The sequence below is a fragment of the Apium graveolens genome, chromosome 5, assembly GCF_009905375.1.
Source record: "Apium graveolens cultivar Ventura chromosome 5, ASM990537v1, whole genome shotgun sequence".
Lineage (NCBI taxonomy): Eukaryota > Viridiplantae > Streptophyta > Magnoliopsida > Apiales > Apiaceae > Apium > Apium graveolens.
In genome coordinates, this window is record NC_133651.1 from 314,116,779 (window position 1) to 314,188,867 (window position 72,089).

General features: G+C 36.3%; 3 protein-coding genes and 1 long non-coding RNA gene across 6 annotated transcripts; 3 read left to right on the forward strand and 1 right to left on the reverse strand.

Moving 5' to 3' along the window:
• Positions 1–34,896: 34,896 nt before the first annotated feature.
• LOC141723294 (uncharacterized) lies at positions 34,897–35,736 on the forward strand. Its single transcript, XR_012576232.1, has 2 exons — positions 34,897–35,343; positions 35,467–35,736. It is a non-coding gene; the product is annotated as an uncharacterized LOC141723294 (long non-coding RNA).
• Positions 35,737–37,017: 1,281 nt separating this feature from the next.
• LOC141659443 (uncharacterized) lies at positions 37,018–39,597 on the forward strand. The gene is made up of 4 exons (XM_074466304.1): positions 37,018–37,036; positions 37,571–37,700; positions 38,089–39,183; positions 39,287–39,597. The coding sequence occupies exons 2-4, from the start codon at positions 37,619–37,621 to the stop codon at positions 39,316–39,318; spliced, it is 1,209 nt and encodes a 402-aa protein (XP_074322405.1). The 5' UTR covers positions 37,018–37,036; positions 37,571–37,618; the 3' UTR covers positions 39,319–39,597.
• Positions 39,598–43,631: 4,034 nt separating this feature from the next.
• On the forward strand, positions 43,632–48,202 carry LOC141659444 (uncharacterized). 3 transcript variants are annotated; one of them, XM_074466305.1, is made up of 8 exons: positions 43,632–43,838; positions 44,491–44,716; positions 44,807–44,941; positions 45,347–45,569; positions 46,029–46,215; positions 46,690–46,874; positions 47,327–47,468; positions 47,957–48,202. In XM_074466305.1, the coding sequence occupies exons 1-8, from the start codon at positions 43,745–43,747 to the stop codon at positions 48,079–48,081; spliced, it is 1,317 nt and encodes a 438-aa protein (XP_074322406.1). In that variant the 5' UTR covers positions 43,632–43,744; the 3' UTR covers positions 48,082–48,202. The 3 variants fall into 3 exon arrangements, with proteins under 3 accessions (XP_074322406.1, XP_074322408.1, XP_074322407.1); XM_074466307.1 differs by having other exon boundaries at positions 43,633–43,768; XM_074466306.1 differs by having other exon boundaries at positions 43,640–43,773.
• A 194-nt stretch (positions 48,203–48,396) lies between these two features.
• On the reverse strand, positions 48,397–54,715 carry LOC141659445 (ALA-interacting subunit 3-like). The gene is made up of 8 exons (XM_074466309.1): positions 54,480–54,715; positions 53,805–53,863; positions 53,639–53,713; positions 53,434–53,547; positions 53,196–53,266; positions 51,072–51,369; positions 49,791–50,080; positions 48,397–48,708 (listed from the first exon to the last, which is right to left on the reverse strand). Exons 1-8 carry the CDS (start codon positions 54,565–54,567, stop codon positions 48,645–48,647), a joined length of 1,059 nt encoding a protein of 352 aa, XP_074322410.1. The 5' UTR covers positions 54,568–54,715; the 3' UTR covers positions 48,397–48,644.
• Between the last annotated feature and the right edge of the window lie 17,374 nt (positions 54,716–72,089).

Consider the following 72,089-nt stretch of genomic DNA (forward strand, 5'->3'; position numbering starts at 1 on the left):
TCCAAGGATTTATATCCTTATCGGGACTCTTTTCAACATCTGTTTTGTCCCTTATTAATTAATTACGAAATTAATTAATAATCAGGGCTTTTGGGCCTTTTTTATTCCATCAGGCCTGATCTGGTCCATCAGGCTTAACCTTTCTGGTCTGAGTATCATATATCTTTTTATTGGGCCTAGCAGCCCACAGCTTGTACAATTAATGCAGTATTTAATAATACAATCATAATTTATTTATCCCTATCAATTAGTGTGGCGAATTCGTGCACACTTTTTTAAATTTTGGACCGTACTTATTTGACTTAAATTGACAAAAAAAGCTTTAACATGATATCCAAAAAATCGAATCAAATTAAGCCGAAGAGTTAATGACGAATGTAAGGAGACCCGATAATTTTGGACACGACACGACACGACTTGCACGATATTAAATAACACAAAAATTTAGTGTTCGTTTTTGCCTTTTTAGTACACGACACGAAAATACACAAATATGAAAATATGCGATCGAGATTTTGTGTCAGTTTTGTGTTTTCTCTTTGAGTACACGACACGACACGAAGTATACGACATAAATAAGTATTATAATTAAATATTAATATTTATAATGAATATATATATATATATATTTTTAATAGATATATGCATATTTATTTTTAAAATAATTACTTAATTTTACAGTATGTATATAAATGTTATCTAAATATATATTTTTAATATATTTAATAAAAAAATTACTTAAAAATTTTATATTTTTTTATTTTTATTTATTTATTTTAATTAACATTGATATTCAGTTTTATACGAAAAATACAACACAAAACGAAAATACACGAATACAAAAATACAAAGAACTCTAAACATATCAGTTTTATATTTGACCTACACGAAATACGAAAATACACACCACGAAATCATAAGACACGAACACAATGCCAGGTCTAAATGTAAGTACAGTTTGCAAAGTTGAGGTTGTGCTTGATTTTAGCACAACAGTTTAAAGAAACAACTGAGATGATGAGTTCACTCCAGTTTAACAACTATAATTAGTCGGGTTGTTATATTATCTATGTCGTCATAAGACTGAGATTGAGAATTCAATTTTATTGTATCAACTCAATTAATTTCTCCAGAAAAAAATAATGATAATAACATTCTTTTTAGTATCCATAGGTAACAACAAATAACCATCATGTATGGCCTAAAAAAAGCCATAATCGTCCCAATAATATTCAGGACTTGACAACTAATAAGATTCAAGCCATAAGTTAAAGACACAATGGATTTATAATGCTTGCAATTTTCCTCTTGTTTCTTCGGAATACTCATGTATTCCAGTTTTTAATAACTCTATAACTTGTTTGTTTCTTGGACTTTGTTATGCCCAAAAATTGGTATAAACAATATTCAGATTGAGATTGGTAAAATAGGCAAAATTGAAGGAGAAACGCCTAAATCTAGGAAAAGATAAGATTGACTTTCCATAAAAAAGAAGGCGCACCCTAAGAACGCGCCCCATTGATTGAATAGCTGATTGACGGTTGTGGTTATCATGCCTTAAAGGCGCGCCTTCCAACAGGTGGAGGAGGCGCGCCCAGTTATCGAGAAGGAGGAGAGAATTTTCTTAATTGAAACCTGTAGTGTAGTGAGCCTTAGGGCGCGCCGTGAGCAAGAAAGGCTCTTTGGACGGGTTGTTTGGACATGATTGCTTTGACATATTTGCTTGATTTGGACAGAATTGGAGCGAGCCCTAACGACGAATAGTTTAGGGCGCACCCTATGATATTATATGATAAAATAAGAGACCAAAGGCTGGTGACACAGGGCGGCGCCAACATACAGAAATGTCAGGGCGCGCCCTCAACTTCTACTTGACATATAAATGCAACTTTTATGTGCTGCTTGAATGAATTCTCTGGAAAGACTCAAGGAAGATGGAGAATGTTATCACTAACCTATTTGATGCAGGTACTCTATTGAAGAACTCCTTCCTGTAGCATATCTACAGGAAAGGTGGTGTCCGTGGTCAGAGACCTCCAGGGGTATGCCTGGACTGAAGGCCTCCTCCTGTAGTCAATGGGTGTCCTCATTGGGGATGTGGGGTGAAATCTGGTGTGTGCTTTGGGAGCTCTGTCTCTGTAGTCAACGGGTGTCCTCGTTGGGAGACTTTGGAGTATCCTGCACTTTGCACCCAAAAGCTTGGGATCACTTGTCCTGTAATCTGGTAGGGGCTCCTTATCGGGGGACAAGGATGCGTCCAACATTTAGGGTGAACCACGGCTATACCTGCGTCCACGAACTAGAGAAACAGCTGGTAGCGGAGGGTTATCCTTGGCCAGGGAGATGCCTCATCCGTGAAGTCTTGAAGCCGGCCTGTGTTGTTGGGCCTCATCGGCGGACATTCCTAAAGCTAGTAGAAGACGGTTTCCAGTGGGTTTCCCATTGGGCCTCGGGATGAGAAATCTAAGCCCATTAGGTTTCTTGTTCCCCAAGAACTACGTGGACTTGATCCCCTATAAATAGGGGTACGTAGGCACATTGTAAAGGGTCAGAAGCGAGAGCACAAAGGAGCCACCACTAACCCTAAGCAATCTCAGCCCCCAATAATCATCACCACCATACACTGTTCATCTTTTCCGACGAATACTGTTCGTCGGATTCATCGATTACTGTTCACGTTTCCGACGAAGAACTGCCATCACAGATCTTATTTCCGGCTACTAACCTCAAGTTTTGTTGTTCCCAAATTCCTCCGTCAACAAATTGGTGCTAGAAGGAGGGGCTCGAACAAGATCTATATCTGGGAGGAAGGATGTCTCAATATCATGATGGAAGTTTTTACGATGGAAGTTCTGAAGAAGATTCCGATCATGGCTATGAATATGAACCCTACGTTCCGCCAATGACTGACCGTCCCACACCGGACGTTGGAGGATAGCCACCTGTGCTCATCAGCAACGCCGACTTCTTGGAACAACTGTATCGCATGGGCGATGCTTTGAATGGTTTTGATTCAAGGTTGAGCACCGTGGAACGACGCAAGGGCAGAAGGGGTCTTCACCACAACCGAGCGGCTCAGGCACCTGGAAAAGCACCCATGACAGATAGGGATATCTCGGCCGGCCATGGCCACACTGAAAGAGGGCGTGTGCCGATAACCCCGCGACGCCTGGACTATTCTAATAACGCGTCCCCAATCATTGAGCTAGTGGAAGAAGATGTTGATGGACGGGAAATTCTGCGGACAGATACACGGGGAACCACCCATCCGCACCGCTCTGGACATAGTCTCGAGGAACGCCGACAGGCGGAGTCGATGCCGGAGAATCAGCAACGAGGCTTCGCAACTCTGAAAGATCGCTTGGGGATTCGCTTGGGTGATGACAATTTGAGAATGGTGTTACTTGAATGGCAGAAAGAAGCTGATCGCGAAGGTGTGATGCCCCATGATACAACGCGTGTGCCCCTGAATTCCCAGGAAAATCGGGAGCGGCACCGCGATCCAACGCGTATGCCAATGAATTCCCAGGAAAATCGGGAGCGGCACCGCGATCCAACGCGTGTGCCCCCGAATCCCCAGGAAAATCGGGAGCGGCACCGCGATCATGAGAGAGCTCCTCCCCGCAGATCGCTGGATCGATATGGACGTGGGTATGGAAACGATCGCTGGAGAAGGCCTCAATGGAGAGGAAGAGGTGGAGGCCGAGGTAGATATTTAGACGGATACCGTCGTGGCAACTACCGCGGTCAAAATGATTCCCACTGGAATAACCAAGCAGATGGCTATGATTACGCGGAACATGATGTAGAAAACTATGACCGCGGTACGGTCCGGGGCCGCGGCCAAGGTGGAGAAGGGAGTCAAGGGAGAAACCAAGAACGAAATCCTGAAATATCATAATACTCGAAGACGCCCAGAATACGAACCAGCAGCAAGCTCCTCCCGGGGGGAATCAAGTGGAAACACCTCCATTGCAACCCCAAGGTCCACAACCTCAAATGCAGACCATTTCTGGCGTGGGAACTTTCAATATAGGAGATCTAAAAAGGCTACTTAACCACCTCGAAGGCAGGGTGACGGCTACAGCCGAAATCCCTTCCCCATTCTCGGCAGTAGTAAGAGAGGCACAATTGTCGGCCGGGTATCGCAACACTACTAGCGATCTTCGTTTCCACGGAAACTCAGATCCGGTGGAATTCCTGGGTCGTTTTATTATAGAGATGGATGTGTATCAAGTTCCGGACTTGGCTCGATGTCGTCTCTTGGCGGCAACCTTTAGAGAAAGTGCCCAGCGGTGGTTCCAAAAGCTCGGGCCAGGGGTGATCACCACATGGGATCAAATGAAGAATTTGTTCTTAACCAAGTTCCAAGCCGCGGTGAGATACGCGCCCTCTGTCACAACTCTTGCCAATGTTAGGCAAAGGAAAAATGAAAGCTTGACATCGTACTTCAAAAGGTTCAACGCTGAATCTACTAGCGTGAGGGGAGCATCGGACGAAGCCTTAAAAAACTTCCTGATCGCAGGATTAAGGGTTAGTTCAGATTTTTGGAAGCACTTGTAAGGGAAAGATCCAGCCACTCTCGCAGATGTCTTCGCTTTGGCGGAATCCTTTAAAGCCATAGAACAATCTTTGGCAGATGTACAACCGACTTCACAGTCGAGTCAGAGAAACAAAGGAAGGAAGAGGGATAGGTCCCCAAGCCCGAGATACCGAAGGGATAGTCGAAGCCCAGACCGGGTAAATACAGCAAGTACAAGGAGGGGATGGAGCCCTCCCTCAAACTATAACTACAGGACAAGCCGGTACACACCTTTGGTCGCATCTATCGATCATATCTACGAGGTAAACAGAAATAAAAAGGGCTATTTAGAAAACCTGAAGCTTTATCATCGTGGCAAAGCAAAGAAAAGAAAAAATATTGCGAATACCATGAATCATCTGGATATAACACGCATGAGTGCCGACATTTAAAAGACGAAATCGAAGCGCTTATCAAGGAAGGATACCTCGGAGAATGGGTAGTCAAGGAAGTAAGGAAGCACAAGGATGACAGGATAAGGGAAGAGGAAAGACGAGCCCCACGCGGGACAAACAACGATACCCTGGAGGAAAATAAATTTGTCAGGGATGGCAGTATCCGAACAATCTACGGGGGAGATCCTGGAATGGAATGCAGCAACCGAACCTTGGCAAAATACGCTAGGGAAGCCCGGTTCAGGCCTCTCACGGATATTCATAGAGTGGAAACTCGACCACCCAAGGTGTCTAAGGGTGAGTCCATGGATATCACTTTCAGAGAAACCGATGCCCGATGGGTACATCACCCCCACAATGATGCGTTGGTTATTTCCATCCAAATCGGAACAAAGAATGTCCATAGAGCCTTCGTGGATAATGGGAGCTCAGCAAACATCCTCTATTACAGCACCTTTAAAAAGATGGGACTGCCTGATCAAGATATGTCAGGGGAAGACTCGTGGGTCTATGATTTTTCAGGTGCGGGAGTTAGAGTCATGGGGTCGATTCGACTTCCATGTACACTAGGGGAAAGCCCATTGTCGGTAACAAAGATGCTTGAATTTAAGGTCCTGAATCAGGAATCGTCCCACAACGTGTTATTGGGACGACCTTTTCTGCGGGAAATGAGGGTCATCAATTCAATTCATCACCTAACTATCAAATTTCCAACGCCGAATGGAGTGGGAAGTATCAGGGGTTCCCAATATGACTCACGGGAGTGCTACAGGCAAGCAATGAAAGGTTTCAGAAAAGACTCCCACGCCGATGATACTCCGGACGTGGATCGGGAGAAAAGCATTGAGCAACCAACCGAGGAAATCCGAGTCCACTATTATGTTGAGCAAGAAGAAGAACGTCCCTCTGAGTTGCCCCCGACAATGTTGTACTTGGAAGGCGCAATCAGAATTGAGATGCTGGAAGAAGAGGAGGCGATGGATACCATAGTCCAAGCAGATTTCAATGGGGAACGTTTAGAAGGAAGATTCGATGTCTTGCAAAGCCTCGAACGGGGTGATGCCTTTCCCCCTGCGGGAGCACCCTCGCCCGCAAAAAATACCGAAGAAGTTGATTACTCTACTACGCAAGGCACACCTCCTAAAGGGGATGCACCCCCTCTACAAGACCAGGAGATCTATGATGGATCTACAAGACCAGGAGATCTATGATTCCCCTAACTTGGATCCCCGGATACCAATGCCGACAGAAAAGATGGGGCCGACAGAAGATACGATCGAAATCCCTGTTGATGAAAAAGACCCGAGTAAAGTTCTGAGAATAAGGTCCCAATTGGCACCAATATTAAAGGAAGATCTTTCAAAATTTATGTTGACAAACCTTGATGTATTTGCATGGAGCCATTCTGATATGGTGGGGATTGATCCAGAAATAATGTTCCACCGATTGAATATCGACCCCAAGCATAAGGGAGTTCGACAAAAGCGAAGGGCCGTAAGCGGAGAGAGAGCAATAGCCCTAGCAGAGGAAGTAGAGAGGCTCCTACACATCGGACTAATTCGGGAATCTTTCTACCCAGAATGGCTAGCAAACCCGGTGTTGGTAAAAAAGCCCAACGACAAATGGAGAACGTGCGTGGACTTCACCGACCTGAATAAAGCATGCCCGAAAGATAGTTTTCCCCTACCAAGAATTGATCAGTTGGTCGACGCCACGGCAGGACATGCCCTGCTCAGCTTCATGGATGCATACTCCGGGTCTAACCAGATCCTTATGTATGAGCCTGACCAGGAGCACACCTCTTTCATCATTGATAGAGGGCTCTACTGCTATATCGGAATGCCATTTGGTCTGATCAACGCCGGTGCCACTTACCAAAGGTTGGTAAACAAAATGTTCAAAAAGCAGATTGGAAAGTCTATAGAAGTGTATGTGGATTACATGCTCGTGAAGTTGAAAAGGGTGGAAGATCACATCGTTGACTTAACTGAAATGTTCCATATCCTGAGAAAATATAGGATGAAACTAAACCCGCAGAAGTGCGTGTTCGGCGTAGAGTCGGGGAAATTCTTGGGATTCATGGTCAACCACCGGGGGATTGAGGCTAACCCGGCAAAAATAAAAGCTCTGCTAGACATGAAATCTCCCACCAGCGTCAAACAGGTACAGAGTCTAACAGCAAGGATCGCGGCCCTAAATCGATTTGTGTCGAAGTCGTCGGATAGGTGCAAAGAATTCTTCAAAGCAATCAAAGGGAGAGGGAAGGATTTTCTGTGGACCCCTGACTGTGAAGAAGCTTTTCTGAAAATCAAAGAACAACTGGGAAATCCCCCGATGTTAGCCAAGCCAGAAGACAGAGAAACATAAATTCTGTATTTGGCGGTGTCTGAATATTCCGTCAGTGCCGTCTTGGTAAAGGAAGAAGCAAGCCACCAGTGGCCTGTATACTATGTAAGCAAAAGGTTGTTGGACGCGGAAACCAGGTATACCAACATGGAAAAACTAGTGTACGCTCTTATTCTTGCGGCACGAAAGCTAAGACCGTATTTTCAAGCTCACTGAATAGAAGTTCGCACCGCTTATCCGCTCCGGCATATTTTACATAAACCCGAATCGTCGGGGAGAATGTTAAAATGGGCCGTAGAGCTAGGGCAATTCGATTTGGAATATTATCCACGCACGGAAATCAAAGGACAAGCGCTGACCGATTTCGTACTCGAGTTCAATGAAGAAGTTGATGATAAGGCCATAGTGCTGGCAGAACCAACCTCGCAAGAAAGTCATCAGGACGAAAAGAAGCAGGAACTCCCCCACCCTTGGTGGATATTACATGTGGACGGGGCCGTAAACAATAACGGGTCAGGTACCGGGATAGTCTTGATCAATCCGGAAGGGCACCGCTTGATGAGTGCTATCCATTTCAAGTTTTATGCTACCAACAATGATGCTGAGTATGAAGCCTTGATCAACGGTCTGAAATTAGCTCTGGAGGTAGGGGCCGTGAATTTGATAGTTCGGAGTGACTCTGAATTAGTTGTGAATCAGGTCAACGGAGGATTCCAAGCCCGGGGACCCAAGACAGAGTTATATATGAGATGTGCAAAACGCCTACTGGGAAAATTTTTAAGTGCCAGACTGGAAAGTGTTCCATGAGAAGAGAATAGTAGTACGGATGCTTTGGCCAAGATGGGTTCGTAGATGGACAACGTTCAACTTGGATAAATCCCTTTGGGAATCCAGGAAGTTCCAAGTATCCCGGAGGTGGAGGTGTTTCAAACGCAAAAAATCCCACAAGAAAGCTGGATGACCCCCATCCATAACTATATTCAGACAGGGGCTGTACCAGAAGATAAACTGCAGGCTCGACGCCTTCGGTACCAAGCTGCGAAGTATGTAGAATATGACGGGGTACTATACAAGAGAGGATTTAACCAGCCACTATTATGTTGTGTGGATATGGAAGAAGGAAATTATATTCTCAGAGAGGTGCACGAAGGGATATGTGGCAATCACTCGGGAGGTGGTTCCTTGGCATTAAAAGTGCTCAGACAAGGGTACTACTAGCCGACTATGAGGGAAGATGCTTTCAATTTTGTCCGGGCTTGTGATCGTTGCCAGCGGTTCGCCAACTATTCCAACACCCCGACATCCACCATTACCTCATTGACAAGCCCCTGGCCTTTTGCCATGTGGGGGATTGATCTCATTGGAGAGTTACCCAAAGCAAAGGGGGAGTGAAATACGCCGTGGTAGCTGTGGACTACTTCACCAAATGGGCAGAAGCTATGCCACTAGCCACGATCATGGCAAAGAAGATAAGGGACTTCGTGTTCAATTCCATAGTAGACAGGTTTGGTATTCCCTATAAGCTCATTTCAGACAATGGAAAACAATTTGATAGTAAAGAGTTAAGGAAACTCTGTGAAGACTTAAAGATTAAAAAAGACTTCGCCGCGGTTTATCATCCGCAGAGTAATGGTCAGACAGAAGCCATAAAGAAAATCATAAAACATACCTTGAAGGCAAAGTTAGAAGAGAAGAAAGGGGATTGGCCAGAAGAAATGCCCATGGTCCTTTGGTCCTACAACACGACACCTAGGTCGACCACAGGTGAAACCCCTTTCCTGCTGACCTACGGGTATGAGGCCATGGTTCCCGTAGAGGTAGGAGCAGGATCTCTACGAAGAGATGCGTTCGTCAAGGAAGATGCAGAAGTTAACCAGAGACTCCACTTGGATCTGTTAGATGAAGCCTGGGCAAACGCTCAATTGAAGCTCGCAGCGTACCAACAGAGGGTCGCAAGGTATTTCAATGAAAAAGTAAAATCCGTACCATTCAAGGTTGGAGATCTCGTGTTGCGAAAGGTCATGCCTAACACTAAGATAGCCCAGCACGGGGTGCTTGGAGCTAATTGGGAAGGACCGTACAAAGTTAAAGCTATACTCTGGAAAGGGACCTATCGCTTAGAAGATCTGGATGGTAAACTTATTCCTCGAGCATGGAATGCAGAACATTTGTGGAAGTATTATCAGTAGGGTGTGGCTGTGTCCCCCTTATTTTCTTGTTTTGATTCTTATGTAATAGGCTAGTAGCAAATAAATTCCTCCTAGCCTAGGGGGGTAGTACATGTGACTGCGAACCTTGGAACTAGCAGACGGAAGAAAATTTTTTCAAATAATTTCCCCATAGAGCATAGTAGCCATGGGACTGGTGTAATATACACACTAGAGCGCATTATCAATAAAAGAGAAAAGTTACTTCAAAAATTACTATATTTGCTTGACATGAAAATTCTCATCTGAAAAACATCAATGACGCGCCCTATAAAGAGGCGCGCCCTATCTGATAGCTCCTGCTTTATAATCAAGACAGACATAGTAGACGAGGATGAAGGAAATAAATGCACACGGCCAGCAAAATAAGACTAAGGCAAAAGCCCCCCAAACAAAGGCGCGCCTTTCGACTAATAAGTCAATTAAAATATTGCAAAGGTACTAATGGAAAGGAAAAAGTACATATTATCTGCAATATGGTGCGCCCTTATATCTGAACACTACGAAGAAAGAAACACAATGACAAACTTTGAGATCACACAAAAATTAATTACACTAAAAATATGTTAAAGGGCGCGCCATATAGTAACATACTCCATGGAAACATATGATTGCCAAGAAAAAAATCAAAGTGCCTTAACAAATTTTTGAGTAAAGATGAAATTAACAACGAGTCATACATGCAAGAATAAAAGAGTAGCAGAAAAACAAGTCATACAACTTTGCACAACATCAAAAGAGGGCTGGCTCCTCATAAGTATTTGAAATTTAAAGCTGTTAATGATCAAGGCGCGCCTTGGGACTAGTCTGTTGGAGAAATAGATTTAAGAGGGATAGTTGGATCAACTTCAGGCGCGTCCTTGGAGACTTCCTCTTGTGGCGCGCCCTCCCCTTCTTCTTCTTCTTCCAACCCAAGTTCTATCCTCCTCGCCTTGATTTCAGCAGCATGCTCCTTTTTAAATTCCACCATTTCAGCAACAGTCTCTTCCCCGAACTTCTCAAAGGAATAATCTGGATCATTGGCCACAAAACCAACTCTATAGAAATGAAAACCACTGGCAAATGCCTCATCAGATATTTCCCTTTTCTCATCAAGCCATCTTAGTTTCTGCTGCTCCTCCAGATACTCAACCCTCAGGTTGGTAGCACCAAGCTCAGTATGGAGAGAGGTGGCCTTTTTGTTGGCAATCTCTAGCTGAGAAGTAAGGTTGGCAACCTCATCCTTAAGAAAAGAAATCTCAGAATCCTTGGCCTTAATGTCCTTAGCATGCAAAAAGTCCTTGTCCCTGAGGGTATTCCTCAGGATATTGTTGTCCCCCTGCAGCCTCTCCAGGCGCACCCCCTCTTCCAGTAGCTTGTCCACCACTCGAGTAGAATGGATAAACAGTTGGCAATATGCCTTTATAGAAGCACGAGCAGCATCCCCCAAGTCCATGGCCTGCCACTGCTCCACTTCCCCATCCGAAACATAAAGAGAACATATGGGGCCGAGAGCATTCAAGGCGACAGAAGAGCCAGAGGGCGCGTCCTCTGCTCTATGCCTCTTAGGCGCGCCCTGCTTTTCTGTAAGGTCAATGATGGGCCTCTTTGGAGCAGGTGCAGTTTGAGGGATGGGGGCAGAAGTTGGAACAGATGCCTGTGCAGCAGGAGCATCCTTCTTTGATTTGGGCCTAGGCTTATCACCAGGGCGCGTCCCAAAAGACCTGGGGATTCTTGGAGGAGCCATTTCTGCACAAGACATAAAGACATATTAGTTAAACATGACAGTCAAATATATTGAACAATGCAATAAATAGAAGCAATTGATAGAGACAACATTGATAAACATGAGTAAAATGCTACGCCTAGAGTAACAGAGCGCGCCTTAAAGGCACAAAAAGATTAAATGAACGAAAGTTTTCTATCCAGTATGGCAATGAAGAGTTAACCAAAAAGAAGTAAGACGCGCCAATAGTGAAAAGGCGCGCCTTTATATTCTACAGTGAATGAACCTGAAGGAACTTGACCTTGTAGGGAGCCATCCTCTGTTTCTTCTTCTTCTTCTTCTTCTTCAGCTTCTTCTTTGCTGTCTAGGTCGATAACACGAGAAACAGGAGCACCCTTCCTAAATTTTAAATATTTGCACTTCGCTCCTACTTGGTTAGAAAGGATTCCTACTCGCATCAAGTTGGTTCGAGTGACTAAGGTTTTTAAGTTCCACCTGTCAGAAGCCACTCTAAGGAGATCTTCAGCTCGTTTTTTGGGCTCGCCTTTAAGGGGTTTTGAAGCTGGCCTGTCTGAAAAAGAATAAGGATGAGAAAAAAAAGAAAAAATGTAAAAATAACACAAGGGAAAAACAAAAGGGCGCGCCCTTACTCGGTGACTTGTTGAATCTTATCCTTATTCTGGGAACGTCATACAAGTAAAAGAAGTTTTCTTTCCAACCTTTCTCATGGCTAAGCTTGCAAGAGGAAAAACTCTTCTTGTTGTGCTGCTTGTCCACCACCAGATAGTAGTACCCATGGTCAGATTTCCTTAGATTGAAAAAATAAGCAACTTCTGCCATTGACGGTTGAGGAAAACCCAAGTCCGTATAGAGGATAAACAGCGCCAGGATAAACTTATAGCTATTGGGAGAAAGTTGAAGTGGGGCCACATCATACAATTCTATCACTTCCCTAAGGTAGGGATGTAAGGGTGCGCCTATACCCAAAGATACTAGCTTGGGGCTGGTCACCATTCTGGGGATTTTAAAGTTCCTCCCATAATTAAAGATATGGGGCCGCATCATGCTCAAAGGGAGCGCCCATATGCCTTCCATATCGTAAAACTCCATGAGCCATCCTAGTTGCTCATCTGAACAGGCTGAAGACAGGCCCACACAGAAAAGCTTCCCATGCTCCTTCCTGAAACGCTTCTTCACAGCTTCAGTGCATGGTTGAAATTCATCCCAGTCAAAATCCAATTCACTATCAGAGACTTCCCAGTGGTGGAAAGGGATTGGAGAAGGTTCAGGAGAGGTGGAGAATTGGAAGGAGTCTTCATCAAAGAAATTTTCTTCATCACGAAGAGGGGACACACTTGCTTCAGGCGCGCCCTCAGGAACGGGAGACGTAGGCGTGCCCTCTGTGTGCTGGGGAGACGGACTTGGGGATACAGTCCTGTAGGATACTTTAGAGGGTCCTGCACCTATGTTGACGCCCCTCTCAATACCCCTATACCTATCAGCATTCAAACTCTCGAACCAATCATCATCGTCCAGTTCTGTCCTATCTGGGATTGGAGATCTATCCTTTTGGACCAACTTCTGCTTGCCTTGCCTACGAGATAAAAGAATATTGTCCGTGAACGAATTATCTGAGGAATCTGCCATCAAGGTACCCTCTTTAGAATCCTGAAGAAGGCGCGCCACCCGGTTCAGAAATTCAGGAGTGTGGTGGGCGTTTGGAGGTTGAGGATCGAAGTAAGTATTTGGGGGCAAATAAATCCCCAAATTGGTGAGAAAATTCTTGAAAGGGTGAAAAGGAGAGGACGCGCCCTCGTCTTCCAGCTGTCAAGAAAACCAAAAGAAATGTTGAGGGCGCGCCCTATACGAAAGAACGAGATACAAAAGTATGAAGGAAAAGGAAGGGATAGGAATAAACTTAAAAGAAGAGAAAAAAGTGAGTCATATACTAAAAAGGGCATGTCCTATTCTATTATAAAATCTATAAAAGACTAGAAGATTAGATGACAATGGCATGGCTAAAAATGAAGGGGACGCGCCTCGTGTCAAGAAAGAGGCGCGCCTTATTATAGGGCGTATACTTCTAATTTTGAGAGTAAATGTTTGGGATTCCCAGAAACATAAAATGGAGAAGGAGATCCAATGATTTTGGATCTAGAACAACTAATCATGCATATACAATATACATACACAGATATATACATCATTTTATGCATATCATCAAGAACAGTGAAGGAAGTTGAAAGGACAATGTAGCATGCAATGTGATCTATGCAATGAAATTCAAAAAAGAAAAAAGCTTTACATACCTTTTCGAATGGAGAAGAGAATGATCGGAAAAAACTGGAGAAATGGTGGCCGAGAGATAGGATTTCGAGCAGAAGAATAGTGCCGCCGGTGGTGGAACTTTGAAAAGGAAAAGGGGGTGAAGTAAGAGAGAAAGTAAAAGTAATAAATGAAAATGACTGACGGTGACTTGTATTTATAGGTGAAAAGGACAGCTGTTAAAACTATCATGTCAGTCACGATTCCCGAAGAATAAGGAAAACCGTTTCAAATTATTTCAAATTTTAAGATGCGCCCTCTTGAAGGCGCGCCTTATAAGGCTGACATCAATCTAGAATGCATGGAAAATAAGAATATTGAGTATATAAAAGCCCTCTGCTATTCAGGGCGCGCCCTGTAAAAAGTGTTGGAAGATTTGTTTATACGGATTTTGATAAGGATGAGAAAAATTCCAATCCCATTTTCAATGACATATGAAATTTGGGGGGGGAGTTGTTATACCCAAAAATTGGTATAAACAATATTCAGATTGAGATTGGTAAAATAGGCAAAATCGAAGGAGAAACACCTAAATCTAGGAAAAGATAAGATTGACTTTCCATAAAAAAGAAGGCACGCCCTAAGAACGCGCCCCATTGATTGAATAACTGATTGACGGTTGTGGTTATCATGCCTTAAAGGCGCGCCTTCCAACAGGTGGAGGAGGCGTGCCCAGTTATCGAGAAGGAGGAGAGAATTTTCTTAATTGAAACTTGTAGTGTAGTGAGCCTTAGGGCGTGCCTTGAGCAAGAAAGGCTCTTTGGACGGGTTGTTTGGACATGATTGCTTTGACAAATTTGCTTGATTTGGACAGAATTGGAGCGAGCCCTAACGTCGAATAGTTTAGGGCGCACCCTATGATATTATATGATAAATTAAGAGACCAAAGGCTGGTGACACAGGGCGGCGCCAACATACAGAAATGTCAGGGCGCGCCCTCAACTTCTACTTGACATATAAATGCAACTTTTATGTGCTGCTTGAATGGATTCTCTGGAAAGACTCAAGGAAGATGGAGAATATTATCACTAACCTATTTGATGCAGGTACTCTATTGAAGAACTCCTTCCTGTAGCATATCTACAGGAAAGGTGGTGTCCGTGGTCAGAGACCTCCAGGGGTATGCCTGGATTGAAGGCCTCCTCCTGTAGTCAATGGGTGTCCTCATTGGGGATGTGGGGTGAAATCTGGTGTGTGCTTTGGGAGCTCTATCTCTGTAGTCAACGGGTGTCCTCGTTGGGAGACTTTGGAGTATCCTACACTTTGCACCCAAAAGCTTGGGATCACTTGTCCTGTAATCTGGTAGGGGCTCCTTATCGGGGGACAAGGATGCGTCCAACATTTGGGGTGAACCACGGCTATACCTGCGTCCACGGACTAGAGAAACAGCTGGTAGCGGAGGGTTATCCTTGGTCAGGGAGATGCCTCATCCGTGAAGTTTTGAAGCCGCAGACGAGCCTTGGGCCTGTGTGGTTGGGCCTCATCGGCGGACATTCCTAAAGCTAGTAGAAGACGGTTTCCAGTGGGTTTCCCATTGGGCCTCGGGATGAGAAATCTAAGCCCATTAGGTTTCTTGTTCCCCAAGAACTATGTGGGCTTGATCCCCTATAAATAGGGGTACGTAGGCACATTGTAAAGGGTCAGAAGCGAGAGCACAAAGGAGCCACCACTAACCCTAAGCAATCTCAGCCCCCAATAATCATCACCACCATACACTGTTCATCTTTTCCGACGAATACTGTTCGTCGGATTCATCGGTTACTGTTCACGTTTCCGACGAAGAACTGCCATCACAGATCTTGTTTCCGGCTACTAACCTCAAGTTTTGTTGTTCCCAAATTCCTCCATCAACAGACTTAATATTTTTCATGCAAGATCGGGTCATCCTTCAGTTAGAAAGCTCAGGCACTTGCCAATATATTTTGCAGTTGATAAAATCAATGAATTCAATTATGAATCTTGTATTTAGCTTAATGTCATACATTGGAAATTTTCAAGTCACAATCTGTAGCTTGTTTTTGAAAGAGATATGTCCTAAGTCCAATCATGTATGAGGATTCAGGAATAACTTTTATATAATCTGTTTTGATTTCATTGATATTAATAAAAGGCTTGTTTTGTTTTTATTGCGGGCTCTATCTATTTAAATATTTAAATAAGATATACCACAGTTTAGAGTAAAGCTTTTTATGGATTGTGATGAGATCATAATAATGAGACCTAAAAGATGATAACTCTAAACTTAAATAGTTCATGTTCGTAGGATTACTAACTGGTAATTAATAATCCACAAAGATCGGTACATACTATGCTTGCTTCATTATGAAGGATGTCTGTTCTCATAGACATTTGTGCGGTGACACTATAGCTAGTATGTATGTGCTTATTATAGAATAAGTTCACTGAACATGACTCACACAGCTGAACAACTGATGGAGTTCACTCACGTGTCAGCAGTTGTTCACATAGTGATAGTTGTACAAGTATCCTTAGACTTGAGATCATCATAGTCATCTTGTGTACACTTAACTATGCTTTGGTTTAGTTCTTAGTCTCAAGGGACAAGTATAAGGGCTCTACTGGGTATATGAATTTGTACACGAAGATAGTGTATATTCAATAAAGGATCTACCCCTTCCAGTGTAGGAAGAGAATGTTCAATGCTGATCCACTTATGTTAGTTCAGGAATCTCTGGCCAGAGTGAACGAAATTAGAAAGGAGTTTCTAATTTACATTAAATAGAACTAAGCATAGTGAATGGGAAAGCAAGTGATTAAATAAGAAAGGCTTGACACAAGTTCCATGCCTTGTATTTAATCGTGACATTGCAGGGTAGAAGGAATTAATTGTACGGTAACTACTCACTGAATAGGTTCTTGGTATTATAAGCAGTGAATTCGTATTATCCGGATAGTCGCGAAATGCTGAGAAGTATCACTCACGATGTAGAATAAATATGATTAATTAATTAATCATATTTAATGAATTAGAGAATTTATATAAATAATGATAAAATAGTTTTATTATTATTTATTTCTACTACCGGCTTAATATTGAACCTACAGGGTTACACCATAAAAGAGAATGATTTAATGGTGGAGAAATTAATTAATAATGCCTGATAATTATTTATTTATGAAATAAATAATTAATTGGAAAATTTAATAATTGATTAAATGAGCTTTAATTGATTATAAATTAATTAAGAAAAGGTTCTTAATATTATTAATTAAGAATTTAATTTTTGGAAATTAAATCAAGTGAAAGAATTATTTCTAAAGAGTTTAGAAAAATGATTAATAATTAAAAGGTGTTTTAATTATTAGTGAGAATAATAAAGGGTTAATAATAATAATATTTTATGGGAAAATTTTCAGCTGAAAATTTTGCCTATAAATATACTATTATAAACCCTATTTTTGCCTCAACCAAAAAGATTTACAAAATCCTAATTCTCTCCATCTCCTCCTCCTTCATTACATCGTTTTCTTGGTGGATACCGGTGGAGTGCTTCACACTTGAGGAGCAGCTGCTAAGGATCTCCATTCATCATTCTTGGATCACTATTAAAGACCTTCATCTTTCCATTAACGTAAAGCTTCTTAAGGTAAACACACTGAACTACGAATTAAATATTATTTTTTCGCATGGATCCTGCGGAGGGTTTCGTTTTTTTTTAAAAAATTAAATTTACGTTTTCGCTGCGTTTATGTACTAAAAACCCTTCAATGGCATCGGAGCTACTTGCGAAAAGTTTTTAATTCGGTAATGTGTTTAACTGTTTTCGATATATGAGCATGTACGTGATTCACCATGATTTGATGTTGATATAATATGCTTATATATGTATGGTTTTGAATATATGATATTTATGTGAGTTGTATAATCATAAGATGATTATGTAATCTGTATATATACTGATATATACATGATTTATGTTTGTTATAATTATGAGAATCATATTAGATACGGATTCTGAATTGGCTGCTGCAGATTTGCTGAAATCTGGGTCTGGTGTCCGATTTACGCAAACGAGTAAATGAGCGTCTGAATAAAACTGATAGCTAAAGCTATCAACGACTCGTCTATAAGGCGTTTGACGTCGTTTACTGCCCGTAAACAATGATTCTTGTTTTTCTGATTTGATTCTGATTTTTCTGATTTTTGTCATATTTTCTTTTTATGATTAGATCATGGATAATATGATATATTAAGATCAGATTATGTGTTTTAACATGCTATTATGTGTTGTATGAGCATGGTGGATGGTTATGGCCTTTCGACCTTAGTGTAATGGTTTTGGTTTTGGTTTTAAATACGACTTGCATGTCGTCAATCTTTGTAATCATAAATCTCGAATGTAACTCGAGTTATTCTTGTAAGTTCATTAGATTAGTTTTACTTTCAATCATGTAATGTAATTGAAGACTCAAGAAGGCTATCCAATGGAGGTGATACAAAGAAGAAGACGAGGCAAATAAGAAGTCTAAACAAAGAAGAAGACTTATGTAATAAGTAGTTGTATTTATTTCCATCACCATATTAGATTGACCTTGATCTTTATCATGAGCTTGATAAAGATCACATAGGATGGGGCCATAACCAAACACATTTACTTTATTGCAATTTACATTTACTTGTTTATTTAATTTTATATATGAGATATATGCCTATGTTTACCAAGCGATGATAGATTTAGGTGAACTTAAATCAATATAAGGCGTGCTCTAGAAAATCTAGAATATGAATCGTTTCTTGCCTTAACAATAAATATTATGAATACGATCATGAGATTCCTGTGTTTATGAAACACGTAATTGAATATGAATTTTCAATATTGAGAGAAAGGATGATTCTGTCAACAACAAATTTCTATCTGTAAGAAAGGGTTATTAAGTGACGCCTCTTGACAATGCTCCACCCGACCTGGGAATCATCTGATTATCAATTTGAAATATTTAATTTAGAAGGAAGAATCTCTTTATAATATGATTATGATTGTAACGTAATATAATCCCTCTAAAATTAAATAATATCAAGTAGTAATTGGCCAATGACACAACGGGCTTGTGTCGGTCATAGCCTTCCAACATGGTAGAAAGTGGTTCTTATTTTTAAATCATTGTCGTTTTGTGCTACAGCCGAGGGCTTTGATTTCGAAATAAGAAATACTTGTCTATTACATAGAGATGTGTACATTGAATTAGAATCTAAAGGTCGGTACGTGCTACAACCGTGGGCCATTGGAGACTGATTCAATTGTACAAAATGTTGGGTTAGACTTGACTTAGAATATTGAGTTTGTCGTGCCACAACCGTGACTCAATTATTCAAGAGGCTAAACTTATATTAGGGAATAACATAAGATGTAATTGACAAGAGTTGTCTGCCTATTGAACATCACATGACGTTTCGTGCCACAACCGAGGTTGTGTGAAAGAATGTAGGATCCCTATTCCCACTAGCATTATGAATGCTTAATTTTCACTTAGGGGGTTGAAAAAATTAGATAAACTAGTGGGAGACACTTATGAATAAAGACCCGATTCATATAGTGTTTTGAAATGAAATTGAATATTTGCTAAGTGTTGTTATGTGTTTATCATTTGCAGATTTACTATATTCGTCATGTCTTCTGCACTATCACTCCGGAGCATACTAGATGCTCACAAGTTGACTGGTCCTAATTTAGCTGTTTGTTTTCACTGTAACAAGTTGGGGCACTGGAAGAGGAACTGCAAAGTTTACCTTGCAGAATTGAAGAAGAAGAAGGGTAGTAAGACTACCGCTTCTGATTCAGGCATGTTCATGATCGAAGTTAATATGTCACTAGGTCAAATTTCTACTTGGGTATTAGATACCGCCTGTGGTTCTCATATTTGCAATTCGTTGCAAGGACTAAAGGGAAGTAGGACTCTTGAAAAAGATGAGGTGATTCTACGTATGGGCAATGGAGCAAGGGTTGCGGCCATATCTATAGGATCATTTAGTTTACATATGCCTACGGGAAAGACTATTATTGTGAATAATTATTAATACGTTCCCTCTATTGTGAGGAATATTGTTTCAATTCCTATGTTGGATGTGGATGGTTTTTCATTTATTATTAAGAATAATGAATGTTCTATCCTTAGAGATAATGTTCTTTTTGGACGTGGCATTTTAAATAATGGTCTGTATGTATGTGACGTAGAGCATGATTTACTTCAGATTGAACAAACTAATAAAAGAAAACGAGATTATGAAAATCTGACCTATTTATGGCACTGTAGGCTAGGTCATATTAGTGAAAATAGACTGCGGACATTGTATAAGGAAAGGTTACTTGACCCCTTTGATTTTGAATCATATCCTACATGCGAGTCTTGTCTATTGGGTAAAATGACCAAATCTCTATTTAGTGGACATGGAGAGAGGGCTGCAGATTTGCTAGGATTGGTACACACAGATGTATGTGGACCAATGTCTACGCAAGACATGGGTGGATTTTCGTACTTAATTACTTTCATAGATGATAGATCTAGATTCGGATATGTGTATTTGATGAAACACAAGTCTGAAACCTTTGAAAAGTTTAAAGAATATAAACATGAAGTGGAGAAACAAACCAAACACAGTATTATAACTCTTCGATCAGATCGAGGTGGTGAATACTTGAATGGAGAGTTTCTAGATTATCTCAAAGAAAATGGTATAGTCTCCCAGTGGACTCCTCCATATACTCCACAGTTAAATGGGGTATCTGAAAGGAGAAATCGAACTTTGTTAGACATGGTTCGGTCCATGATGAGCTATGTGAATCTTCCAGTATTCCTATGGGGTTATGCATTGGAAACCTCAGCATATTTAGTGAATAAGGTGCCTTCCAAATCTGTTCCTCAAACACCATATGAGATATGGAAAGAAAGGAAACCGAGTCTTAAACACGTTAAGATTTGGGGATGTCCAGCTTATGTCAAGAAAGTTGACCCAGATAAGCTGGAATCTCGATCCGTAAAATGTAATTTTGTGGGATATCCTAAAGAGACTTTGGGGTATTACTTTTACACCGATCATCGGGTGTTTGTCTCCAGACATGCTACCTTCTTGGAAAAGGAATTTATCCTTGAAGGAAACAGTGGGAGCAAAATTGAACTTGATGAAGTTCAAGAAGCACAAACTACTACGGATCAAGTGGAAACACCTGTTCAGACTGAACAACCTTCTGTGGAACAGCCCATTCGTAGGACAGGGAGAGTGTCTCTCCAACCTGAGAGGTATTATGGCCTTGTCATTAAGAATGACAATGAGTTGTCAATCATTGATAATGACGACCCTGTGACCTATAATGAGGCTATGAGTAGTGTTGACTTAGAGAAATGGCATAGTTCCATGAAATCCGAAATGGAATCTATGTATACCAACCAAGTATAGACTCTGGTTGAGGCGCCTGAAGGTGTTAAGCCTATTGGGTGAAAGTGGGTATACAAAAGAAAGATTGGAGCAGATGGCCAGGTGGCGACCTATAAGGCCATGCTCGTGGCAAAAGGATTCAAACAAAGGCAAGAGATTGACTTTGATGAAACTTTTTCGCCTGTAGCCCTGTTAAAATCAATTCGGATTTTGCTTGCGATTGCTGCTTACTACGACTATGAGATCTGGCAAATGGACGTGAAAACGGCTTTCCTCAATGGGGAACTTGAGGAGGAAGTGTATATGACACAGCCAGAGGGTTTTTTTTCCAAGGGAAATGAACACCTAGTGTGTAAGCTGCTGCGAACCATATATGGTTTAAGGCAAGCTTCTCGTAGTTGGAACATCCGTTTTGATGAGACAATCAAAGAGTTTGGTTTTATCAAAAACATAGATGAACCATGTGTCTACAAGAAGGTTAGTGGGAGCGTGGTAACATTTCTTGTATTGTATGTGGATGACATACTTCTTATAGGAAATGATATACCGATGCTACAATCAGTCAAAATATGGCTATCAAAGAACTTCACCATGAAGGACTTGGGAGAAGCATCCTACATTCTCGGTATGAAGATCTATAGAGATAGATCTAGAAGAATGATATGCCTTACCCAGGGTACATACATCCAGAAAGTGCTTAAAAGGTTTAGCATGGAAAACTCCAAAAAAGGTCTCATACTGATGAGCCATGGAGTGTCCCTTTCCGAAAAAATGTCTCCTAAGACACCTGAGGAAAGAGAGCGTATGAGTAAGATTCCTTATGCTTCAACAATAGGATCTATCATGTACGCGATATTGTGTACAAGGCCTGATGTTGCTTATTCAATTAGTATGACGAGCAGATATCAGTCCAATCCAGGTGAAGACCACTGGAAAGCACTGAAAAACATCCTTAAGTACTTGCGAATGACTCATGACATTTTTCTTGTTTTTGGTGGTGAATCTGAGTTGAAAATAGAGGGTTATACTGACTCTAGTTTTCAATCAGAAAGTGATAGCAAATCCATGTCAGGGTACGTGTTAACTCTGAATGGTGGTGTAATTCAGATTGTTGAAAGAGGAGATGTCAACGTCAAGAGAGTTGACACACATAACAACGTAGCAGACCCACTCACAAAGCCATTTTCTCAGAGTCACTTTGATCGTCATAAAGACAAGATGGGTATTAGATACCAAAGTGATTGGCTTTAGTACAAGTAGGAGATTGAAAGAGATATGTCCTAAGTCCAATCATGTATGAGGATTTAGGATTACTAACTGGTAATTAATAATCCGTAAAGATCGGTACATACTATGCTTGCTTCATTATGAAGGATGTCTGTTCTCATAGACATTTGTGTGGTGACACTATAGCTAGTATGTAGGTGCTTATTATAGAATAAGTTCAATGAACATGACTCACACAGCTGAATAACTGATGGAGTTCACTCATGTGTCAGCAGTTGTTCACATAGTGATAGTTGTACAAGTATCCTTAGACTTGAGATCATCATAGTCATCTTGTGTACACTGAACTATGCTTTGGTTTAGTTCTTAGTCTCAAGGGATAATTATAAGGGCTCTACTGGCTATATGAATTTGTACACGAAGATAGTGTATGATCAATAAAGGATCTATCCCTTCCAGTGTAGGAAGAGAATGTTCAATGCTGATCCACTTATGTTAGTTCAGGAATCTCTGGCCAGAGTGAACGAAATTAGAAAGGAGTTTCTAATTTACATTAAATAGAACTAAGCATAGTGAATGGAAAAGCAAGTGATTAAATAAGAATGGCTTGACACAAGTTCCATGCCTTGTATTTAATCGTGACATTGCAGGGTAGAAGGAATTAATTGTACGGTAACTACTCACTGAATAGGTTCTTGGTATTATAAGCAGTGAATTTGTATTATCCGGATAGTCGCGATATGTTGAGAAGTGTCTCTCACGATGTAGAATAAATATGATTAATTAATTAATCATATTTAATGAATTAGAGAATTTATATAAATAATGATAAAATAGTTTTATTATTATTTATTTCTACTACCGGCTTAATATTGAACCTACAGGGTCACACCATAAAAGAGAATGATTTAATGGTGGAGGAATTAATTAATAATGGCTGATAATTATTTATTTATGAAATAAATAATTAATTGGAAAATTTAATAATTGATTAAATGAGATTTAATTGATTATAAATTAATTAAGAAAAGGTTCTTAATATTATTAATTAAGAATTTAATTTTTGGAATTTAAATCAAGTGAGAGAATTATTTCTAAAGAGTTTAGAAAAAGGATTAATAATTAAAAGGTGTTTTAATTATTAGTGAGAATAATAAAGGGTTAATAATAATAAGATTTTATGCGAAAATTTTCAGCTGAAAATTTTGTCTATAAATATACAATTATAAACCCTATTTTTGCCTCAACCAAAAAGATTTACAAAATCCTAATTCTCTCCATCTCCTCCTCCTTCATTACATCGTTTTCTTGGTGGATACCGGTGGAATGCTTCACACTTGAGGAGCAGCTGCTAAGGATCTCCGTTCATCGTTCTTGGATCGCTATTAAAGACCTTCATCTTTCCATTAACGTAAAGCTTCTTAAGGTAAACACACTGAACTACGAATTAAATATTATTTTTTCGCATAGATCCTGCGGAGGGTTTCGGTTTTTTTTTAAGATTAAATTTACGTTTTCGCTGCGTTTATGTGCTAAAAACCCTTCAGTTTTGAGTTGTTTACATGAATTACGGGGACCATTTTTAGAGGGTTTTTTTCTCCATATTGGATGATCATTCAAGAGTTACCCAGACTCACTTATTACATACTAAAGATCAAGTAGTTAGCAATATTTGTAATTTCTTTTATCACATGTTAGCAATCACTTTGACAAGACGGTAAAAAATATTAGAGGTACTTAAGAAAATGAAAAGATGTTTGTCATAACTTGTTTGCATCAAAAGCGATAACTCACCAAAGATGCTTACCTGGCGATCCTTGCAGAGTTGAGACGAACTTTGAAACTACTTCGTCTTAAAATTTTCATGATTCTCCCGTGTCTTGTTGATTCTATATAATTCGTATTCTACGGATCCTGTTCATTTTTGTTCATTCTGATGCATCTACTTCCATTCACACTTATGATCATTGAAAATTTATCAAAATTACAATTTTTTGTCAAAATTATTTATTATTTTACAGATTTCTAAAAATACTTGCAAAAATACGGTTTTGCATAATAATTGTATCCAAGGTTGCAAATTTGAACTATGCAACTACTTTAGGTTGCAATTATGAAATATGTTTGTAAAGTAGAAAGTTGAACGTATTTTTCACATATATTTTCAAGAAATCGAGTTGCAAACATGGTTACAAAGTTGTAAAACGTAGTTTTGCACATATTTTTAAAAATGATATTATTTTTTCAAAATATCTTTTAAAACTTAATTATTTATGAAAAAATCTGTCATTATTTCCCTCATTCCATTATTCCCCTCATTCCCTTCCAAGGTTGTACCTTTAAGATTTTTCTAAATCTGTTCAAAAGCCTTCTAAATTTCAAAAGTACAATCTTTCTAATTCTAACTCAAGTGTTGCTCCTATAGTATGAAATCTCTGATCTATATACACCAAAATAAGAAGTACGAAGAGATTACGCGATGAACTAAGAAGAACTGTATTTCTTCGATTTATATTGCTGATAACTAAAACAACTGGATAATTGCATATGAAATATAATCTTCAAATAAAATAAAATAACAAAACTTTACTAGTCACAATTGTTATGATACTCGTGACATCGTATATTCTTTTATTTTTTCTTTTCCAAACTTGAACATAATGAATGACTAACATCAATGGGGTTTTGGTGCACCCTCGAGCAAAATGGTTGATCCAGTGGTTGGACAATCTCTAAGCAATCAACAATAAAGTTGCTTTAAGTTAATTTTGCTTATACATATAACCTTTTAATTTGCTTTTAGTATTAATGCTCACCTAATCATATTATAATTTAAAACTATAATTAATGCTAAGACTGCTTTGTACATCCACACAAATGATCAAGCAAGTTTTTGTTAGCAAATTTGTTTATTTCTCTTCGAATTACAGATTGGGTTTATGGTTGTTGGTGATCGACCCATTTGCTAATTAAGTGTTGAGGGTTGAAGCAATTAAATTCATCTTAATTATATATTTTATTTTATAATAATGACTAATCATATTATAAGAGTGTATCAGATTATTAGAAAATGTTAACACAAGCTGCATGATATTCAGAGAAAGGTTAAACTACATGAGTTTGTTTGTTTCATATAAGCCCCGTTTGAAGTTTCTTAAAATTTGTAACTTATAACTTAAAGTTGAAAATTGACATATAAGTGATATGAATATCATAACTTATAAGTTATTTAGGTGTTTAAATAATTTCATGTATGAGTTACTTTTAAGTTAATAATGTGTTTGGTAAATCATAACTTATAAGTTATATTTTTTTTTGAAACAAAATTAAAAATGTAAATTACAAATTATATGAATTAATAATTTTTATACATGAATATAACAAAAAAGAGAAAACTAAAAAATAAGGATAATGATCTTAGAATAAAATTATATAATATACACTATTTATCTCGAGATATAATTTTTGTAATACTTTTTTGAATAAAGAACTTATAAGTTATATTTTTTAACAAAATTAAAATGTAAACTAAAAATTATATGAATTAATAATTTTAAATACATTAATATAAAATAAACATGAAAAAATTTAAAAACAAGTATAGCATAATAATCTCGGGATAAAAATATATAGTACACTATTCATCTGGACGAAAATAAAATTATATTATTGATATGTGCTAAAAAAATAAAATTAAATATAATTAGATTGATTTGGTTTGATCGGTATAATAATCTTGGATTAAAACAAAATTATACGATTATAAGTAGCTAAAATTAAATTAAAAGATAACTAATCATCATTTAAAAATTTTAAATAAATATTTGAAGCTTTTTGTATACCCCGGAAAATTAATAGAAAATTATAAAAATTAGCCCGCAAGGGTTGGCTCAGTTGGTTAAAAAGGGGATAACTATCCTTTTGGTCAAAGGTTCGAATCTCACGGGAGGAGAATTTATGATTATGCCTCCTGAGCCAGTGCATGTTGCTTAAATGCGGTTTACTTTGGTTCACGTGGTTTGCAGGCTATTGCGTGAGCCTATAATAATTTAAGCAAGATGACATATATAAGTATATAACTGAAGAGTTTTATGACATAAATGAAATGAAATGAGAATGTAGGGTGGATCCAACTTTCTAATTTTCACCATTTATGGGTTGAAATGATCATTCTCCTGAATTGCCCAAACGGTATGGTTAAACTAGAAATGAGCTTTGAGTCTGTTTAAGGTCAAATACTATCTTCCCAAACATGCACATAATATCATTGTATTTCATGATGGAGTTGTCCAATTCAACTAGTTATGAGGATTTCTAGGAAAAGAATTAATAAAATGAAAGTGCATAGCAAATTATGCATATTCATTTCTCTATTGTACATTGAGAGACATTTGAGAAAACTGAATATATCATCTATTTTGACACACAGTCTCTAGTTCTACAGTTTAATGACAAAAAAATAACTAAATAAGATTAATCATGAACGTTAAATTTAAAATTAGATTTTACTTTTGCTTTCGTTGATTTTTTTATATATAAAATGAACTCTTAACTAGGGTTAAAAGTTTAAATGTAATTATATTTTTTAAAAGTTTATTGTCATTTTGGTTTGGATAGAATATATCTAATTCTCATTAAATTTAGGAAAAAATGAATGAAAAGTTATTTACGGTCATTAACAAATTCGATAAATTCTATATGCTCAAAACTTCGATAACTACTCGAACTCGACTTGATTTATATATGATTCGGCCAAAATAAATTTTCGGACATGAAAAAAAGATCTCCAACCAGATGTGAAGAACTAAAATTACAAATAGATTTTGCAAAAATCGAAAAAAAAATCACAAACTTCCAAGTCACAAACTCGACCAAATTCACAATTCTAAGAATAAATAAAGAATCTGTGTACAATTTACAAACATGAACGCTTTTTAGACGGACAACTTTTATATAAACAACTAAGATGAGTTAACTCCAGTTTACGAAATTGAATAACTAGGAATTGGATAACTGAGTTGTTATATTATCCATTGTGATAAGACTGATATGGATAATTATGAAATGATATAAAAGTGTGGTTGCACAAAGGTTCAAAATCGGACTGAACCAGACCAAAAATCAAATTTTATCAAAATTATGGATCGGGCCAGACCGAAAACATCTCGTAAAATCGACTTTTAGAAAAAATTGTTTAATTTTTTTACAATAAAATTGTAGGTCTATCATTCATTCAAATGTTACATATTGAAGCAATTAAATTCATATTAATTACATGTTCTTGTCTAAAATAATGACTAAACAAAAAAATTAAATTCAACCAATATGATATCCGGATAAACGATAAATACATGAGTTTTTTTTATATAATATTACCATGTAAATGTGTTTTGTGTTTGTTTTTGATGGAGTTGTCGAACTTAAGTAATCATGAGCAATTTTATGAAGAGTCGTAATGAAAGAGCACATATTCATTTTTCTATCTTGCATTGTGAGACATTTGAGAAAACTAAGTGCTTATTTGGTTGCACGGAGACATTTGAGAAAACTTTGTGCTTGTTTGGTTGAACAAAAATTCATATAAAAAAGTTAGTAATTCTATGAAATAATTCAAGAAAGTTAGTAAACAACTTCCTACAAACGGTGAGGTATTCAAATTCAATAAAGTTGTAATTTCTTATTTTGTGCAATGAAATAATTCTATGAATTGGTACTTCCCATGAAGTTGAAATAGCTGGGTATCTGTAAGGTAATCATGTCTACAATTTAGTATATGATTTTATTTAATTTTATCCTATAAATTGGTACTTTCCCCGAATTGAAATAAATAGGTATTTGGAACGTAATCGTGTACATAATTTTATAGATAATTTTGTTTGATCTTGTTTTTACTTTCCTTGATTCTTTAACCAAACTTATCCTTGACAAATAAATCATCTTCAATGATAAAAAAACTCCTGGCTAAAAGTATACGTGACATACCATAAATATAATTATGGAGAATGTGTAAAAAATTATGCATTATAGTAGTTAAAAATTTAGTCAACCCGTCAATGTTAATTGAATCGGTTGTACAAGACATGCCTTGACATAACAAGACTAAGTCACTATTGACAATCCTAAGATTTAGTTGACTTTTAATTATTGTGTAATTTATTATTGTATTCCTTGAGTCTGTAAAAATGGTTAAGTAGACTAGCTAGAGATATTTTTCTATTAACAAACATCAAGCTAAGGAATAAAATGGAAGAAGATCATGCCAGATCATGCCTCAGAGAAACGATGTAGCAGCTTGGAGATGAATAATGTTGTATGTTGAAAAATATTCTAAGACAGATCTCGACAAGTCACAGATCAAGAATTGCAAAGAAGTCATATCGAGAAGTCAATTTAGCATGTAGAGAAGTCAAATGCATGTAGAGAAGTGAAGATATCGACAAGTCATTTTTACATGTAGAGAAGTGGAGATATCGACAAGTCATTTCTATATGTAGAGAATTGGAGATGTCGACAAGCCATTTATACATGTAAAGAAGTGGAGATATATATCGACAAACCATTTACACATGTAGAGAAGTGAAGAAATCGACAAGTCATTTACACATGTAGAGGAGTGGAGATATCGACAAGTCAAATACATGAAGAGAAGTGGAGATATCGAAAAGTCTAATACGAGAAGTGAAAATGTCGATAAGTCAATAATACATGTAGAAATGCAGAGATCTCTACAAGTCATTCTACATCACGATATAGACATCTCTATACACTTTGAAGATCTCGATAGCAGCTTCAATTACAGAATGCATCTATCCTGAAGATTCAAAATTATCTGTCAACAAAAATATTTTATCATTTAAATGGAAAGTCTACAAATGCAGCTTGAAGAGTGCAAGATCAAGGGTCAAGATGAACTAGATAAAGGAGTATAGCAGACCTGAAAGATTGTATGCAGATTTGTAGCACTTAAAATAAAAATAGACAAAAGGACTTTAGAAAATATGTTAGTCTATTTTAGTGTAATTTTTGTAAACTGTGCATGTTGATCTATAAAACATGTCACGAGTTTCTAGGAGTAACAAAACAGTCTAAATTTTCTTGTACTCCCTCAAGAAGTTGAAGCTAAGTTCTGAATATCAAGAACTTAGATTTGTAGCACAATCTATTTGATTTTTAATATAAAGATCAAGTGAGTTTTGATAATTATTTTCTATGTCTTTTTACGGTCAATTTATTATCACTGCCAAGCATTTAGTCTGTGAAGTTCAAGTAAGCCAAAAATATAACTTGATTTCTTAAAAACCTATCAAAAAGTTTTTGAGTACGAAAAATCAAGAAACACACATTCACCCCCCTTTGTGTGCATTTCATACCTAACAAGTGGTATCAAAGCAAAATCTGAAAGTAAACAAATTAGGTCTTGGAAGTATAAGTGCATAAAAATTTAGCAGTGTCAAGATCCTTGTCTTTGACAAAGGAAACTACACTATGTGGAAGAAGAAGATGATGTTGTTCATCAAAATGGCTCATCCACTGTACCTTGAGATTCTCAATCATAAACCCTTCATTCCCTATGATGAGGGTACCTGAAGTAACACAAGATGATGTTGTTATTACTGGTCATTATGCTCCAAAAGCTCTAGTTACATACAATGAGCCAGAGAAAGAGAAGGTCTCACTTGACAGTGGTTTGCAACTCATTTTGATTGAGTCTCTTGATAATGTTATGTAGAACAACATTATCGACTGTGAGTCATCCAAGAAAATCAGAGAGAATATAGAGATCTTGTGTGAAGGTACTGAAGAAGTAAGATCAAATGAAAGAAGAATCTTAATCTCACAATATGAGGGTTTTATGACTAAACCAAAAGAAGGCAACACTGAAGTGTTTGAAAGATTCACCAAGCTGATAAATGACTTGCAGTTGCATGAAAAGTTCTATGATGCTGAGGAGGTCAACTTGAAGTTCTTACTCACTCTTCCTAACCACTTAGAACATAAAATTTCCGCAATAAGGGAAGGAAGAGATCTAGGAAGGGTAATTGTTATGATGAAAACATGCGCTAATATTCACGCAAGTATACGCGATCGCAAGTAATATAGAATTAATTCTAGTTCGTTCCCACAGAGACTGGTTTAGGTTAATTTTAATCAATGTACTTATGCAACAATGGTATGTTTATTATTCAATGCTAAGACGAATAACAAGTTGAGATTGTTTATAACTAAGATATTAACTAACATAAAATTAACTAAGAGATTAAAAGGTTTGATTTACTATATGAGATAAATATGGGATTCTAACTTCATTATTACTTCATTAAATAGCCCTTTTTGTTCTTATCCTTAGCATGCAGTGGTGATGACAACTAATCAGATAACACGAAACTAGTAAACGCCAACTTTCGTTGCACGAATACCCTACTACCAGACATCCACAAAAGAGATAGAAGCTGAATAGACACCAATTATATTGAGACCCTATATGTCTATATAATTTGACAACATAACAGTTTAATGTGCATGTTATCTATTGTGATTACATAGGGCAAGTAAGATGGTTAAAATCATGCATAACAAATACATGAACCTATGCTAGTATGGCAAGTTCTAAACCTCTATATTCACTTCCGCTTCAATAGAGATTAACACGCTATCTTATAAGTCTGCGACGCTCATAAGACGAATAAGCACAACCAATACTAGGATATCATACAATCACCACACACTAAGGTATCAAAACATATTAACTATTGAAATCCATATATAAATCCGCTAGAATTCCACGATAACGATTAACCCATAACCGAACTCATCATCACCGTGGGTTCCGATGAAAGCATGGTATAATGAACTAAGTCTTTATAAAATGAATAATAAACAAAGTGCGTTAAAAAGAGTATAGGTTTAACAAAACAAGAAAACTAGCATCCAAGATTATAACTTAAAACAAATAATCACAAAAAAAAACTAGATCCTCTTCGCCTTGGTTGTATTTGTGATCCTAGGTCTTCTTGCCTTCTTCTCCTTACGCTCTGTTATGAAAAACGTCTTTTAATTGTCTTTATATAGCAACCCAAGTAATCCAGAAGCCCAGAAAAACAGCCTTCTAATTGCAACAGGATTCTGGAATCCTGACACGGCGCGGCCGCGCGCTTCACCAGCGCAAGCGCGCTGTCCTTCTACTATTCTGGCGCGGCCGCGCGCATTCTGACACGGGCGCGCGCTATAACAGCGCAGGCGCGCTGACCTTCTGGAAAAACTGAATTGCTTCCTTTATTTTGCTGGTTCTTGATGGCTTCTACCGAGCATTTATTTTTGACACCTTCCTACACCATTTTAGCATCAAAGCAATGCTAAATCACCTCGATCCCTTATATATGCCTGAAATGCAAAACACTACAAAAACATATAAAAAACACAAATAACTTGAGTACAAAATATCAATTCGAAGCTTTACGAAGCGTAATAAGTGGATATAAATGCCACTTAACAACAATCTTGGAGGTTTTATATGCAGTTCTAAAAATCTATGAACTTGAGATATTGCAGATAAAGTCATTAAAGTTAATCAAGGACATGTTGTTCATATGTCAAGTGCCTTGATAGCAAATGAACAAAAGATGATTGAAAATGAAGCTGAATCTCGGATTCAAGTTATACAACCTATTGAGCAGAAATGCAAGGAACCTAAAAATAAGTCATTCTGGAATTAGAAGAGGATGAATACTACACTCTTGATGAGTTGGATGAAATGGACCATTCTATGGCCTACCGGGCAAGAAAGTTTCCAAACATAAGAGTCAAGAATCCCAGGTACTTTAAGGTAAACGTCAATCCTCCTACAATAATGACTGGAAAGAAAAATCTCTGATGAAGAATGTTAGGTCCTTAATACAACTATAGAGGGGGGGGGTGAATACAGTTTATGTAGATAAATCGATTCAAACACTCAACATGATAAACCGTTTTCTATTGATTGATAAAAACTGTTTACAAATATATCCTTGAGAGCTGCTAGGTTACACAAAAGATATATCAATACGCGACACATAAAATGTTAACCTAATCCGTGCTTATATACTGCACAACTACACAATCAAATAAGGAATCTTATTCTATTACACTAAGGAATCATAAAACATATCCTTAAATTGATTGCTACTAGAAGTAAAGTCTTTCACCGATTTGAATTTTGCAAACTCTTTCCTTCTTTGAAGAAACCAAAGTATATAATATGTGCTTATATACTGTTATGTATATTTGTTAGAGAAGTTCTTAAAATCAAGAAAAAACCAAGAATTACATTCAACCCCCCCATCTGTAATTCAACTGTTAGATTGTATGGGATTAACGCTATCAATTGCTTGGAAGAGAAAGTTCTTTACCTTCAGATCTTTGAGTTTTCTTCCGTACTCTTCTTTTTTGTCTCACTACCGGTTGAATTTCCGATCTCTTTTGTTGATGGCACCTCACTTACGGAGAATCTCATCATCCACCAGACTTCACATCTCTTTGCTCCTCAAGAATTTTTCTATCAACATCGACCAATGATCATAATGACCATCAAATTTTGGTAGCACAAAATTCTCTGAAATGGACATATTTTACTCACTCTTATGTCAATCACTCACTCTCACACTCCTTGTTAATCGGGTAACTTTCAAAGTTCTGATACCATGTTGAAAATTAGAGGAATAAAAATTAAAGTATTCAAGGCAATGTATATTAATCAGCAAAAATAGATGGCTATATAAGCCTTACAAAGACTCGAGATAAACTACCTACTTGATAGAATTTTAGAAACTCTATCCAACGAAACAAAGTCTGTATACTATAAAACAAATCCTAACTAATAAGAAACTCTATATTCCCTAAAGAATATATCTTATTGAACTATCTAAATAACTAGATAAACATGTATTTAGAAACCAAACCTAACAGTTGTATCGAGCAATCAAAACGTAATGCAATTTATGTATTAAACAAATTCCAATTCTCCAGGAATAATAAATATTTTGCCAGTGTAACTTGACCAGAAGATAACCACCCTCTTTGGCAATAAGTCATCTAGAATTGTAGATATAACCAAGATATTATGCACTTCTGAAATGTAACCTTATAGAAAAAGCTTCTGAAAATCCATTGGTTATATATTGGTATACATGTCATAAGTACTTAAAGATGAAAATCAAGTAGCAGCATTATTATTTCTGTATCGTGAGAATTATCGATATTATAATACATAAGATAACCCCAAACACCCCTCCCTTTAACCCCAAGAAAAAGGTGATTGTAACACCACAGTCCCACATCGAGGAGATTTGGGACTTCTGTTCAGTTTATAAGGCAAAGTACTACTATAATGTGCACCAACAAATCATGATCTTTTGGGGGCCTGTGGTGGGCTTGTCGTAACCCAAGTCGGCTGCACTCGAGACAGTATGCTTCAACTTATTTCAGACTAGTAATTGGGACTTGACCGTTTTTCAAAAAAAACTCGAGATTTGACCCGAGTTGTTAACATGGTATCAGAGCTCGGTTTAGGGAGGGACTCGGGTTGAAGTCCTCCCAACCCCATTTATTTAATTTGAATATTTGTTGTTGGTATTGATATTAGTATTGGTTGTATTTGTCGTTATTAATCATAGCGAAAAATTTCGTACAATAGAGGGGAATGCGGACCTTGCTCTACCACCTTAGGATTTTAGACGGAGTGGTTACTTAATATTGTATCAGAGCAGACTCTCGAAAGCTTGATGCGTCAAGTTGCCGTAGGTGGGGATACGAAGGCTAGTGGTATTATTCCACAATGGCAAGAGATCCGGAGGTGGTGACACGAAACCAGCCGGTATTATCCCACAATGACTAGAGATGTACGATCTTGGTCCTATGGGTTGTCTGTTCGGGTCTGACGAGAATGTCAGGAGTTTAAGTGGAGGAGTTTGTAACACCCAGTCCCCCATCGAGGAGATTTGAGATTTATGTTCAGTTTATAAGGCAAAGTATTACTACTACTATGTGCACCAACAAATCATGATCTTTTGGGAGTATGTGGTGGGCTTGTCGTAATTCAAGTTGCTGCACTCGAGACAGTATGTTTCGGCTTATTTTAGACTAGTAATCGAGACTTGACCCGGTTTTCGAAAAAAAAACGGGATTTGACCAGGTTGTCAAAGTGATGCACATTATATTCCATATAAAAAATCGACGCCGTCTGATTGGTTAACAGCAGCATAGTTCTATCAAGGATCAACTCATGAAAACTGGTGGTAAGTGTAACATACCGCAGAACGACTTATATGTCTGCAGAGTATTCATAAACCGGAGCAATTTCAAATTTGAAATTTATCGGTTATACATGCTGATTTGGCCATTGTCCGCAGGGTTCCAAACTTCCGGTTTGAGCACTAATTAAAACATTTATGTATTTTTATTTTTTACTTGAAAATCTTACACAAAATTATGTAAGCACTACCAACTTAAAATACGCACCTTACTTTCTATCACATCTTGAAGCTGAAAATGTGTAATAAAACAACGCCTAATTTTTAACAACTACCCCCAAAAAATATCATCATTAAATAAAGGGAGACATGCATGAAATCATTTTAGTGAAAACAATCCAAGTGAGAAACTGAGAATTGAGACATAATCTCAGTCGTGGATGCGGCAAAGCCAAATCCACTTATGTTAAATGAAGATAGACCTAATTACTACAGCGGTACCCCTCCCCTCCCAACCTGTCTTTAAATACGAGGTATGGTCTAGCATATTTGTATACTTACTTCAACAGAGGCAGCAATGGCAGCAGCGAGTATGACTTACTTCTTGGTGATGGTTTTTGTAATGTTCATGGCCATGGAGGCTGGGGAAGCCAACGGCTTTGATTGTGAAGGACCTGAGAGAAAGCAATCATCGGCCATGTGTCGTGCGTTTATCACAAGCCGTCGAATTGAAGATCCATCTGGTGCGTGCTGCATGGCATATAGAATATTAGTTGAAACAGCCAAAACTACATCTGAAAGGAGACAACTTTGTTCTTGCGTCCAGACACGTGCTAGACTTAATGATGTACCGGTTAATATAGCAAATCTTGATTCTCTCCAGGAGAAATGCAGACTTCCTTTTAGATACTCGGGTAGTCCTGATTTCGACTGCAATACGTAAGTTTATCAGTTCCTACTCAGCATTAACTTATCTTGCATAACCCTAATTCTGCTAAGCATGATTGATCAGTATACTAATAATGTATCGTCTTCTAAATTATACATGTCTGGTATGTGCAGTGTAAACTGAGGTGCCCTGAAACAAACAAGCAGTTGGAGAAGGATCGCAGAGGAGAGATTCCAATATATATCAAAAATCTGTTATAATAAAAAAAACTTATAAAATAAGTATCACTGAAATAAGTATCTGTAAGAATCAACCTACTGTAGTACTGGTTGAATTTTCAATTTTCATCTCACTTATATTATAATTTTCAATAGGAGTTTTTACCCAAAATTGAGTGTATGATTACTCAATTAGTAACTTTAATGTCATACTTCAAACTGCAATACTGGTGTTTACATTACAGTTCTCAATTTTATAAGAATTATGTAAAAAGATAGATATCTAGAAGAGTTCTACTCTCATCTTCTATCATCTTGTTAAAGTTTGAACATATTAACATTATCTCAAATTGTAATTATGTCCCGAAAACAAATGCTTAGCAGATATAATTATTTGATCATATCAAGGAAACATGCCAACGAGTCTATAATTTTAAGTGGCCGAAGTATTCGCGAAAATGTCGCTTTGTTAAAGTAATAGAGTTCTTCTTTAAGGAATGACTACAAGTTAACGATGTATCTGTGTACGAGATTATGTGAAAATGTTGATACAAGCAGAATGACATTCAGTCAGATTTCAGAGTAATGATAGTTATATGAGTTGGTTCTGTATAATATCATCCGATCACCATATGTACATGTGTTTTTTCATGGAGATTAAACTCAAGTTTTATGCACTTAATATATGAGCAAAAGTATGGTACAATAGATATTGAGAATTATATCTTGAGAGATTAGTGATTGCTCTTCTCGACCTTCAGGTGAGGAGCAATTTAAATTAGTGAATGTGAACATTAGAATGAGAAAGCAAAATTTAGACTTAAGATATTTGAGAAAACTGAGTTTAGCCTCACTAATCACTTGTCACACTGAATCTTACACGAAGCAAGATAAATCTAAAATCTTACGGGAAATAGAAAAAGAAAAATGACGATTTAATATAATTTTTATTTATTCCATTTGTTTATAATTTGACCTGAATTTCGTAAACATATAAAATGTATACATGTATAGTTTTTAACTAAATGGTAGAAACTAGGTTGGGATTTCTCAACTTGTGATTTGTGACATGAGTATCCACTAATTGTTTTGATTATAATACATTTACTTCACATAATCTAAACAATTATAGAGAAATAAAATACTAATGTTGTTAAAATAGAAGTTTGTATTTCTGGAACATTTACATCATTAGTAAATTTAGCCTTTTCTTGGAAAAGGACTTCCATTAGGTCAATCATTGTAATTAGTTTAATATCTAATCACATGCTCATAATTGTAAGCTGTTCTATATCAAAGATGTGTCTGTAAACTTAAGTGTATAATCTTGTTACTAATAGGCTCAACGAACGAAGCAGTAGAATCTGCTTCGTTTTTAATCTCATGAAATTGGATCACTTGCAACCAAATGCGGAATAAGGTTAAGGCTGCATACATCGGGATCTTCCCAAGACGCTAATGGTATGGTTCTACACTGGTATGACTAGTGTACCACCAGATGCAGAACTGAGTTTAAAAGATGGAGGTAATCCTTTTTTACTTTGTTCTCCAGTTCTCCTAAGATTATCAGAGCAAAACTAACTAGAGGGATCACCATTCACCTGAGTTGTAAAAGTTGAAAAAACAACCTGGGATTTTTATAAAATTACAAACTTTAAAGTATCTGTGATCAAAGTGACCCCTTCAAACAAAATTATACAACTGAAACTAATAAGAACATTGAGTAGAAAGCAAGCAAAACCAACCAAAATAAGAAAAAGGGGACAAAAGCTCAACCTTTTGGTATATTTCCAATGTCAAGCAAGCATATATGCCTCTACTACAAACACAGCAAGCCCATTAAACTGGGCTCATATCCCACAACCCTTTTTTCTGTCTTTAACATTTCTTCATGTACACATCTGATAACTTTAGTACTACTAAGTGTAAAGTGAAGTGCTTGGGAATCATGTTATATGATCATCTTCTCTGTACTTCATAATTGTATTATATCTATATTCTACAATTATATAAACCCTTTTTGTTGTCTCATAACCAGTGCTGTGGTGTGGTGTTGCAGGTTGATCATTAGCTTATAGAATTATATTGATTTTCTTGATATTAAGTCATGGAAATAAGAAGACTACTTCATATTGGAGTGTGCATTTCAGTCCTCTGCCTCTGTTTTACTACTTTCTTTACTTGCTGTGGTAAATCTTTCCTTTCTATCTCCTTTTCTGTTGTTTATGTCATTGCATTTTACTGCATTCATACTTGGTGTCTGGTTTTTAATGAAAGTGTGGATTCTTACTAAAAGATGTAACTAGCTGATAGTTTAAGTGAGACAAACTTTGGGCAACATGTGTGTAATTCTGCACATAACTATTGTAAAAATCCCTTGTTGTGCAGCACGCTTAAGTTGTAGCACATTTATTAATAGTGTCGTTTGATTTACATGATATATAGGTACGATCACGAAAAATATTGGATCAAAATTACAAATTCAAAGCATTATTATAGAAGAGACTTGGTAATTCATCAAAAACAAGTGCATCTTTTATCACTCATACAAATAATGTTCATATCTTTGTTTAGCAGATGCAAGAAAGATAACACATTTATTAAGACCTCTCACAACTTCAAGAAGCTTATCACCCAAGAAGTTGAAAGTAGTGGAGCACTTAGACATTGCTAGACCAGTGGATTCAACCAACACCGAACCTTATGGTGTAAACTCCCCCTTCTCTCTTCCACCTTTTGAGTCTCTTTCACCAATGCCATTGCCTGAAAATACACCGCCATTCTGCGAAAACCCTCCTTCCACCACACTACCACCTCCTTCCTCCGTATACCCAGTTCCTGCAGGAAGTAACACACCTTCATCCCTGCCTCCACCAGCGGAAGGAGAACCTTCCCCCACAACATCCCCACCACAACTACCACCTAATGTTTCTCCTCCACTATTACCCATAACAAATCCTCCCCAAAGCCCAGATATCACTAATCCAAGCCCAGATATCACTAATCCAAGCCCATCAATATACATCCCCAGCCCAGTTGTTACATATCCAAGCCCCTCAATTTACATCCCCAGCCCAGATGTTACATACCCGAGCCCATCAATTTACATTCCCAGCCCAGATGTCACAAATCCAAGCCCATCAACTTACATACCGAGCCCAGATGTCACAAACCCGAGCCCATCAACTTACATACCGAGCCCATCCAGTTATATCCCGAGTCCATCCGGGTACACACCAGTTCCCCCTGTCGACATCCCAAGCCCCGCAACCCCAGGTCTCAATCCACCTTTCTATGAGCCCAGCCCACCAAGTTCCGGAACCAGCCCACCTTCAGATATTCCATCTCCCGACATATCTATCCCAAGCCCTCCTATATTCCAACCACCCGTCGTGTATCCGCAACCTCCTCCTCACCGTAGTGGGTCAGGCACGGCCCTTTGGTGCGTTGCTAAACCAGCAGTCCCCGACCCAATTATTCAAGAAGCTATGAACTATGCTTGTGGTTCAGGTGCAGACTGTGATTCACTTCAGCCCAGTGGGGCATGCTATAAGCCAAACACATTACTGGCCCATGCTTCTTATGCTTTCAATAGCTATTGGCAAAGATCTAAAGTAGCTGGAGGCACTTGTGAATTTGGAGGAACAGCAATTTTGGTCACTGTAGATCCCAGTAAGTAACCTCAAAATCTAATAATCTGATATACAATGTTGTACTTTTATCTCCATGTGTGTGTGATTGTTAGTAATTAAATTCTTCTTTCTTTCCTCTGCAGGTTATGATGGTTGCCATTTCACCTACTTCTGATAATAAAGGATATACATATGTTTCGTATAATGTCATTATAGAGATTACATAATAATAGTTTCCTTCCTATTTTTCCTGTTCACTTTATAAAGCAACAAGCATGTAGCATAGAGCATCAAGCTCAAGTGAATCCCGGCAGGAAAGACGCTTCCTTACAAGCATTTGATTGCTCATCTATTAAGAATTTTGTAATTTACTACTTAACTAGATTACAAGTCTAATGTATTAGTGGACCCTGATGGATTTTGTAATTAGTAAGTGGGGTTAGGCTTTTATATATTGAGAATCCTTTTTCACTGAACATGCTATAAACTTCAATGTAACAAAAACATTATTTAGCTGGTGGAAAGGAGGGGTTTAACTTGTAATAAAATTGTCTTCACAATAGTTGAACTTATACGAACTATGAAAGTGAATCAACTTGAAATTCAGGTGTACTTCTGAAAATGGTTTGATGCTAGCATTTAATAAAATAATTTCAGCTAATCTAATCGATAACTTTATCATACTACACATACAATATATTGAATATGATTGATTCACATAATGTCTAATAGGCACAAGTGTTATACATGAATATCATTCCATATACTCTTGTTATTTTCACTTATTAGTCAACCTATTCTTCAATTTCAATTTTCATTCCAAGAATAATTAAAAAATCTTCTAGTTATACATGTAAGAAAAGAAAAACACAACAGTTTATATAAATTTTGATTAACATGCAACCAACAGCAACACTGAGATACATAACAATAAAGAAATAAGAAAAACCAGCAACACTGAGATAAGAAATCCTTTTCTCTTACCTTTGCAAGATGCATCACCAACTAGATCCCTCCGGATGCCTTGGACCCTCCCTCATGCTCCCATTCCCCTCTCCCCATGTTTCTCCTTCCCCCACTTTGAGGCTCCTCTTACAGCTGCTGTCAGTGACATTTTGCAAATGTTCGTTATGTTTTCATAATAATTATAATTATGTTTTTTTTTTGCTAAACAAAAAATATATTACTCCAAAGACAAGGGAACACCATTTAAGGGCATACCCCACGAAAAAGAGAAAGATATCCGCTAACATAATCATATTATGTTAGCCTTTTATGTATCAAAAATCCTTTTTACATAAGCCTGATATAAACATTATAATATATTATATCTAGCTGAAGGAATGGAATGCATGGACTTGGATATCGGCAATAGATTATTCTTATTGTTGAATTATACGAACTCTATGGATTGTAATTATTATGAATGTTAGATACAATTTACATATTAGATTAAATCTTTCAAAAGGCTTCGATAATTTGTTCACTATTAATGCTATCAAATATGACTCTTACAATGTGCAATTACAATATCATATATAAATACTCACATGAATGATTCTGTATTTCAGCTATCCCATGTTCATCAATCATCACCCAAACAGACTTGCAATAACAGAAGATTAACAACCCCTCTTGGTTTTGGTTGTTTTTCTTTTGGTATTTTCTGTTCAATTAGCATATTAATTATATACTCAGCTGGCCATGTTTGGTTTGATTTTTTATATATAGTAGCAATGAAATAATGAGCAGATCTTGACTATTCAGGCGTGAAATAACAATCCACCAACTTGTGGATGCAATTTATTAAGAAACTGTATATACACATTTTACATCCCACAACGTTTGAGTGTTTGAGACTTTTACAAGAACAAGTCAACTAATTTATCCAAAAATCTGACTGTGGTAGGGAGTTGGTCCAGTATGCATTGGATTGTCATAAACTATACAGTTGAGATTATAGTTATTGTATGTTACAGAATGCCAAAACCGGGAGGAAGGATCACCATGTTTCAACTTACAATTCGAACAACTTCCTGAATTTCTTTTTCCAACTTCAGGGAAGTAATAAATCGAGAAGCTTGATGCATTAACTGTAGCTGTGCTAACATAGGGCCTGTTTGTCTGCACGCTTATAAGTTATTTATAGCTTATAAGCCCGTACTTATCTCCGACTGTTTGTCAACCCAGCTTATAAGTGAAATTTACAACTTATAAACTGATAGTAACGGCATACTTTTTTCTCAACTTATTTTGATTTTTTACGTTTTTATTAATTTTAGTTTTTAAATATATGTTTTTAAATATTAAATTAATTTAAAAGTCATGAATTAAGATATTCATATTTAAAAATTATTTATTTTAGTTTATTTAAGTTAATTAAAAAAATCTGACTTATAAGTGAAATTAACCAAACACTTACATAAGTATTCATTAACTTATCACTTTTAAGCCGCTTAATAATTTTAAATTATAAATTACTTATTTTATGATTTCTCAAACAGGCACGTAATTACTCCTTAGATTACGTGGTTTTGTAGCAATTTTATATGATTATTGAATTTTAGGTAATTAAAAGTTTGTTAGGTAATTAAAAGAAAACATCACAATCTGAACCAAGATGGCATTTTCAAAAGTCCCTGGTGTAAAATTAAGACATAAATGAATATACAATCAATCATAAAATGAATTTGTTGGGGCGTAAAGATTATAAAGAAGCATAAGAATCTTCAACAAAGAATGATTTTTTACTCGGTGAATTGTGAAATTAAGATATTCAGGTAAAGATAAAATGCAAAATATGAGCTTAAAATTCAGGAAATAATAGTGAAGAGGGGAATGAGTTACCTGCGGGTGTGAATACATAATGTGTTCATTTCTTCAGTGTAATTGATTTAAATCACTTGTTAGGGCTAATTAGAAGTCTCCCGCCGGAAGACCCTAGGCACAATTTTAGCAATTGATGGATTTCATTGGTCGAGTAAAATTTAAATAAGCTCTAGACATGTGTTTATCTCTAAAATCTGTGAGCATAAAATATTTACCAAAAATGCTAGGTTTTTCATAATCTTTTTAAAATTATTATTATATTGTGCGCATGCACTCATAAATTAAAATCGATCTCATGTTAATCACCTCATTTATTAATTTTTTTGAAAAACTTAGTCAATATTATTGAGTTTTTTCTTTTCTTTATTGTAGGAAACCAGAAACTACTTTTCGACTGCGCAATGTATAAATCTCACGGCACACGCAATAGCGCAATGAGTAAATTATGCGCAATAGGTAAAGCACACAGACTCACGTAATAACCGGCAAATCACGTGAACCATGATAAACCGTATTTAAGCGACATGTTCTGATTCTGATTCAAAAAGCAGACTATTGTTGTGGGGTTTATTTCAGTGCGCACTCAAATGATAGCGGCGGATTTTCTATGATAAAAAAACCACCCATCTCCCAAAATTCATGCTAAAAGGAATAATTATCATTCTACTATAATATTTTTTTTTTCTTTTTCAAACAGCTTGTTCACAACAAATAAATAATCAGCTTATATAATTTACAAAGCCTTTAAAACATTTATCATAATGAAAACTCAAATTTAACTATTGATTAATAATTTATATTTTCATATTCCTATAATAAATAATCATTAAAGTATTTTTAAGTACAAAATATGTTTTTTTATTTTCGATTTTAACCTGAACAATATTTGATATTAATATTGCATGTCCAGGTGATTTGCCGGACTACCAGACTATTTGATTTAATAGTTACTCAATCATGTATACGGTGAGAGGATGTATTTAGCGATACTCGCATAATAAAAATAACATTTCAATTAATGTAGAGATTTTTTTATTATATTTTATCTCATTTCTAATTATTAAGTGAATCTGATATTATTTAAAATCATGTATATGCGTATCTAAATTATATAATTTTTCTCACGTGAATGATTATAATTAAAAAATTTAAATATTAAACAAAGTTTAAATTTTATTTAACTAATAAATTATAAACTGAAGTTTTCAAATAAAAGAAAAATAATAAAAGAGTATAAAAGAGTTTGGGTACAAAATTAATGATTTGTTTTGTGAAAAAAATAGAAAAATAGTGTTGAAATTTAAAAAACTCTAAATTTTTTGGTATAACATCAAATTTGACGGTTAATGTCGCCCCATTTTGGTGTAATTTTTGAAATTCGGTTGAAATAAGTTTTTATATCAATGAATTTTTACTGTTGTATTGAAGATGATATAAGAAATGTTTTTACATTACCTAAAAGAACTTCAAAAAATTGAAAAAAAGAAAAGAAAACCAAAGGCAAGAGCTTTCGGAATGAGCACATGGATATTGATTTTTTTTCCCAAATAAATTTAACCTAATTCGACTTTTTATGTTTATTCACATACACGCTAAAATTTGGTATCACAAATTATTTAAAAAAATTCGTAAATGTAAAAGTTTCTATTACAAAGACAAACTATGAGATTAGTAGCAAAAACTGAACTGAACTGAACTGAAGAACTATGATATGAACAAGGTGCAAGCATTAAGCAGACTGTAGAGTTGCCATATCCACAGGGCCTTTGGAAATGGGTGTTGCTGGACGCTTCTTAGTAAGGTCTTTCTCCCTTTCCTCCTCCGCCACCTCCACTCTTCAAGATATTGCTTCTAACAACTACAAGGGTCATCCCTCTCTCTCCCTCTCCCTCTCTCTCAACTGAACTGAATATATGCTCCACAATTGTTTGTGTATTGTTTATTGTTTATTCATGTGTATAATTAGATAAAACATTTTCATTTCGCCTAGTCAATTAAGCCCTGAATGCCCATTTCTTGCGAGCTATAATTTTGTAGAATTTTATTGCCAAAGTACTTTAACTTGATCCTGTCTCACACGAAAATGAATTATTTATAATATTAAATGGACTAAACATTTCAAATCTGGAGCTCGACATGTAAAATAATTTAATTTTTTAGCTTAGAAGCTTTGGAACGGATTACTACTTCTTTTGGTAAAAAAAAAACCTTTCTTACCATATTCACAAGTCGAATAATTTGATACTCTAGCTTAACTTGATGAAGTACAATATCCTGTTCTCAACTCAATTTTTACTTACCCAAGTTTGAGTATTATAGGTGTAAAGAGCTTTGAGTAGCTCACCAGTAGTTCGAATCTTTCCTTTGATTTTAGCAAACATCTATGTAATAAACTCCTCAGTTTAAGTGCTTCCTAGGAAAATCATGCTTAAAATTAGTTAAAAATGCAAGTTGAGAAAGCCTGATCAAATTTCAGCTACACAATGAAGCCAATTTAATAACCTGGATTGAATACTAGGTACTGCAAAGGTTGTCCTAAAGAAGGGGAAAACACAACTATTTAGGGAAGGAAGTCCAATGGTGTATAGCGGGGCAGTAGATAGAATAATTGGGAGACCACCACCAAAGACTGGTGACATAGTGCTCGTGGCTGATGGGACTGAAAAACCTATTGCTTGGGGCCTGTACAATTCAGTTTCTATGTTCTGTGTTCGAATTATGCAGCTAGAAGACGAAGCAATAGGGTACATAAATGAATTTTTGTGATAAGTCTCTTTTTTTGAAACTCACCTTTTAACTACAAGCTTAATAAATTGTTGCTATAATTGGTGCAGAGATCCGCATTGTGCCTTGAACATGGAGAAACTGGTTATAACACGAATTGACGCAGCTGTTAAATTACGCAAGAGCTTAGGCTTCCCTTCTAACTGTACAAACGCATATCGTCTTGTCAACAGTGAAGGAGATAGGTATTCTACTATTATATACTTGATTCACTATTGTAAAACCATCTCTATTTCAAAATAACCACATGAATTAGTATTCTAACATTAGCTGACAGCTAAAAGGTGGCATGTATTCCGTAACCTGACAGCTGCCTGTAGTTTTATTCATGCCCCTCCTGTTCATTAGCTGCTTATATGGATCATTCCAAGTTATTATAAAAATTGTAAGCGCCCACGGTGCATGTCTTGGGCATTGTTTCTAGTAAACAGTATGAGAATAATATTATTCATGGATGATACTTTCTTCTGGATTACTTGAGAGCAGAAAATGCTCCTTTTCTTTTCTCACTTACTCTTCATCTTATCCTGTTTAAAATTCTTTATTTCCTACTCTAGCTACTTAGTTTTTGTGGTCTTTGCTGTACTTAGATTGTCAGGTCTTATCATTGATATATTTGGCGATGTAGCTGTTGTCGCATCATCGGCTGCTTGGGTCGAGAAATACAAGCCACAGATAGAAGGCTGCATTAGTAGATTAGATGCCGTCAGTAATATATGCTGGAGACCTTCTACTGAGATATTGAAGGAAGAAGGGATTGACTTATCTAATCTTGCGGAAGTACATTTACCGGCTTCTCCCGAAAGAGTAAAGGTATATGATTATAACAATTGCTTATCAGGGTAGATTAGACCCTATTTATTTGACGGAGACAGTTTACTGGTAAATTGACAAAGTAATTGAATCTAATTGACCTGCATAAGAAAATATAGTCCCGTCATGCCAGATCAATGACCTGAATGTTTTATATTTTTTCAAAAGAGGTAACAGAATTTTTTGAGAGTAAAGATTTGGGAAATAAAAATTCTTTAGCATCCAACGAGGTATGAGTAAATGAATGGACTAGCCCTTCAATTTGATGTACCCAAGATAGCTGGTTTTCTTCTCTGGATTTTGTTTATAACTCCTGTTCTGCTAAAGCTCGTATGATCACCAGAATTAGATATTGACAAGAAATTCATACAGTTTGTTAATTTGTTAATACAAGAAATTATAATATGCTACAGGAAGAGCTACATTTAGCAGTTCAAAGGATTCATTTCTTTGTGTCAGGTTGTAGAGAATGGGATTTCTTATGTTATTTCACTGGAAGGCCAGAAGACGGGATTTTATGCCGATCAACGTGAAAACCGTCAATTTATACGCAATATTTCAGAAGGTCAGAGAGTTCTTGATATGTGCTGCTATACGGGTGGTTTCGCTCTAAATGCAGCCAGTGGACAGGCTACAAGTGTTACTGGTATCATTATCTTCATATCTCTATATTTCTTTTACATTGCTTGTTGATTTTTGTAAAATGAATTAAAAAGTAAGGGTAGAGCTATATATATACAGCGGATCTACTCGTACTCATAAGGATCTATTTGATATATTAGTACGCCTTACAGATAATTTGATAAAAAGAACTATGTTCCCATTCCTCATCCCTTTTCTGCTATACTTTCAGACATGTGCTTACACTGGAATACATCACGACATATATATTAAGTAATTATTGTTATCTAAAGGCCTTCCCAGTAAATCAACTCTTGAACATATATTTAAAATATCCTGGATATCAAAATTCTGGTCCTTCGATAGTAGGGGACAAGGTGTTTAGTAAATCATAGATTATATGTATGTGATACTCAATTGGGATGAGCTAATCTCACACTATGCACACGAGTAGCAGCAAACTTCTGGAATACAGAATTATCACGTTAATGTTTGACAGGTGTTGATTCTTCTTCACCTGCTTTGGAGCTAGCCAACCAAAATATTGCTCTCAATCATCTGGATACCAAACAAATATCATTTTTGAAACAAGATGCAACCCTTTTTATGAAGGATGCTCTTTCCAGGAATGAATTGTGGGACATAGTTATTATGGATCCCCCTAAACTGGCCCCTCGAAAGAAGGTAGCGTTTTCTTAGTTATTTCTTGACTTAGATTACTGTTAGTGCTGCAGTAAAAAGCATATATAATGTTCCTAATAAAAGAATAGGTTACATATTTTTCTTGCCGGTTTGTAACTTCTGATATAGATTGAGTCATTAAAACTCCTACTATGTACTTTAATTGCTAATTATTTTAGCCACAAGTATAAAATTAATGCATATACATTTAGTCATCCATATGTAATGCTGCCGAGTTCAGCTAGTGGCAATCATCTCGAATTTTGTTGAGGATTTACCTTGGTATTTTAGCTGGGTGCCATTGTAATGCCAAGGTTAACATCTATGGTGTGTTTTTGATTGGCCAGAAACACATATTAATTTGGCAGGTGGATAAATCCAAATATTAAATAAAAAGAATTGATTACTAATAATTTGTCTGGTTCTCGTTGCTTATCACGTAACCATTATTGCAGGTCCTACAGAGTGCAGCTGGCATGTATAGAAACTTGAACTCTTTGGCCATGCAATTGACGAAGAGGGGAGGTCTACTTATGACTTGCTCATGTTCAGGAGCTATGACCCAAAGCGGAAAGTTCATCAGTGTTCTTCAGGCAAGTAGTTATCTGTCCTCGTTTTACAGTAATTGCAATGTAAGATACAGATAGTATATAGATTTCTAGTCTTCGGAAGTGGTTACCTTGTAGCCCTCCGACCGACCTCAGATTGGAAGAATATGAAGTGATAGGGTGCATTCTTTTGGTCAATGATCATGCTTTCATATTTTGAAAATACTGATGTTGCTTTAGTCAGTAAAATAGTTGTAATGTACCCCATGACAAAACAAATGGCAATTATGTTGGGAAATTATATATTTAATTGAATACCACAATTGCCATGTATATATGTGAATTGTACACAATTATTATGAACGTAGCTATATATATATATATATAGTTTACATCTTTAAGGCAGAAATGTTTACAAGCCTGTTTCCAGTGTCTACCACAAGTTGGCCTAGTTTCTACTGTCTTCCATAAACTATACCAGTAATCACATTATTACATTATTTATCTTATCAATCACATCTCTGTTTGCTCAGGGAGCTGCATCAATGTCCGGCAGAAAAATCACAGTTATACGCCAAGCCGGAGCAGCAACTGATCATCCTATTGACCCTGCTTATCCAGAAGGCGCTTACCTAACTAATATCTTGCTTAGAGTACTTTAAGCATAATTGCCTCTTGAAGTTTTCTCCTTGCTTTCCAGCAATGAGGAATTCTATCTTAGCCATGACAGTTGTATTTGAGTGTATTTTTTTATAGCAATATTTATTTTTTCTAATTTTTCAATCTAGCTTGCCAAGCGAAGAAGTCCCGTTCCCTTTTATTGATTTGATTAACCGGTGGTTTGCGATCCTTTCGCAAAGTTGAAACAACAGGCCGAGCTATTACTTAGTACTTACATTAAACACTTGCACTTAAAAAATTTACAGGGAGTTCATGCAAGCAAAAGAACAGCTAAAGCAATTTTATGAGATATCCAATTACTGAAAATTAGTGAAATTATATATGAACATGTACATTTACACGCGCAAAGTAAAAGCACACATTGCCCTTTTAGGCTCTCATAAATTCATACAAAAAACATTTTAAATCAGTACCATTCCAAATTAAGGGCAACTCTGTACAATAAAACTAGGATACAAATTTGGGTTTACCCTCAGTTTTAAACAAGCATGTGAATTTACCAATATGCAAAAGAAAGCAAAAAACTCGGGCCTGTTGCAAAGGTCTAATTGTTCGATCCACCACCCGGATTCCGGTTCCAAGACAAATATGTAGGATCTCCCAGTCGCCTAAGAAGCTCATAGAAAAGTAACTAAATTAGTATGGTTGAAGTGATGGCATTTACAAACTGCACATTTGACAAAAAGCATGATATACAAGACGAAGCACAAATATGTGGATAGGCAAAGATTTTGTACCCATGCTTATCAGTTATAACTAACCTTTTTTAGACGGTGGAAATTAAACCCTCGGGGAAGGGTAAAATTCAACATGTGAATCTATCTTGATAAACAATTCCTTGTAAAGTGTTCCAAACATGTTAGGATGGTCAGACACTAAGTTGGCAAAAGCCCCCACCCCCACCAGCTTACAAATAAATAAGAAAATCTTCACTACTAATTTGTACCCCTTGTTAAGACTTGAGATACTAGAAACCACACGAAAGGGCAAAAGTTGGAGGTGTGAATTTAACTTGTAAAAAAAACAAAACGAAACTTCCCTAAACTGTTCCAACAGGGGAGGGTGGTCAAACACTTAGTTAGCAAAAGCACTTACATATTAACCCTTCCCAATCCCCCTCCCAGTCATAAAGAAATTTTCACTACTTATTTTCTACTTATAATTTTTGTTTCCCGTAAATCCCAACATTCCCCTATCACATTGCATTGCAACATTTTCAACCAAGATAAATGGACAACTACCGTATCCTAAGTCTTGAAATCTACCACAATGACGGGTATATTAAGGAAACTACAATATAACAGGTGATATAAAAGTAATAGAGATAAACATGCAGTGCCCAACTCGTCCATAGAGAAGCCGGATACACAACACTAAATTCCGACTATAATACTAACAGAAGAGTTGTAGATATAAACTTCTCAGAACTTAAATGTCAATATCCGACAAATATGATCTCAATGAACCCTCGCCTCAAACAAGTATTTTAACAAGAGGGTCTACTTGTAGCTCGATTAAGATCATAGCCATAAAAATGAACAATGCCCGGTTTCCTTTGAATTATTGAGTATACTGTACAGGTATAAAAATCACTAGAAGCCGCTACTATATACCACCTAAACCATAGTGGTAAGTGTTCAAAACAATTTCAGGATATTTAAAGTGGAGATGCAGTTCAGAATGTAATCACCTTGGCTTGACAAAATAAATTATGCCGAAAGACAATGCCAGTAAGAAGCACAATCCGCCAACTGTTAGATATGCAATGCCGATGAAGTCATTCTTTCCACCAATCCATTTGGTGGTAGATAGTACAAGCTTCTTCTTGCCATTAAAACTATAGGTGTTGTAATTATTCTCCAATGTCACCTGAATAACATCACCTTTCTTTAGCTCCACCTCAATCTTTCCATACAACTTCCTAAAAGTTGGAAGAGCAGCAGTTCGCATCCAGACAATGAGATCCTCTTGCTTGTTCAGCTATACCGCAAAAAGATTTACAAAAAATTATAAAATAAAATAACATAAATCAGTCCTCAGTCCTCACAAGTCACAATAATAGACTATTAATACTACAAACAAGGGGAAAAAAACTCTCAAAGACTTCAAGTGATTACAACTAACATTCTAAAATTTATGACCTGTCAATCATGTCATGTACTTGTGTGTTTTTGTGTCTATTTAGTCTATTCCCCTACACGACGCGAAGTCATTTAGTGTACCTCACTAGTCATTACCAACAGAACCTGTTATTTTACTACTGTATGTATACATGATTACACTGAACTACATGTAAACACGATATTATTTGTAAAAATATATGTTATATATATTATTATAATTTTAGATTTTAAAGAACAGCATAATATCTAGAGTAAAGATATTTTTAAAAAGTGAAATTTTAAAATATATACACAGTTATACACATACCTATTTATATATTTGATCATTTTGTGTACTCAAAGTGGAAATCCAACACAACACTAAATCTGTTGTAAGATTTCCCAAACCCAAACATTAAATCTTCATGTCATGTTAAAAATTTCCTGGTAAAACTAACAGACACACGTCACTCAAAAGAAGCTTAAAATAATGTACAATTCCCGTAGAAGTCAAAAAAAGTTAAAAGAGGTAGATTGATATGACATCTGGAGATGGACATTGTTTAGACCAAGCCAGAGTTATCTATTTTCTCTCATCAATATATTATTTGGTCATTTTTTTCCACAGCAACAAGCGAGTGACAAAAATTTACATATGTTTATCAAAATGATATCTGAACTTATCACACCCTCTAAGCTAGAGGTCAAATCTTGTCAACGACAAGGTGGCCGTGTGAGGGTGTTTAATTATCAGAAAAAAAAAACATTGCTACAAAGACATGATGATATCGTGCATGTAAGTACACCATCTGACACCCTAAAATTATCTTCTATCATTCTTGTAAGCATTATTTTGGTAAGAATCTTACAGGGATAGAGGCATTAAGAGTTGCGCCACCTTTAACAGTCCTGTTCTGGAAATTCTTGGGGAAGACATCTTTTCCAAACTTGTGATCCCTATCACTTTTCCATGAAATATCCTTCTTGTTAACTTGCAACTTCTGGCTGGAGCGAGAGAAGCTATAGGTATCGTTGAACAAGCTCCAGGCTATAAGGCCACAAGGCAGAATAGCTTTCCCATTAATCGTAGCTTCAGGTTTACAATCATCTGTCTCATTCTCTTTGTTTTTGCTTTTTAGCTGCTGATCACTTCGGCTTTTCACATATCTGCAAAAGAAATCAACACATCATCATATGAAATTGCTGCAATTGTAAATAGACTTATTACAAAAGCAACAAAAAGTTTAATAGCATGACCAATGGGATCTAGCACCAGCGTATCACCATAGCCCCTTACGGAGGTTGACGGTTCAAGGCTTGTCAAAGGCAAAACTGAACAATGTGCATCCAGATTAACTTATTAGAATGAATTACCATGAATCGCAACAATCATTATTCCCCTAACAGTTCCAAATACTACAACTATTTCGTGAACAATTTTCCCTTCCGTTCCAGGTTTTTACAATATTTTCCATTAGTTCACAAGTAGGATGCCCCTAACAAGTGTCATTTTGGGGCACTTATACATGACTATAAGCCATGAAACATATCATTTTATGTGTAAACCCACCTTCAACTGGAGCTTTAGAACCCTCAAGTCATTTATAGACTAATTTTACAATTTTAAATAACTATCGGATAGGGCCCAAAGATGCAGGAATGAAGTGCTTAAAGCAAGTCCAAGTTGTAGACGCACAATGGCATACTTCTATCATGTATGGTAAATTCTATGACAGGTGAAAATACAAGTCACCTCTATTAATAGAAGTTCAAAGGTATCAATCATATCCTACAAACGGAGGCCTAAATAGAGATGTAATCTCAAAAGTATGACCAGGTATAGCCGTATAGCAACTCCAGCCATACCACTATTTACATTAACTAATCTTCCATCAAATGACAATATAACCACCACAAATTTCACATAACTTCTGTAAACAATAGTGGATATACAAAACTTAGACCCTGTATGAGGAACAGTAGGAAGAGTAAGAACCTCTCTATTTTATTAATATAATTATTTATAAAATGTGTTGCAACTGATATACAGTATATATTGTTTTAATAGTATATTAAATAAAATTTAAAATATATTGTTTTAATAGTATATTAAATAAAATTGAAGTAAAATGACCTTATGGTTAATATTATTAAACGTGAAGAGCTTTAGTAAAAACGCATTTATCGTATTAGACCACTGAGCTACTCTATTATATACACAGGCCCGCATGCTTGACATTTCTGATGTGTTATATCCCCTGCAATATAACTAATAATGTGATTGCTTATGCCTACAAGTACAACATAGTGATGACTAGTTATAATACTTAGATGATGGTCAGCGTTAAAGCAATCTTGTGAGTTAATATGGAGTCAACTATCATAGCCCTGTTAGTACTTAGTATATACGGCAAGAGACTGAAATGAGGGTAAAGATCGGAAATTGCTTGATATCTTTGCCTCAAGGACTGCATAGAAATATATATATCATTCTTTCCATATAAAGTCGGGATATGATTTATTAACCAACCTAGAATGAGATATTGAGTACTACTTATCATGTATCGTTAGATACAAAAGTATTATGCATGCAAATATACCCTTGTTAAGGTTAAATTATTTATCATCGTAGTTGTCCATAGATTTTTTTTACATATACTAGAGAACTCAACAAGCGGGAAATATACATAACATTGAGCATACATAAATAACACACAAAATAAGTAAAAATATCGCTTTTATATTTTAATGACAAATCATATCTTTTAACAAATAAAATGTTGGTTAATTATTTATTATCACCTCCTCCATACCAAAAAAAAAGTTCACCTTTATTATGTAAACATACCAAGGAAAAAAATGAGCTTAGTCTACATGGCTAATCAAATCCCAAAATAATTTTAACTGAATAGCGAAAGAATTTAAATTTTCATTTAAAAACTAAAAAATAAAAAGAACCTGTAATAATAAAAATAATTAAAAAATGGTTATACCTGCGATGATTCTGGTAGAAGTTATCCAGCTGATAATAGACATAAATAGGGGGCTTCATGTCCTTTTTTACCTACGTTATTCATAAGGAAATACCAAGGAAAATTACTTACTCTAACCTTGAAATGTAGATCTTCAAAGATAAAGCACATGCTATGATAAGTTTACACAAAAGTCCTTGTTTTTATTTCTATTACATACATACATTATAATAATAATTGTTATACATAGGAAACTTACCCTTAGGTTTCTATTGCAGGTCTTATTGGAATCACTTTGGATAAATTTTACTTTATCCTTTTTAAAGCCATCCGGTATGCAGGCAGTTTCATACCGATCAACAAGTTCAACAACCTAATGAAACAAACAAAAGTTTCTAGTCACCCAAAGGTAAGGTTTAACAAGAAAAAGAAGGCATGAGAACATAATCAAATGTTTTATATACATTACGAGAAGCAAGCAGGGAGGCAAGCCCAATGGGAATGAAGACAATGCCAACAAGCAAGAATGATGAAATCACCTGTAAACAAAACGAAAAAATCAGATAAGAAAGATATTTACATATAGTTTCAAAACACAAGTAATTAAGCACAAAAATGAAAAGTAATTACCCATCCTGGTGTAAGAATTGGCTTACAAGCTGGAAGTTCCTGCTGAGTAAACTTGGAATCTAAAAGACAAAACCGGAATGCAATTAATTACCAAATCACGAAAAACTCTATAATGATTACATTACAGAAATTCAAGAAGATCATCTCTCTGTCAAGAATAGTCTTAGTTACAATACGCTCAAGCATTGGACCTAATATATTCGTAACTATGCAACTATGCACCAAATTTTTTCGACTCATGCCTCACAAGTGGTATATATATATACACACAAATTAACACCGAATTAGTTAATTATTATACAATTTCAAATCTATGGATATCGGATCACATTTGTTTTATTCTTTGTTTGATCACTCTTTTAATATCAGCTACAGAAGAGCACTTCAATTACTCGATAAAACACACACACACACATAAATCACACCATGCAAACTACTCTTTAAACTTCTTGATAGAAATAACTGACATACAAAATTATATATAAAATCAATTAAGATACAGATTATTTAGTTTAACTGTTTAAGAGAGAGAGAGAGAGAAATTATTTAGTTTAAGAGAGAAAGAGGGGAGGGAGGGCGAGAGAGAGAGAGAGAGGGAGCGAGCGAGAGAAAGAGAGAATAACAGAACAGTGGAAAATTGAGAGAGAGAGAGAGAGGGAGAGAGAAGTAAGATACACTTAGGGCGCTTCGAATTTCTTCGGGGAGTAGCTAAATCGGCAGATCCGCCAACGCCAGAAGTGGATGAAGGACCGTCGGAGTTCATCGAAACTTAAAGGATCCAAATCGATATAAATAAGATGATTGTAGTGGTGAAATGATCGTCGCAAGAGAGTAAATTAAAAAGACTCTAATAATCTTCCTAAAAGCGCCGGAGATCACTATCTCCCCCTCGCCGTAGAATAATTAAAGTAGATAATGGTTTACCGTGAGTAAATATATGTTGGTCTCTATTTCCAAAATCTTTCATTTTGTTATAAAATTTTGTAAATTAATTTTGAATTTTAATTTATAAAATTTTAATGTAAAATATTAAATCCAGTAAAAACCTCACTAAATAAAATGGCAATTTTCCCGGACAAAAAACTGGAATTCGGCTCAAACTCATTTTTTAAAACCCGACTATGCCTGAACTCGGAAATTAGGTCAAATTCGGACACATTTTTGTAGTCGTTTATGTAAATGAGTCGAGCCGTGTATATGCTGAGTTTGATAGAACTCGACTAGATAATCGAAACTCGTCCTGAATCGAACCCAAACTCATTTACAAAAATAAGTATGAAAATAAATTTATTTATATATTTCTTGTCCTGCAACTACAAGTACATATCACGGTTCACGCAACTTACACAAACAACTAAGAAAAGTCAGGAAGCAATAATGAATTGAATTTAATCGGTCAGTTTTTCAGGAATAAAAATAAATACATTGTGTACAAATATTCCTATTATCTTCAAACTGGGTATTTGACCCATTTTTTTTGTTTTTTAAAGCCGAAATATACTTTCTGAAACTGAGTTCTACTTCATACGATAACATACTATTGGGTGGTGATTTCTCTTATGGGGTCGTTTCCTGAAATGCTAAAAACATAATGTCATTTCTCCTGTATGGAAGGATTTATGTCACCCCAAATAGAGACTAAAACAGGTGTTCGAAGACATGGGTTCGATTTCTATAAGGGAAAGGTATGACGGAGTTAACCATTTTGATAATATGTCTAAATACATTGATACCTCATTCTCATTTTACTAGATAACTTAGGTCTATAAACATTTTTCCTATATATTTTGTACCATATTGAAAAGCAAACCATCTAACCTAAGATAAATTATACATCTCATGGAAAACCTATTCGCTCCGCTTAGAGCTCAAGTCAGCGGGGGCACGGTCACGAAGAAATTAAAACCTCGAGCTCGAGGACGTAGTTTTACGAGAAAAAGACTCGTCTTTCTGCTAAATAGGATGTATTGAACTCATAATTCATTAGATAGTTTTTATGAATGTCAACTAAGTATCGTAAGTAAATTGCTCCCGGTTGTTCAATCATTTGATAACCAGAGTCATTCTATGATAAATGATTACTATGAGTCAGACTCAATAAAATTTGATCAATCCTCTTTTTTGTCGTTAAGGTTGTCAAGCATAATGTAACGTAATATGTAACCAAGGATATATAACTCAACATGATACAAAAGCAGATAAATAATATTAAACTGTGAAGCACAAGAACCTTGAAGATGAAGACTGGATAAATACAAAGAATCAATAGATGGGACTAATGCTTTAAGTCCACAACAGGTAATGGAAAAAAGTTTATTAATATGTTCAAGCCTCCGTGAAAAATAAAATTATTGTGCAAGACATGCCTGTATAATAACAAGACTAAGTCATATTGATAACCCTGAAATTTAGTTGTTTGATAATCAATTTTGTATCTTGTATTGTATTACCTGAGTCTATAAAAAGGTTAGAAGATTAGACTGGAGTATTTTTCTATAAATAGATTCAAGCTAAGGAATAAACTCTGGAAAAAGATCAAGTCACGATCATGCCTTAGAGAAAAGTGAAGAAGTTTGGGGTTGAATAAAACTGTTTTATGAAAAAAAAATTAAGTCAAGATATCGACAAGTCACATATCAAGCAATATCGAGAAGTCATTCGAGAAGTTCATAATGACTTATTGAGAAGTCCAAAATGGCTTATAGAGAAGTCTTAGAGATATCGACAAGTCAAATGAAGATGTGAAGATTGGAAAATATCGACAAGTCATTTCTACATGTAGAGAACTCAGAGATATCGACAAGTCAAATGAAAATGTGAAGATTGGAGATATCGACAAGTCATTTCTACATGTAGAGAACTCAGAGATATCAACAAGTCAAATGAAGATGTGAAGATTGGAGATATCGACAAGTCAATTTCTTATTAGAGATCTCAGAGATATCAACAAGTCAAAATGTATATAAAGACCTCAGAGATATCGACAAATCAATTCTACATGTAGAGATATCAGACATATCGACAAGTCATTTCACATGCACAGATCGAGAGACCTCGATAAGTTAAATACATCTATAGAGAACTCAGAGATCTCGATAAGTCATTATATTTATTGAGATGTCACTTATCTATAGAACAAACTGGAGACCTCGATATACCTCTCAAATACATAATGCAAACAATTCAAGATTCAAGATTATCAGTCAACAAATGATCTATCAACTAAATTGAAAAGTCTATAAAGTAGCTGGGAGAATACAAGATCAAGGGCCAAGATTAACTGGACAAAGGATAGTCACAGACCTGCAAGATTTTGCACAGATTTTCTAAGCTAGAAATTAAAATGGAAAAAGGTTACTTTAGAAAAGAGTTTAGTATATTTTAGTGCAAGTCTTGTAACCCCGTGCTGCTAGTGTATAAAGCATGCACTGGTCCTTAGTTTAGTAGTGAAAAAACAGATTCATATTTCTTGTATTCTCTCAAGGAAGAAGTCGAGTTCTTATATTTTTAAGAACATAAAATTTGTAGTAAGAAAAACTTAATTAATACAAAATTAAGTGAGTTTTGAAATATTGTGCTTGTGGTTTTTATCTCTATTGAACACAATACTCTACAAATTATAAACTGCTTTGTTCACCTAAATATCCAAACTATTAAAAAGGCTAAAAATCAAAAGAAACACATTTACCCCCCCTCTGTGTTGTACTCAATATCTAAAAGTGGTATCAGAGCAAAATTTGAAAGTAAACAGATCAAGATCTTGGAAGTATGAGTGCACAAAAGATAAGCAGTATCAAGATACCAGCCTTTGATAAAATTAACTATACACTTTGGAAAAAGAAGATGATGTTGTTCATAAGGATGGATAACCCACTGTATGTCTAGATTCTTAAGAATGGCCCTTTTACTCCCATGAAATAGGTTGAGGAATCTACTGATGGAGACATGGTCATCCCAGCTCATTATGCTTCTAAAGACCCCTCAAAATACACTGAAACTGAACATGAAAAAGTCGCTCTGGATAATGGCCTACAACTAATTCTGATAGAGTCACTTGACAATGTTATGCACAATAATATTGTCAACTGTGACATATCCAAACAGATCTGGGAGAAGTTAGAGATTTTGTGTGAAGGTACAGAGGAAGTTAGATCAAATCAAAAGAGAATACTAGTGTCTCAGTATGAGGATTTCATGACAAAGCCTAAAGAAGGAATTACTGAAGTTTTTGAAAGGTTTAACAAATTGATAAATGACTTGCAATTTTATGATAAATATTACGAGGCTGAGGAGGTTAACCTAAAGTTCTTACTAGCTCTTCCTGACCACCTTGAACAGAAAATATCAGCTATTAGAGAAGGAAGAGACTTGAGCAGAATGACACTGGAAGTATTGTTTGGGATCTTGAAAACTTATGAACTTGAAATATTGCAAAAAAAGTCATTAAAGGTAAACCAAGGACATGTGGTTGATGGTTCCAGTGCCTTAGTTGTTAATGACAATGAAGCAAGTGAAAATGAACAAGATGCTCAAATTCCAGTTATTCATGTTATGGAGCAAAAGAACAAAGGACCTCAGAAACAAGTTGTTTTGGAGCTAGAGGAAGATGAATACTACACCCTTGATGAGCTAGATAAGATGGACCAATCTATGGCTTACTTAGCTAGAAAAATTTCTAACATAAGGGTAAAAAATCCAAGGTTTTTCAAGACCAAGGGACTGTCTTCCAACAATAACAATTGGAAACGAAAAGGTCAGTATAACTCAGCTAGCAAAGGTGGCTAAAAAATTGGATCTGTTGATAGATCAAAGATAAGGTGCTTCAACTGTGATGAGTTGGGTCACTTTTCTACAGAGTGCAGGAATCCAAAGAAAGTGAATAAGGATAAAGCCTATTTGGAATTGGAGGCAAAGTATGAAGCTCTCTCGAAGAGACAGCAAGAAAAGACTTACATTGCTGAGGGCAAGATTTAGTATGACACTGATAATGAAGATGAGAATGAAGATTTTGGAAACTATGCACTTATGGCTCTTGAGCAAGGAGAATCATCCTCATCAAAATCAGAGGTACCAACTCTAACTACCATTGATTTAAATACAAGCCAATATAAAGAAATTGTTAAAAAGATGAGTGTAGAGATGTTTCATATCCATACAAGCATGGTGGCAGCTACTGAGGAAGTGAGTAGACTGTCAAAGTTAAATGAGAACCTTGAGATTGAGAAGTAAGATTTGGAACTGCAGCTTGTTGAGCTTAAAACTGTCAAGCAATAAAATGAATGCCTGAAGAACAAGCTCAAGTGTGCAAGTGAAATAGAAGCCGTGTTAAGGGAAAAGTTAGAAAAGAATGAAGTAAAACTGAAGTCTTTCAAAAATGCATCTCAGTTGGTTGAACAGTACCATGAGAAGAACAATCCATTTGCTAACATAGCTATTGGTTTGGACTATGATGTCTTGAACAACAATAAGAAGAATGAAGGTGACAAAGGAAAAGCAATTGCAAATCAAGATGTCCCATTTATGCTGAGAAAAGTTGATGCACTTTTGTTCAAGGCATGTGAAGTCAATTTCAGTGAAGAAGAGTTGGTTATCAAACAAGAACTTGCAGATGAAGATAATGAAAAGAAAAATGAAGAAACCACTCCTATTGATGAAATTAAGAAGAAGCCCATGGTCAACCAAGTTTCTAATATACCAATCAAAGAAATCAAGACTGAGAATGCAGGAAAGAAAAAGAAGAACATGACTGGGAAGATTGGAGTAAACAACAGCAATAACTTTGCATTTGTTGCAGATGCTCTCAGGAAATAATGTCAAAGTGTGGCTCTACAAGTCATCTAACTCAACTTTGTAAAAAGGCTGTTAGTGAGAAAAAAATAGGAGCATGCAAATACAATGAAGCAAAGGTTGAAGATCCGTATTCCTTCTATGATAAAATGATTTCATTCCTTGCAATATGAAAGTGATGACAAGTTGTCATAAACTGAGAGTAGATCTCGAAGAAGTTAAAATTGGATCTACGGCTAAAAAGGAAAATGCACATCATTGAACACTGTTCTTTCTGAAACATCAAATTCTACTTCTGTAAATTCTGTTAACAAGAAAAAAGTACCCAACACTACTTGGGTAGCTAAACACACTTAATCCTTATTGTGTGCAGGGCAAGGTGAAGAAGGCCATATGGATTATAGACAATGGATGCTCCAGGCATATGACAGGTGATAAAGCCCTGCTATGATAATTTGAGGAGATGGATGACCCATTGGTGACTTCTGGAGACAACAACAAAGGATTCACAATGGGATATGGCAAGTTAGTTTCTGGAAATATTGTCATTGAAGATGTAGCACTGGTAGGTGGTCTTGAGGTGAATCTCCTAAGTGTCAGTTAATTCATAGATAGAGGATTCAATGTTTCATTTGACAAAGAAGAATGTTCAATTATCAGCAAAAAGACTGGTGAAAGTGCTTTGAAAGGAGCAAGAAAAGGAAGCTTGTTTATTGCAGATTTATACTCGGCAAATAAGGATGGAATATGTTACTTTTACACCAAGGCATCTATTGAGCAAAGCAAGCTGTGGCAAAAAAAGCTCTCTCACCTGAATTACAAATCAATTAATATCTTGGTTAAAAATGAGTTAGTGAGAGACATGCCAAATCTGGAGTTTGCTCAAGATGAAGTTTGTGAGGCTTGTCAAAAAGGCAAAATGAAAAGGTCTAGTCACAAAAGCAAAGCTGTGAATTCCATAAGCGCACTTTTGTAACTTATTCACATAGACCTGTTTGGACCAGTTAATGGCTTATCAATTTCAAGGAAGAAAGATGCACTTATGATGGTGGATGACTACTCAAGGTACACATGGGTAGAGTTTATGCATTTAAAGGATGAAACTCCATACATCATTATTGAACATATCAAGAAAATTGAGAAGCAGGCTGAAGATCAAAATTGTGTAAAAAGATTGAGGAGTGATAATGGAACATAATTCAGGAATGCAATTCTGCATGAATTCTGTAAAGATAATGGTATTGTTCAAGAGTTCTCAGCTGTAAGGACACCTCATCAAAATGGGATAGTTAAGAGAAAGAATAGAACTCTAGTAGAGGCTGCTAGAACAATGCTACAAGATGCCAAATTGCCAACAAGTTTTTGGGAAGTAGTTGTCAATATTGCATGCTACACTCAAAATAGATATCTCATAAACAAAAATCTTGACTACTCAATTTTATCAAAAAGGAAGCCTACTGTGAAGCATCTGCATGTGTTTTGAAGAAAGTGTTTTGTTTTAAAAGACAACTCTGAATATGTGGGAAAATTTGACTCTAAAGTTTTTGAAGCAATTTTTCTGGGATATTCATTGAAAAGAACTGCCTACATAGTTTATGTGCTTGAATAAAAGAAAATTATGGAAAGCACAAATGTGACTTTTGATGATGACAAGTGTCCAGGCTTGGAATGACTTGATGAAAATGAAGCTAAAACCCTTAAGTTTGAAAATCTCAACATTGATAGTGATTCTGAAGATGAAGCTGAGATCAACAGAAGAAACATAATGAATGAATAGTCAACTGAGCAAGTGAATCATGAGAATAAAAACTAATCTTACACACACCTGAATTTGATAGCACAAACTCAGGGGGAGAAAGAGAAGAAAGTTCTGCAAGTCATGTCAATGATGAAGAAAATGCAGAAAACTCAAGTCAGCAAAATCATACCAGAAAGTGGGATAGGAGTCACACAAGAGATGCAATTATTGGTGATCTAAATGCTAGTGTGAGGACTAGAAGTGCAACTGCTAATGAATGTCTACATCCATGCTTTCTTTTGCAAATTGAACCTAAGAAAACTAAGGAAGCTTTACTTGATCCTGACTGGATATCTGCTATGCAAGAAGAGCTAAATAAGTTTGAAAGAAACAAAATTTAGAAGTTGGTTCCTGCACCAGATAATATAAGTAAAATTGGAACAAAGTGGGTGTACAGGAATAAAATGGATAAAAATGGAATTATAACAAGAAACAAAGAAAGGTTGGTTGTAAAAGGCTACTCACAGGAAGACGAAATTGATTATGATGAAACTTTTTCTCCAGTTGCAAGACTTGAAGCAATAAGGATCTTTCTTGCATTTGCTACCCACTCAAATTTTAAGGTGTATCAAATGGATGTAAATAGTGCATTCCTAAATGGTGAGTTGGAAGAAGAAGTTTATGTGCAACAGCCACCTGGCTTTGAAGATCCAGAATTTCCAGATTTTGTCTGCCAACTTCTCAAGGCTCTCTATGGACTAAATCAAGCACCTAGAGCTTGGTATGACACACTATCAGAATTTCTGCTAAAACATGGATTCACTAGAGGAACAATTGACAAGACTCTATTCTATAAGCACATGGTGGTAATATGATCCTAGTTCAAATCTATGTGGATGATATCATTTTTTGTTCTACTAATGAAAAATTATGTCAAAGATTCTCAAGACTCATGCAGAGTGAATATGAAATGAGCATGATGGGAGAATTAAGTTACTTTCTTGGACTTCAAGTCGGTCAAAGAAGTGATGAAATCTTCATCAGCCAAACCAAGTATGTTAAAGATTTATTGAAGAAATTTGGTATGGTTGATTGTTCACCTGCATCAACACCTATGTCTACAACTACAAAGTTGGATGAAGATAAGAAAGGAAAAAGTGTAGACATTTCAGGTTATAGAGGAATTATTGGATCTTTATTGTATTTGACTGCTAGTAGACCAGACATTATGTTTGCAACATGCCTGTGTGCAAGATTTCAAGCCAATCCACAGGAATCGCATTTGATGGTTGTGAAGAGAATTTTCAGATACTTAAAGGGAATACCAAACTTGGGATTATGGTATTCTAAGGGAATTGGATTTGAAGATGTTGGATACACAGATGCAAATTTTGTTGGAAGCCGAGTTGACTGAAAGAGCACCAGTGGAAGCTGTCAATTTGTTGGAAAAAGACTTGTATCCTGGTACAGTAAGAAACATCAATCTGTGTCAACTTCCACAGCTGAGGCTAAATACATAGTTGTTGGACGTTGCTGTGCTCAAGTGCTTTGGATTAGAAATCAACTAATGGACTATGGCCTAGTGTTACATAAATTATTGTTAATCCAGTTAATCATTCTATAACAAAGTACATTGATGTAAGGTACCATTTTATTAGAGAACATGGTGCAAATGGTATCATTGAGCTTATTTTTGTTCCAACAGAAAAACAATTAGCTGACATTTTCACTAAACCTTTGGATGAAGCAACTTTCACTATACTTGTTTGTGAAATTGGAATGTTAAATTCTTCATCCTAAAGACAAGAATTCACCTAATATGTTACAGCAGATTAATTTCTAGTGAATCAAAATTAATTTAATTTAATTGGAAATTAACTGAAATATGATTTATAAATATTTCAGAATTCTCTGTATATTTATTTTTCAAAATTCAAAATTTATCTTGGAATTTTTCAAAATTCTAAGAAAACTGTCTAAGTGTTAATTTACATTTTTAATATGTGAACTTAACACAAGACATAACCAAAAAGAACAAAAGTATATAGAGAACTGCGTTCTCGATAAGTCTAACTGACTTCTTGACACGTCATTTTGAGATTTCGATAGAGTTCTCAATAAGTATTTTTCTAGACTTCTCGAAGGAATTCTCGACAAGCCTCTTTATGACTTCTCGATAAGTCTTGTAGAGATCTCAATATATGTTAATTCATAGAGTTCTCTACAAGTATACTTTTTAGACTTCTCGACAACTTAGAATTGAAATAATTTAATTTAATAAATTATTTTAGTAAAATACTTTTGATATAAATTCCTTCAATTTTATTCTGATTTATTTAAATAAAAATTGGAAAAATTCAGTCCATTCAGGACAAACTGGGTATTTAATTTACATCTCGATAAGTCACCATCTAGTTCTCCATAAGAGTTAGGAAAGTGACATATCAATATATATCTATTCTCACACGTGACTTCTCGATAATCAAATCCTAAACGTTTATTTCTACTTCTCGACAAGTCATCTACCTTTTTCTATAAATACCTAGACATCTCGACATAACCCCTCTTTACGCTTTCGAGATCTCAAGTGACCTAGCTTTTACAAATCTTAACTATTATCTCTCATTACAAACTCTCTCCCTCTCTCTCTTTCAAATCTCTTACCCACTCGAATTCAAAACTTACAATGGCATCGAACACTGTTAAAGCTGTTATCCCTAAGGATGGAACCAACTACCTAGCTTTCATAGATGTTGACCAAGCTCCTGATAGCTTCAAGAGCTTTGTCAAGTTTCTATCTGAGACATACTTTGCAGGTGCTCTAACTGTAAATCCTATTCTTTACCTGGATGTTTTCAATGATTTCTGGAACTCTGATGTGGTTAGGACAGTTGTGCATGAGAACCAAGCTGTATCCATGGTGGTTAACTGCTCAATCCAAGGCTGACAGGTGGAATTTACTGAGAATGATGTCAACCTGGCTCTGGGGATCCCTACTGATAGGATGGTGGAGGTACCTACACAATAGGAACTTGCTGAGTTTATGGACTTCATCAACTATAGTGAAATGATCAACCTTGCTAGCTTAAACAAGAAATATCTAAGGAGGGAATGGTCATTCATGTTTGATTTAATTGTGAGAGCCTTCACCTGCAGCAAGACAGGGTATGACAACATCTCAAGTGTGGTTCAGAAGCTGGTGCTCTTCATGGCTCTTGATTCTGGAGGAACTCAGCACAAGGCTCACAATGCCTTTGGCCACAAGAGGTAAGAAATTTTCTTTCCTAGGTTTATAATATCTAATTTAAATCATAAAGTTCAAGACATTCATTTACTTGATGGTATTGATAGAACAAAGATAGGCAATTATAAACAGGTGTCAAAAATACTATTTGGCTTACTTATTACAAAGAATAAGGTACCTCCAAGTCTAAGAATCACTATCTTCATGTTAGAAAGATTCAGGACTTACCCTTACCCTATGCCTGACATGAGGTCTATAGTCACATCTAGTACAGTTATGGCTCATGTGCATGTGGTGGTACAAATACAGGACCACCAACAGAGGCCTTCCCAAACTGAGACCCCATCTTCATTACCCCTAGAAGCTAGGATACCAACCACTTCATCCTATAAAAAGAGTGAGGTGAGTAAAAAGAAGAGAAAGAATGCACCCTTAATGGTTATTACTGAGAGTGGTGAGGAACAAACAGAACATGATTCTAACCTGGTAAGAAAATCAAAGAAAAGCCAAGAAAACTGAGTTGACCAGTTAATTGGCCACATCTGCATCTTCACAAAAGGATGCAGTTGTAAAAGAGGGTTTAAAATAGACTCTAGAGACATCCTCTCAACAGGATGTCTCTATTGAACTAAGAACTCTCCCTAGTGCATCCTGTAAAGAGTCTGCACCCCAACTTGAGCACTCTCAAGTTGGTGAAAGAAGAAGTTTGGTTGAAACACACGCTGAGAACACATCATTTGAAACTCCCTTATCTATTAAGGGGGAGCTGCCGATACTCAATTCTAAAATCACTAATCTTATATCTCAAATTTCTTCTAGCTATAATGAAACACTTGAATCCACTTTTCAAGTGTTATCAAAATCAAGTGACATAGTTTAAGAGACTGTGCTCACCACCTAGAAACCACACTCAGTTGGGGAGAGACTACATTCGAGGGGTAGACCTTGATGACATTAATAAAAACACAGGGGTTTCATCAGTTTTTACTGAAGACCTTGTGATAGTACCAAATGCACCTTCATGTGCAAATCAATCTTCACAGATTAAAAGGTTTGAGGGTAGTACTTCTGAGGGGGAGCTATCTAAATCCTCTCCAATTCAATTGGAGGTTCCTCATGTAGGGACAACTCCCCTCAAAACCCTAGCTGAAATTGTTTTGTCAATTGAAGCTAGGAGTCCAATTGTCAATGATCCAACTTTTGGGGAGACAAGTCAAGCATATTCAAGTGCTAGTTCTTTGCAATAAAAATAAGGGTTTGAGGCCATGGTACATGACAGTAACCTGGTCAAATCCCCTCTAATTCAAATGAAGGTTCCTATTACTGGTGAACAACACACCCTCACAACCACAGTTTCTATTGTGAGTTTAACTATGATTTCAATAACAGGGTTACCTACCACCTCACAACCCTCCACCTCAAACCCAACAGACATCCCTTTTACATCTAACCCCACTCCACAACCTTTACACCTCATCTCACAATGGTTGCAGGATGCTCAAACTCAGCCAATTATAATGAATGATCTCCTTGTGGACCAACTATCTGGCCTTGCAAACATTACCCAACAGCTACTCACAACTGACATGTCAAATCAGGATTATCAGGCTATCATATAAAGCATATGTTAAAGACCAACAGCAAAAGATTGTCAATGAAGCTGAGCAAGATGGGAATGGATGCTTGGTTATCTAAGGATTTTAGCTTGGAAATGGATGAGGTTTTGGCTAGATTTAGAGAAGAATATGTCACCATCCTAGGAAGCAATGCCAAGACTCTCAGTCCACAAGAAGTTTATGATACTATTACAGAAGTCTACAAGGTACATCTCAAGGATTTTCACCTGTTGGTAAAGCACTACAACAGATACTGAATAGTCATCAAGACAGGATCAGGAGATTTGTGAAAGATAAACTAGATGACTTTGTGCCAACTCAGGTAGAAATAAAAAATAAGTTCAACAAGTTTGCTGAGCAAATAACCAGGTTTGATGTCATTAGTATAAAGCAAAGCATCAAGAACTTAAAGCAATCATTTCTGGCTCTTCATGAAGTTGTCCAAAATTAAATCACAAACAACAGTGATACAAGAGTCAAGTTGGACCAACTCCACCAATCCAGATATGAAACCTCTGTATTATTGATGGAGGGAATCAAGGATTCTGTTCAAGCCACCTTTGGTGCTCCTCTCTCCTCAAGCTCACAACAACCAGTCTCCACCTCAACAAATCTTCAAATCTAGTCTCTTTAACAACAAGTCCCAAATCTGCAAGCCTCCATTGATTCACTTACAGCACAGGTCACTACTCTCACTACCTTAGTGCAGAGTCAACAAAATGACATAAGGTCCCTAGTAGACTCCCACAAACATCTCCAAATGCAGAATTCTATCTCTTTGGGAGCTATTATGGGAGCCTTACAGATTCCACTACCTTCATTTCCTGAAGCTGTTAGGCTAGAAATTCCAACTCCTCTACTCCTGCCTGCTACCAAGACTAAGGGGGAGATATAAGCTAGAATTCAACAATCTAAAGAAGTTGGACTACAATCAAAGGAAGATGGAAAATCTACATCCCACTATGGCCAAAGCTCTACACAAGTCAAAATCTCTCAAGATGTTAGTAAAGACAGACTCCAGAAAGCTGCAGAAGGACCCTGTCAAGATAAGGAGTTCAATGAGCTATTAGCTGTGCTAAAAGTCTCTCTACACAACAACTACATCATGTACAAGAGAGCTTTGGTCAACAATATAAATTTTCTGAGAGTGGTGATTATAAAGGTTGGAAACTTCTTGGAGAAATGGATAGTGGCCAATGTCAATGATTGTGGTTTGGACAGGTGTCTACAGGTGTCTCTCTCAAATCTTCAATCCATTAGAGCATCTGAACTGGATGTAATAATTGATAGAGTTAATTCAGTCATTCTAGAGGACACCCAATTGCTTAGTGAACTCAAGAAAGCTCAGATAGTTGCTTTTTATGAAGCATATCTCCATCCAAGCAAGGGGTTCCTACATCTGTCCTCAAACCAAGAAGTGCAAATATTTTACAATCCCCAAGAACTGTGTGAGGGGTAATCTAAGATTAATCATGACATTGGAAACTGATCTCAAGACTAAGAAGAAGAAGATAGTTAAATATGAGTAAATGATAAGGATGTTGGGAAGATTCTTGCAGAATGCTGAAACCATGTTGCCAAATACTCAATTCAACACCAAAGATGACTTAGATGATGATGAGCAAAAGAATGATGAGCAAAAACCTTCTGGATCAAATCCAAGTCAATCTACCAAGGCAACTGGTAGTAAAGTAGAAGAGAAGAAGCATGATGAAAAGAAGAGGGATGATAGAAAAAGGGGAGATGAAAGCAGAAGGAGGAAAAATGGAGGAGAAGAAAGTATCAAGAAAAATGTCCAACAAATCCAAATCTTATAAACTCAACCACCAAACCTAGCCAAACACTATCTCAACCAAACCTACCTCAAAAGCCAAAATTCTTGTATAAACAAACTGCAAACACCCTACTCAAGATACCTATCAGATCAAGTCATGTCACACTAAAGAAATCACAAACCTACCTTCATTCAAGCCTCCAACCATAACTCACTTCAAGACTGTTGGAGGAAAACCATGGAAAATGCAAACTGGTGTTGGGGTCATCTGGAACTGCTTCAATCAAACTGACTTTCTGCCTCTAAATATGTGCATCACAGATGATGACTTTTTCCAACAACTATCTGAAGAAATTGTCAAAGTTTGTGTTGTATCTTTAGCAGAAGTCAGAATCTACTACATGGATGGCTCCTTCATTTTGCTTAGCTAGACAGTAATGGAAACATTTTCAACCATAGAACTGAAGAGGGTGATCATCTTGATGAAGGATAAGGACACAAGTACAAGAATGTGGAATGCTGTGATGTCTGAAAGGTTGAGGGAAAGAAATAAAAGACATGCACGATTGAAAGCTGAAAAGGAGGAAAGGGACAAAAAATATGCAAGGGAGATAGAAATGTTTGAGCAGAGATCAAATGAACTCAAGGAAAGGGGGTTGAGTAGAATATCACAAGATGGACATTTTCTGAACATACATATTGGCAGATTCACAAGATTCAGAGTTGGTTACTTAAATACTTACTCATTGGATGAATGACTCAAGATGGTAGAAGCTCTAAGAGGGACAAAAATAATTGAAGAACTTCAAGTACTAGTAAATCTCAAGGACCTCATTAGAAAAAAACTAGGCTATGAAAAATTCACTTGATGGTTGTAACTGTTGAACTTACGTAATCTTCAAATGTATAAAAGTTGTATTTGTTAATCTGTTAGTTTTATGAAATTCACTTCAACTTAGGGTTAGTCTTGTTATCAGGCATGAATTTGTGATAAGCAATCTTCTCACAAATTGGGGGAGATTGTTGTGCAAGACATGCCTATATAATAAGAAGACTAAGTCACATTGACAACCCTGAGATTTAGTTGTTTGATAATAAATTTTGTATTTTGTATTGTATTACCTGAGTCTGTAAAAAGGTTAGAAGATTAGACTGGAGTATTATTCTGTAAACAGACTCAAGCTAAGGAATAAACTCTGGAAGAAGATCAAGCCATGATCATGCCTCAGAGAAAAGTGAAGAAGCTTGGGGTTGAATAAAAGTGTTTTATGAAAAATATTTGAAGTCAAGATATCAACAAGTCACAGATCAAGAAATATCGAGAAGTCATTCAAGAAGTCCATAATGACTTATCGAGAAGTCCAGAATGGCTTATAGAGAAGTCTCAGAGATATTGACAAGTCAAATGAAGATGTGAAGATTGGAGATATCAACAAGTCATTTCTGCATGTAGAGAACTCAGAGATATCGACAAGTCAAATGAAGATGTGAAGGTTGGAGATATTGACAAGTCAATTTCTTATTTAAAGATCTCATAGATATCGACAAGTCAAAATGTATATAGAGATCTCTGTAAAGCATAATATAATGTAACATGTAATCGAGGATTTATAACTCAACATGAAAACAGAAACAGATAAACAATATTAAATTGTGAAGCACAGGATCCCTTCAGATGAAGACAGGATAAACACAAAGAACCAAATGATATGATTGATTCATTAAGTCCTCCAACAGATCATGAGAAGAAGTTCATTGTTATGTTCAAGCAACCATGAATAATAAGACATCAAAGGGCTTTAGACATCAGTTGCATGTATTGATTTCAAGTTTTAACAGATCAAGGGTTCAGTGAAAGAAGCAATGGATAAACATCAGTCTGTATCAACTCAGGAACACAAGACAAATTGAATTAGGATCCTCACAATGCTAGCTGTTTGTGAACCAGACCAGTGCACCAAACATCAGCATTCAAGAAAGTATTTTGATTCAATTACAAAAGAAAAATGATTGATACATTGAAGAATGGTTTGACACAGAGCCAAAATATTCTAAGTCATGACAGCTCTCTCTACCTGTCGCCACAGAAGCTGTAACCACAGAGAAATTACTCTAAGGCAACTCTGTCGCCATAGAGTTATCGCCACAGAAGCTGTAACCACAAAGAATTGTTCAAGGCAACTCTGTCGCCATAGAGTTGTCGCCACAGAGCTGTCGCCACAGAGGAAGCACAGGGGAAAGCTTGTCGCCATAGAGCTGTCTCCATAGATGAGTTATTCACAAAATTGCATGCAACAAAATTAATAAATTATGTGGACAATAATTGGCCACCTATCCATTGAATTTTAAAAGACTACAAAATAGCAATTAAATGTAATTCATTCAGTTAGTTATCTACTTCAGCAAACACAGAAAGTTTACGAGGGCTCCATTAAAGCTTCACATTTATTATCCTTGTAAACATATTGTTCTGCTGCTGAATTTATTGTAGCTAATCAATACTTTGATTAGATTGTAGCAACCTCAAGGTTTATATTAATAAAACAATATATTCCTCGAATTGTTTTGTGTTGTTTTTGATTCCGTACTTTTAACGAAGAACTTGAAATGAATCGAAAAAGATTATAGGTATCGTATTCAACCCCCCCTTCTATGAAACTTTGGGACTAACAATTGGTATCAGAGCTTGTTGATTGACATACAAATCAAGAACCGGAGAAAGAAACAAGTTTTTGAAAAATTCTTGAATTTTTTAATTTTCAAAAATTCTCATTTCTTGAATTTTTTTAATTTTAAATAATTTAATTCTGCCAAGATAATGAATAACCAAAGAATTGGAAGTATAAAGGTTCCCCCATTTAACAGAGACAATTACAACCTATGAAAGAAAAAGATGATGCTGTTTATGAAAGCTTCGAATCCACTTTACATTGGGATATTACTGAATGGACCTTATGTTCCGATGGAAGTAATTGCTGAATCCACAACCGCAACTGGTGTGAAAATTCCTTCCTCATCCACTCCTAGGGATCCGTCTAAATATACAGAAGCTGATAAGGAGTTGATAAATCTGAACACAAGCCTTCAACTCATAATTGTGGTATCGACCGATAATGATATGAGCCATCAACTTCTAGGAAGTAACAGTGCATAAGATATGTGGGACACCATTGCGCTTTTGATGGAAGGAACAGAGGAAGTCAAAGAAAACAGGATGGATATTCTGACGACTCGGTATGAGGCATTCAAACTTCAACCCGGAGAAGCACTGTCTTTACTCTTTGAGAGATATACAAGACTGTTAAGTGAATTAAAGCTGCAAGGGAAAGTCTATCCCATACGAGAGTCTAACAGAAAGTTTATGCTAACGCTCCCAGTTCACCTAGAACAAAAGAACACATCAATCAGGGAAAAAGCAGATTTTATCACTAGGTCCCTGGATGTGATCTATGGTAAGTTAAGAACACATGAGCTGGAGCAAGAGCAAAGAGCCATTATCTATGGACCTGGTTCCATTGATAGTAAGAGTACGACACTTGCAAAAACCACTGCACTTATAGTTCGTGAACCAGAATCTCAAGAAAATAAGATTGCACCCTCCTCAACAATTAAAGAAATTGTCGTAGCTGAAATTACTAATGGTGAGCTAGAGGATGAAAGTGAGTTTTATACTAAAGAGGAACTTGAACAGTTGGAGGACAAATCTATGGCATACATGGCTGCAAAATTAAGTCATGTTAGATTCAGAAGAAAGCCCAACTACAAACCAAGGGGTTCATCACGTAGATTTCAGAAAGGAAGCTACTCGTCAGGGTCAAGCTCCAGAGGAGGCTATAAGTCAAGTTGGATTGACAAGAGCAAAACTAGATGCTACAACTGCAATGAGTTAGGGCACTTTGCATCTGATTGCAGAAAGCCCAAGGCAGTTAAATCAAATGACTCCTATGAAAATAAGGAAACTTATGAAGATCTAAAAAGGAAGAATAAGAAGCTGAAACAGAAGCTGAATGCTTATGTGGTAAAGGAAAAAGGAAGAGCGTACATTGCTGAAGGAAAAAGCTGGAATGATACTGATTCAGATGAAGAGGAAGAATATGTAAATCTGGCCCTTATGGCAGACTCTGCA

Excerpts from the sequence above, each read along its gene's own strand:
- LOC141659443 (XM_074466304.1), top strand. The coding sequence starts at position 37,619 with ATGGAAATAAGAAGACTACTTCATATTGGAGTGTGCATTTCAGTCCTC. Across the intron at positions 37,701-38,088 it reads TACTTTCTTTACTTGCTGTG|ATGCAAGAAAGATAACACAT; the intron begins GTAAATCTTTCC and ends TTTGTTTAGCAG. Across the intron at positions 39,184-39,286 it reads TTTGGTCACTGTAGATCCCA|GTTATGATGGTTGCCATTTC; the intron begins GTAAGTAACCTC and ends TTTCCTCTGCAG.
- LOC141659444 (XM_074466305.1), top strand. The coding sequence starts at position 43,745 with ATGGGTGTTGCTGGACGCTTCTTAGTAAGGTCTTTCTCCCTTTCCTCC. Across the intron at positions 46,216-46,689 it reads ACAGGCTACAAGTGTTACTG|GTGTTGATTCTTCTTCACCT; the intron begins GTATCATTATCT and ends AATGTTTGACAG. Across the intron at positions 46,875-47,326 it reads AACTGGCCCCTCGAAAGAAG|GTCCTACAGAGTGCAGCTGG; the intron begins GTAGCGTTTTCT and ends CCATTATTGCAG.
- LOC141659445 (XM_074466309.1), bottom strand. The coding sequence starts at position 54,567 with ATGAACTCCGACGGTCCTTCATCCACTTCTGGCGTTGGCGGATCTGCC. Across the intron at positions 51,370-53,195 it reads TTCTACCAGAATCATCGCAG|ATATGTGAAAAGCCGAAGTG; the intron begins GTATAACCATTT and ends TTTCTTTTGCAG. Across the intron at positions 50,081-51,071 it reads CTCTTAATGCCTCTATCCCT|CTGAACAAGCAAGAGGATCT; the intron begins GTAAGATTCTTA and ends TTTGCGGTATAG.